The sequence below is a fragment of the Salvelinus fontinalis genome, chromosome 16 (genome assembly GCF_029448725.1).
Source record: "Salvelinus fontinalis isolate EN_2023a chromosome 16, ASM2944872v1, whole genome shotgun sequence".
Classification (NCBI taxonomy): domain Eukaryota; kingdom Metazoa; phylum Chordata; class Actinopteri; order Salmoniformes; family Salmonidae; genus Salvelinus; species Salvelinus fontinalis.
Genome location: NC_074680.1, coordinates 13,375,253 through 13,447,341, shown reverse-complemented (window position 1 = coordinate 13,447,341; position 72,089 = coordinate 13,375,253). Strand labels below are relative to the sequence as shown.

The 72,089-nt window shown below is 42.6% G+C and overlaps 3 protein-coding genes across 3 annotated transcripts in view; 2 read left to right on the top strand and 1 right to left on the bottom strand.

The window, feature by feature from the left end:
- Positions 1-16,064, top strand: part of LOC129812668 (mitogen-activated protein kinase kinase kinase 7-like) — an 18,196-nt gene extending 2,132 nt beyond the window's left edge. Inside the window, exons 6-15 of the mRNA XM_055864428.1 lie at positions 2,712-2,850; positions 3,125-3,253; positions 3,420-3,544; positions 5,964-6,094; positions 10,903-10,990; positions 11,183-11,310; positions 12,860-13,010; positions 13,177-13,238; positions 13,482-13,597; positions 13,907-16,064. Of these exons, the coding sequence (XP_055720403.1) occupies positions 2,712-2,850; positions 3,125-3,253; positions 3,420-3,544; positions 5,964-6,094; positions 10,903-10,990; positions 11,183-11,310; positions 12,860-13,010; positions 13,177-13,238; positions 13,482-13,597; positions 13,907-14,078 (1,241 nt within the window). The 3' untranslated portion in view covers positions 14,079-16,064. The remainder of the gene's footprint in view (positions 1-2,711; positions 2,851-3,124; positions 3,254-3,419; positions 3,545-5,963; positions 6,095-10,902; positions 10,991-11,182; positions 11,311-12,859; positions 13,011-13,176; positions 13,239-13,481; positions 13,598-13,906) is intronic.
- A 6,686-nt stretch (positions 16,065-22,750) lies between these two features.
- LOC129812667 (transcription regulator protein BACH2-like) lies at positions 22,751-64,090 on the top strand. The gene is made up of 5 exons (XM_055864427.1): positions 22,751-23,206; positions 48,718-48,999; positions 54,425-55,990; positions 59,598-59,804; positions 60,043-64,090. The coding sequence occupies exons 2-5, from the start codon at positions 48,730-48,732 to the stop codon at positions 60,544-60,546; spliced, it is 2,547 nt and encodes an 848-aa protein (XP_055720402.1). The 5' UTR covers positions 22,751-23,206; positions 48,718-48,729; the 3' UTR covers positions 60,547-64,090.
- A 2,375-nt stretch (positions 64,091-66,465) lies between these two features.
- LOC129813420 (gap junction alpha-5 protein-like) lies at positions 66,466-68,363 on the bottom strand. The gene is made up of 2 exons (XM_055865756.1): positions 66,861-68,363; positions 66,466-66,504 (listed from the first exon to the last, which is right to left on the bottom strand). The coding sequence occupies exons 1-2, from the start codon at positions 68,361-68,363 to the stop codon at positions 66,466-66,468; spliced, it is 1,542 nt and encodes a 513-aa protein (XP_055721731.1).
- Positions 68,364-72,089: the final 3,726 nt, after the last annotated feature.

Below are 72,089 nucleotides of genomic sequence, written 5' to 3'. Positions count from 1 at the left end.
TACTTGAGTAAAAGTAAAGATACCTTAATAGAAAATGACTCAAGTAAAAGTGAAAGTCACCCAGTAAAATACTACTTGAGTAAAAGTCTTAAAGTATTTGGTTTTAAATATACTTAAGTATCAAAAGTAAATGTATTTGATAAAATGTACTTAAGTATCAAAAGTAAAAGTATAAATAATTTCAAATTCCTTATATTAAGCAAACCAGATGGCACCATTTTCTTTTTTCATTTTTTAAATTTACGGATAGCCAGGGGCACACTCCAACACTCAAACATCATTTACAAACAAAGCATTTGTGTTTAGTGAGTCCTCCAGATCAGAGGCAGTAGATGACCAGAGATGTTCTCTTGACAAGTGCGTGACTTGGACCATTTTCCTGTCCTGCTAAGCATTCAAAATGTAACGAGTACTTCTGGGTGTCAGGGAAAATGCATGGAGTAAAAAGTACAGTATTTTCTTTAGGAATGTAGTGAAGTAAAAGTAGTAAAAAAATAGTAAAGTACAGATACAAAAAAAACGACTTAAGTAGTACTTGAAAATATTTTCACTTAAGTACTTTACACCACTGCTCAATTGAGAGAATTTCCACACTGCCACGTAGGGCTGCACGATATGGGAAAATCATATAGGACTTGTTTTTAACCAAATGTTGCATTTGCGATTTGACTTGCCAATTAGAGCATAACTGTTGGAATCATGGAAATATAAAGACTAATCCAATTATATAGTTGGAATATAATACTGGGCACTTTGAATACCATGTTGTTTGAGATGACAACACATTAAAATGCCAGGGAGGAGTTATTGTGACAGGGTAGGAAACAAAGTGTTGATAAGTGTTTCCTAGGGGATCCTAAAAGTTTTGGCTACATTGCATGTTTTCTCTTAGCTACTTCATGTAGCTAACATATAATCTGGCTTTGCATATTCCTCTTTGATTTAGAAGATACTGTTGCACAAACAACATGTTGATTTAGGTATACACACACCGTCGCTGGTATTATCTGTCTGTATTAGCTAGCTACGTTTGCTTTTAGTACATTTATTAGCTAGCTAGCTATTAGCATCTCACAAGATTTAGGGCAACGTGCTAAGAAAAGACAAACTAGCTTTTGCTGATGTAAGAAACACAAACTAATGGTGTCAGTATAGAATGCTAGTGGATTTATATTAAGAAGCAAAGTGATAAAAGCATTGTTGTCATCAACATTGTTGTATGTGCTGCGTTGACTGCAAGTGTCTCGTGGTTGAGGAACATCAAATGCGTTCCTTGAGTGACAGGGGGCGTGGCTTGGTCTGTGTGGAAAGTGGCACGGAGAGAAAGAGCGGAGAGAGATGACTCAAGTAGCGAAGTAAACTATAAAAATTGACATTACACATGGCGTATCATATTTAACAAACCAAACATTCAAATACCGGTATAGAAAGTAAAGTAAAAACCCAAACCGGTACCTGCATCAATTACCGGTACAATATTTTCTTTGGGAATGTAGTGAAGTAAAAGTTGTCAAAAATATAAATAGTAAAGTAAAGTACAGATACCTCAAAAAACAACTTAAGTAGTACTTTCAAGTATTTTTACTTGAGTACTTTACACCACTGCCTATTTTTTATTTTTTATTGTTTTCCCCCCCATTTTTCCCCAATTTTCGTGGTATCCAATCGCTAGTAATTACTATCTTGTCTCATCGCTACAACTCCCGTACGGGCTCGGGAGAGACGAAGGTCGAAAGCCATGCGTCCTCCGAAGCACAACCCAACCAAGCCGCACTGCTTCTTAACACAGCGCACCTCCAACCCGGAAGCCAGCCGCACCAATGTGTCGGAGGAAACACCGTGTACCTGGCCCCCTTGGTTAGCGCGCACTGCGCCCGGCCCGCCACAGGAGTCGCTGGAGCGCGATGAGACAAGGATATCCCTACGGCCAAACCCTCCCTAACCCGGACGACGCTATGCCAATTGTGCGTCGCCCCACGGACCTCCCGGTCGCGGCCAGCTGCGACAGAGCCTGGGCGCGAACCCAGACACTGCCTATTTTCTATTGGCCCTGCCTATGCCAAACTATTTGTCTTTTAAATTATTTAAAAAAAAAATATTTACCTTTATTTGGAATGGCAAGCCAGACAAAATTAAACGTGCATACTTATATAATGAATATGAGTTCGGGAGGGCTAAAATTAGTAAATATTAAAGCATTACATTTTTCACTAAAATTATCAGTATTACAAAAGATATACTTAAACCCAAACTGGATCTCCAGTAGATTAGTAAGAATGGCTCATCCCTTGTTCAAAAATGGCCTTTTTCCATTTATCCAGATTACAACCTCTCACTTTCAGTTAAATGAAAATGGACGCTCTTTGAAAATATCGCCCTTTCCAAAACAAGCCATACAAAGCTGGTTGCAATTTCAGTTTTATCCTCCAGAAAAGACAGAACAAATATTCCAATAAATAATATGGTTAAATTCAAATATACGGCGTAGTTATGCCACATGTGCAGCTCACAAACATATATGGAAATGTTTACTCTGTCCAAAATTACAACCAACTGATAAAAGCAGTACTACAAAAATGGAGGAGGCAAGTGGAATGGGGAGAAGGTAGAGAACCTTTTTTTTTTGCCCTTTATTGAAGACCAAAATTGGCCCCCAAAAAGTGTCATAAATAAATAAAACAATTGACTGTGTTGTGTCTGTCCATTCCCAGTGCTGCATGGAGCTGAGCCCCTGCCCCAGTACAGTGCATCCCATGCTATGAGCTGGTGTCTGCAGTGTGCTCAGGGGGTCTCCTATCTCCATGGCATGAAACCCAAGGCCCTCATTCACAGAGATCTCAAACCACCCAAGTATGACCCTTTTGTGTGTGCTGTTCCTAAACTGTCTGTTTTAGGGTTGCAAAATTCTGGAAACATTCCCAAATGTTCACAGTTTTCCTAAATATTCCTGGAAGTACGGGGGAATAAGCAGGAACTTTGGGAATCCTCCAACCAGGATTTCTGGAAAATGGGGGAATTGTGGGAAAGTTACCAGAATTTCATAAACACAAGTCTGTTTACAGTACTTACATATTTAATGAAGTTGTTGCACTCTCTGAACCTAAACCATAGACATTTGTTTCAGTCTGCTACTTGTACAGGGGGGCACAGTGTTGAAGATCTGTGACTTTGGGACAGCCTGTGACATTCAGACACACATGACCAACAACAAAGGAAGTGCAGCCTGGATGGCACCAGAAGTGTTTGAAGGCATGTATCCTATAGCAAGGAGCTTTCCTCCTTTCATTCAAAAGCGAAAGACGAAAATGGTCTGAGCACCAATTCTCTCTGTGTCACCAATAGAACAATCTAGGGTCTCAGTCTAACCTGTATTCCTTCACTCACCTATATTTCTCTCTATGACTCTGTTGTCCAGGCAGTAACTACAGTGAAAAGTGTGATGTGTTCAGCTGGGGTATCATCCTGTGGGAGGTGATCACTCGCAGGAAGCCCTTTGATGAGATCGGAGGATCGGCCTTCTGCATCATGTGGGCCGTGCACAGAGGTGAGAGGTCACAGAGCCATAGACTCTTAGTGAAGTTACATACATACATACACACAGAGGAATAAATCCGAAAGAGAAAAATGTACAGTATCAGTCAAAGGTTTGGACACACCTACTCATTCAAGGGTTTTTCTTTATTTTTTAAAACAATTTTCTACATTGTAAAATAATAGTAAAGACATCAAAACTATGAAATAACACATATGGAATCATGTAGTAACCAAAAAAAATAAATAAAACGTGTTAAATCAAAATATATTTTATATTTGAGATTCATCAAAGTAGCCACCCTTTGCCTTGATGACAGCTTTGCACACTCTTGGCATTCTCTCAACCAGCTTCATGAGGTAGTCACCTGGAATGCATTTCAATTAACAGGTGTGGAATTTCTTTCCTTAAGGCGTTTGAGCCAATCAGTTGTGTTGTGACAAGGTAGGGGTGATATACAGAAGATAGCCCTATTTGGTAAAATACCTTGTCCATATTATGGCAAGAACAGCTCAAATAAGCAAATAGAATCGACAGTCATTACTTTAAGACATGAAGGTCAGTCAATCCGGAAAATTTAAATCACTTTTTTTTAAAGGGAACTTTTTTGGTTCCTACCTGATTCTATATGTGTTATTTCATAGATTTGATGTCTTCACTACTATTCTACAATGTAGAAAATAGTAAAAATAAAGGAGAAACCCTTGAATGAGTAGATGTGTCCAAACCTTTGACTGGTACTCTGTGTAGTGAGGTGGAATATACACTACTGTTGAAAAGTTTGAGGTCACAAATTTGTTGTCCATTAAAGTAACATCAAAATGTTGTAAATGACTATTGTAGCTGGAAACGGCAGATTTTTTTTAATGGAATATCTACATAGGCGTACAGAGGCCCATTATCAACAACAATCACTCCTGTTGTTCCAATGGCACATTGTGTTAGCTAATCCAAGTGTATCATTTTAAAACGCTAATTGATCATTAGAAAACCCTTTTGCAATTATGTTAGCACAGCTGAAAACTGTTCTGATTTAAAGAAGCAACAAAACTGTCCTTCTTTAGACTAGTTGAGTATCTGGAGCATCAGCATTTGTGGGTTAGATTACAGGCTAAAAATGGCCAGAAACAAATAACTTTCTCCTGAAACTCGTCAGTCTTTTCTTGTTCAGAGAAATGAAGGCTATTCCCTGCGAAAAATTGCCAAGAAACTGAAGATCTCGTACAACGCTCGTACACAGCGTTGTACGAGATCTTCAGTTTCTTGGCAACGAGTTTCAGGAGAAACCTTCACAGAAGGGAGTAGCTGGCTCTAACCAGAAAAGCTGGTTAGCTGGCTCTAACCAGAAAAGAAAAAGGAGTGGGAGGCCCCAGTGCACAACTGAGCAAGAGGACATGTACATTAGAGTGTCTAGTTTGAGAAGCAGACGCCTCACAAGTCCTCAACTGGCAGCTTCATTAAATAGTACCCGCAAAACACCAGTCTCAACGTTAAGAGTAAAGAGGCGACTCCAGGATGCTGGTTTTCTAGGCAGAGTTGCAAAGAATAAACCATATCTCAGACTGGCCAATAAAAATTCAATATTAAGATGGGCAAAAGAACACAGACATTGGACAGAGGAAGATTGGAAAACAGTGTTATGGACAGACTAATCTAAGTTTGAGGTGTTCGGATCACAAAGAAGAACATTCGTGAGACACGCAGAAAAAAATGAAGGCAATGTGATGGTCTGGTGGTGGTGAAGTGGGAGATTTGTACAGGGTAAAGGGGATCTTGAAGATGGAAGGCAATCACTCCATTTTGCAACGCCATGCCATACCCTGTGGACGGCCCTTAATTGGAGCCAATTTCCTCCTACAACAGGACAATGACCCAAAGCACAACTCCAAACTATGCAAGAACTATTTAGGGAAGAAGCAGTCAGCTGGTATTCTGTCTGTAATGGAGTGGCCAGCACAGTCACCGGATCTCAACCCTATTGAGTTTGACCATATGGTACGTAAGAAGTGCCCATCAAGCCAATCCAACTTGTGAGAGGTGCTTCAGGAAGCATGGGGTGAAATCTTTTCAGATTTCCTCAACAAATTGACAACTAGAATGCCAAAGGTCTGCAAGGCTGTAATTTCTGCAAATGGAGGATTCTTTGACGAAAGCAAAGTTTGAAGGACACAATTATTATTTCAAATAAAAATCATTATTTATAACCGTGTCAACGTCTTGACTATATTTACTATTCATTTTGCTGCTCATTTCATGTATGTTTTCATGGAAAACAAGGACATTTCTAAGTGACCCCAAATTTTTCAACGGTAGTGTAGGTTTGAAGAAAACCTCACCTATTTGTTAAATGAAGGAAAGAAGGTGAGTAGAGGAAGCCACTTTAGACTGACATTCCTCCACTGACACGTTAGTCTCCTGTATGTGTCCTCAGGTACTCGCCCACCCCTGATAAAGGACCTCCCGGAGCCCATTGAGGGCCTGATGACACACTGCTGGGACAAAGACCCTGCCCAGAGGCCCTCCATGGAGGAGGTCAGAAACACCATGGCAAGCCTCATGAAGGTACAGTACTGGAAAACCCCACAGACCCATGTTCTCAGAATGTCACACTCACAACTCTAATAATAACCCATATATGTTAGCAATACCTGCAATTTCAAGACTTCACTCTTAGGGGGGAATTCAGACCCAAGTTACACACGGAAATTGAACTTTATTCCCTTTTCTCTGAGTATTCTGACCTTGAACTTAAGTATGAGGAAACACAGCCAGCTATATGTTTGGGGTGGAGGTCATAGAAATGTAGGTGTGGCAAACGTGTGTCTACAGGAAATCATGGATAAGGTCGAGCACCTGTCGTTTCCAAGTGGAAAAGCATTGACTATTTCCAATAGAAATAACACCATTCTCCATGCACTGAAATGTATAAACTGATAAGAGCTTGGTTAATTATTTATCCGTTTGGAGAAAGGGATTATAACTAGGCCTACAAATGGCAATTGTAGTAGGCTGTAAATAACTGTGCCTTTATTCACAATTGTTATTGTATGTCCTCATAATTTGAGGGGATGAAAGCGCCTAACCTACCGAGTAGATTTAAGCACTCTAGAATGTTTTAATTATATGCCCGGGCTTTTCTCCGTTTTTTTAAACAATTTGTATCATATACAGTGCCTTCAGACAGTATTCACACCTCTTGACTTTCCACATTTTGTTGTGTTACAGCCTGAATTTAAATGGATTAAATTGAGATTTTTTTGCCACTGGCCTACACACAATTGTGTTTTTCGAAATGTTTACAAATTAATTACAAATGAAAAGCTGAAATAGAGTCAATAAGTATTCAACCCCTTTATTATAGCAAAACTGACATTCTGACAAGACTGACAAGACTGACAAGTCACATAATAAGTTGCAATGTGTGCATAATAGTGTTTAACATGATTTTGGAATGACTACCTCATCTCTGTACCCCACACATACAATTATCTGATAGGTCCCTCAGTCGAGCAGTGATTTCAAACACAGATTCAACCACAAAGACCAGGGAGGTTTTCCAATGCCTCTCAAAGAAGGGCACCTATTGATAGATGGGTAAAAAAAAGTGTTATGTTTGGGGCAAATCCAATACAACACATTACTGAGTACAACTCTATATTTTCATGTATAGAGTTATGTTATGAGTATGCTTGTAATCGTTAAGGACTGAGGAGTTTTCAGGAGAAAAAAGGCACAGGCAGAATCCTAAAGGAAAACCTGGTTCAGTCTGCTTTCCACCAGACACTGGGAGATGAATTCACCTTAAAAAAACAGGCCAAATCTACATTGGAGTTGCTTAGCAAGAAGACAGTGAATGTGGCTGTTAAATCTGCTTGAAAATCTATAGCAAGATGGGAAAATGGTTGTCTAGTATTGATCTACAACCAATTTGACAGAGCTTGAAGAATGTTGAAAAGAATCATTTGTAAATTTTGCACCACACAATCCAAGTTTGGAAAGCGCTTAGAGCCTTACCCAGAAAGACTCATAGTTTTTATCGCTGCCAACGGTGATTCTAACATGTATTGACTCAGGGGGTTGAATATTTATCTAATCAAGATATATTTTTTCTTCTAGTTTGGCATTAGAGTATTTTAGGTCGTTTACAAAAAATGACAATTGTAACACAATAAAATGTGAAAAAAGTCACGGGGTGCGAATACTTTCTGAAGCCACTGTATATAGATGGCTTTCTGTAATTGATCCCTAACGTTCTGAACCCGTTCTCTCTATATATTATATTGAGTCTGTTGAGAAAATTCGAATGAAAGATGCACCGTATTTAAAGGGATGGCTTTAGATACATTTTTATAAACTCCATGAGGAAATCTGTTGGACAGCAAGTGGGAGGGTTTTTCAGCGATTTAATGGCATTTATTCAGAGCACATAGAGCTCGTTGCGCACCTGCATAAGGTAAGTCTGAATACCAAATACTGAGAAGTGCTTCAATCAAAACGCATTGAAAGGGCGCATACATTTCTGACTGAAGTCTGAATCGGGCCCTTAGTTATTAAGAAATGGTGTCTTTGTTCCACAGTTTGAGTGTTTGATTTTATATCTACATTGAACAAAAATATACAGTTGAAGTCAGAAATTTACGTACACTTAGGTTGGAGTCCTTAAAACTATTTTTTCAACCACTCCAGAAATTTCTTGATAACAAACTATAGTTTTGGCAAGTCGGTTAGGACAATTACTTTGTGCATGACACAAGTAATTTTTCCAACAATTGTTTACAGACAGATTATTTCACTTAATTCACTATATCACAATTCCAGTGGGTCAGAAGTTTGCATACACTGAGTTGACTGTGCCTTTAAACAGCTTGGAAAATTCCAGAAAATTATGTCTTGGCTTTAGAAGCTTCTGATAGGCTAATTGACATCATTTGAGTCAATTGGAGGTATTTCAAGGCCTACCTTCAAACTCAGTGCCTCTTTGCTTGACATCATGGGAAAATGAAATCAGCCAAGACCTCAGAAAATAAATTGTACACCGCCACAAGTCTGGTTCATCCTTGGGAGCAATTTCCAAACGCCTGAAGGTACAACGTTCATCTGTACAAACAATAGTACACAAGTATAAACACCATGGGACCACGTAGCCATCATACCGCTCAGGAAGGAGATGTGTTCTGTCTCCTACAGATGAATGTACTTTGGTGCGAAAAGTGCAAATCAATCCCAGAACAACAGCAAAGGACCTTGTGAAGATGCTAGAGGAAACTGGTACAAAAGTATCTATATCCACAGTAAAACAAGTCCTATATCGACATAACCTGAAAGGCCACTCAGCAAGGAAGAAGCCACTGCTCCAAAACCAACATAAAGAATCCAGACTACAGTTCGCAACTGCACATGGGGACAAACATCGTACTTTTTTGAGAAATGTCCTCTGGTCTGATGAAACAAAAATAGAACTGTTTGACCATAATGACCATCGTTATGTTTGGAAGAAAAAGGGGGAGGCTTGTAAGCTGAAGAACACCATCCCAACTGTAAAGCACGGGGGGTTGTAGCATTATGTTGTTGGGGTGCTTTGCTGCAGGAGGGACTGGTGCACTTCACAAAATAGATGGCATCATGAGGGAGGAAAAAGCCACATCTCAATGACATTAGTCAGGAAGTTAAAGCTTGGTCGCAAATGTGTCTTCCAAATGGACAATGACCCCAAGCACACTTCCAAAGTTGTGGGAAAATGGCTTAAGAACAACAAAGTCAAGGTATTGGAGTGGCCATCACAAAGCCCTGACCTCAATCCCATAGAACATTTTTGGGCAGAACTGAAAAAGCGTGTGCGAGCAAGGAGGCCTACAAACCTGACTCATTTACACCAGCTCTGTCGGGAGGAATGGGCCAAAATTCACCCAACTTATTGTGGGAAGCCTGTGGAAGGCTACCTGAAACGTTTGACCCAAGTTAAACCATTTAAAGGCAATGCTACCAAATATTAATTGAGTGTATGTAAACTTCTGACCCACTGGGAATGTGATGAAAGAAATAGAAGATGAAATAAATAATTTTCTCTACTATTATTCTGACATTTCACCTTCTTAAAATAAAGTGGTGATCCTAACTGACCTAAGACAGGGAATTTTTACTAGGATTAAATGTCAGGAATTGTGAAACTGAGTTTAAATGTATTTGGCTAAGGTGTATGTAAACTTCCGACTTCAACTGTAAATGCAACATTGAAGGAGTTGGTCTCATATTTTATGAGCTGAAATAAAATATCCCAGAAATATTCCATACGCACCAAAAGCTTCTTTCTCTCAAATTCTGTGCACACATTTGTAAACATCCCTGTTGGTGAGCAGTTCACCTTTGCCAATCCATCCACCTGACAGGTGTGGCATATAAAGAAGCTGATTAAACAGCATGATCATTACACAGGTGCACCTTGTGATGTGGACAATAAAAGGCCTCTAAAATATGCAATTTTGTCACACAACACAATCCCACAGATGTCTCAAGTTTTGAGGGAGTGTGCAATTGGCATGCTAACTGCAGGAATGTACACCATAGATTTTGCCAGAGAATTGAATGTTAATTTCTCTACAATAAGCCGCCTCCAACGTTGTTTTTAATAATTTGGCAGTACATCCAACTGGTCTCTCAACCGCTGACCATGTGTAACCATGTCAGCCCAGGATCTCCACATCCAGCTTCCTCACCTGCGGGATTGTCTGGGACCGGCATAAGCTATGGATAATGAACATAATTGCATTTTATTGATGGCAATTTGATTGCACAGAGATACCGTGACGAGACCCTGAGGCCCATTGTCGTGCCATTCAACCGCCGCCATCACCTCATGTTTCAGCATGATAATGCACGGCCCCATGTCACTAGGATCTGTACACAATTCCTGGAAGATGAAAATGTCCCAGTTTTTCCATGGCCTGCATACTCACCAGACATGTCACCCATTGAGCATGTTTGGGATGCTCTGGATCGACGTCTACGACAGCGTGTTCCAGTTCCCGTCAATATCCAGCATCTTCGCACAGCCATTGAAGAGGAATGGAACAACATTCAACAGGCCACAATCAACAGCCTGAACAACTCTATGCAAAGGAGACGTGTCGTGCTGCATGAGGAAACTGGTGGTCACACCAGATAGACTGGTTTTCTGATCCACGCCCCTAAAAAAAAAAGTTTTTATAATTGTATCTGTGACCAACAGATGCATATCTGTATTCCCAGTCAAGTTAAACTAATTTACCTCAGTAAAATCTTAGAAATTGTTGCATGTTGCGTTTTTATATTTTGTTCAGTATACAATTCCTGTAAGCATTGTGCATTGCACTCTTCCTCCCATGTGTCTGCAGTACTTCCCAGGGTCTGATGAGCCTCTTCAGTATCCCCACCAGTGTCCAAGCAACAGCAGGAGTGGCTCCTCCTCAGCCACAAGCACAGGTGAGTTCCATAGATTTAGATACGCTTTGAAAGTTTATGGATTATATAAACATTTGGAGACAAGTAACACTTTATCTTGTATTAACATTATGAGTAATTGCTTTGGAAATGCATATTAATGAAGTTCAGAAGTTGCTGTTATTACAGAAGTTTCTGGAAAAACATTTTAAAAAGCCATCTTCTCTTCTGTAGGTTCCAATGCAGACAACACTATCAACAGCTACAGATCCGAAAGCAACATGGAGCATGGAACAAACTGTCAAGAGAGAGATGACACCCTGAAAAACGAAAAATTTCCACTTCAGTTCAAACCATCAAAGGTGATGCATTTATAAACTCAGCAAAAAAAGAAACGTCAACTGTGTTTATTTTCAGCAAACTTAACATGTATAAATATTTGAATGAACATAAGATTCAACAACTGAGACATAAACTGAACAAGTTCCACAGACATGTGACAAACAGAAATGGAATAATGTGTCCCTGAACAAAGGGGGGGTCAAAATCAAAAGTAACAGTCAGTATCTGGTGTGGCCACCAGCTGCATTAAGTACTGCAGTGCATCTCCTCATGGACTGCACCAGATTTGCCAGTTCTTGCTATGAGATGTTACCCCACTCTTCCACCAAGGCACTCGCAAGTTCCCGGACATTTCTGGGTGAATGGCCCTAGCCCTCACCCTTCGATCCAACAGGTCCCAGACGTGCTCAACGGGATTGAGATCCAGGCTCTTTGCTGGCCATGGCAGAACACTGACATTCCTGTCTTGCAGGAAATCACTCACAGAACGAGCAGTATGGCTGGTGGCATTGTCATGCTGGAGGGTCATGTCAGCCTGCAGGAAGGGTACCACATGAGGTAGGAGGATGTCTTCCCTGTAACGCATAGTGTTGAGATTGCAGGCAATGACAACAAGCTCAGTCCAATGATGCTGTGACACACCGCCCCAGACCATGACGGACCCTCCACCTCCAAATCGATCCCGCTCCAGAGTACAGGCCTCGGTGTAACGCTCATTCCTCGACGATAAACGCGAATCCGACCATCACCCCTGGTGAGACCAAACCGTGACTCGTCAGTGAAGAGCACTTCTTGCCAGTCTTGTCTGGTCCAGCGACGGTGGCTTTGTGCCCATAGGTGACGTTGTTGCCGGTGATGTCTGGTGAGGACCTGCCTTACAACAGGCCTACAAGCCTTTAGTCCAGCCTCTCTCAGCCTATTGCGGACAGTCTGAGCACTGATGGAGTGATTGTGCATTCTTGGTGTAACTCGGGCAGTTGTTGTTGCCATCCTGTACCTGTCCCGCAGGTGTGATGTTCGGATGTACCGATCCTGTGCAGGTGTTGTTACACGTGGTCTGCCACTGCGAGGATGATCAGCTGTCCGTCCTGTCTCCCTGTAGCGTTGTCTTAGACGTCTCACAGTACGGACATTGCAATTTATTGCCCTGGCCACATCTGCAGTCCTCATGCCTCCTTGAAGCATGCCTAAGGCACGTTCACGCAGTTGAGCAGGGACCCTGGGCGTCTTTCTTTTTGTGTTTTTCAGAGTCAGTAGAAAGGCCTCTATAGTGTATTAAGTTTTCATAACTGTGACCTTAATTGCCTACCGTCTGTAAGCTGTTAGTGTCTTAATTACCGTTCCACAGGTTCATTAATTGTTTATGGTTAATTGAACAAGCATGGGAAACAGTGTTTAAACCCTTTACAATGAAGATCTGTGAAGTTATTTGGATTTATTTGGATTTTTACGAATTATCTTTAAAAGACAGGCTCCTGAAAAAGGGACGTTTCTTTTTGTTTAGTTATCGCAAAAGCTCAAGTAATAACTCACCCCATCCATGTTCATGCTGTTCATGTTCTTTCTCAGGGGGGAACATTACGCCCCAGCCTGCCCCTATCCAGAGGGCCTAGTATGGAGAGCCTGCCTGAGCGTACCCAGAGCCCTGCCCCCACTGAGGTCAAAGGGCAATGTGCTGGCCAGTCAGGGCCAGAGCTGAGAGCACCTATCAGTCCCACAGGTATGGGCCCTATTTAGTATTGGTTGAAACAATAGAGCTAGTTTACCAAAGATTGTAAATGCATGGAACCTACTGTATTTCTGACACTTTCACTACAGTGTTCACCAGGGGGCAGTACCATACAACATACATTATATGCTCACCATTATGTTTTCTATGTCCTCAGATATTAATGGTTTGGACAGCTCCATCCCCATGGCTTATCTGACACTAGATCACCAGCTGCAGGTACTGTTCTTTCTCCATTCATCCTCAATCCTGACTGATGCTAAATCCTCATACTGATAACCAACTAGCAATGTTTTACATACTTACATCTCAATAGCCTACTCACTGCACTGTTTGGATTTCATGTGTCCTCCACTTCAAATATGAAATTTGTTTAAAAAGTGAAGTACTGTTCATTATAAGAATGTATGTGTAAATTGTAAGTGCATGATGGTGATGTGTGTATTCCTGGGTTGGGTTTAGCCCCTGGCCCCATTCTCAAACTCCAAAGAGTCCATGGCTGTGTTTGAGCAGCACTGCAGAATGGCCCAGGAGTACCTGAAAGTGGAGACTGAAATTGCCCTACTCACCCAGAGAAAGTAAGTCACATATGAGCCCAGCATTCCCTATGCGGAAGATGTTTGTCCAATATGTACAAACTGTACTGAAGATGGCACTGCAATCTGGTGTTATGTCTAATGAATTACTGTTGAAGATTTCTATTTGTTGTCATACCAGTTACTCTTAACATGAATAAATTCATTAGAATTAAATCTAATAACATTGTTTCATGTACAGAATATTGTAGTATTTTACTGTATGTAGTAATTAGTTGTAGAGTGACCAGTGAATGTAGGCTGCCTAAATGCTAAACATGTTCTCTCTCCCTTTGTCGTGGTGCTGTGTAGGAAGGAGTTAATCTCTGAGCTAGACCAGGATGAAAGGGAGCAGCAAAATACGTCTCGTCTGGTTCAGGAGCACAACAAACTGTTGGACGAGAACAAGAGCCTCTCCACCTACTTCCACATTTGTAAGAACAAGCTGGAGCGGATTCAGAGTCAGCAACAACAGAAGAGTTAGAATGCCTCTTGATGTGTGCTTGTTGCCCCAGAACTGTCCTCAGATCATCAGCAGCCAAATAGACTGTCAAGGGGCCATTTTGTGATGTCTTCTCTGTAGACCCTCAACTGTTTTGGGATTTGCAGCCAAATATACCTGCCATATTTGTGATGACTGCTTCATATTTCTCATCAACTGTTTTCAGATTAGCAGCCCAAGAGACTGGCCATTTAGTGAACTCTTTCCTGTTGCTCTTAAGCTGTTCCTGGATCAGTGGCCAAAGCGGAAGGCCATGTCATTATGAATGCTTTGTAGATCCTCAACTGATCCACAGTCAGCAGCAGACTGCACAAAGCATATCTCCCCTCAGATTCCCCAATGCGCTGTACAGCAACAACATACTCCACCTGTCTCAATCCAGAGCTGCGTTCAGTACAACAATGTTGCGAAATGTTGTGCAAGACCTATTAAGAACAGCTAAGTTAATTTACATGCATGTTTTCGGAAAGACGTCATTCTATTCTGCCAGAGGTACACTGGACTAGTTGAACAAGGAAAGTCTGGAGGCCCTGTAAAGTCATCTCCTACAGTAGTTATTGACATCCAGAGGAAAATGCAGTTGCCCCTAGAGACTGATCTTGGTGCAGTTTAGTACCCCCCCTCCCTCTCACCATTGTGCCTAAGGGCAACTTCTGCCCATAGCTCGACATCCAGGAATTATCAGAAAGGCTTTGTAGAAAATGATTGATGTTGTGAAGGGGGGTGACTTGCAGTAACACCTCAGATGACTTGAGGTGTTTCCTGTCTTGTAGCAGATGACTGTCACTATACCCTCCCCAGGACTGTTCTAGAGGTGCTAGTTGTAAAAGAAGTGACTCAGCTTGTTTTCACCGTCTGACTCTGGCCTCTCTGTGACAGCTAACTTGGTATGGAGATGACAAATAGATGACTAAGTTGTGTTTTTAAATGTTTATGCTCATTCTTATATCTGTATTCCCTTTTTACGTACACAGAGTAAACAAAACATTAGGAACACCTTCATAATATTGCATTGCACACCCTTTTGCCCTCAGAACAGCCTCAGTTTGTCAGGGCATGGACTCTACAAGGTGTCGAAGGTGTTCCACTGGGATGCTGGCCCATGTTGATTCCAATGTTGGCTGGATGTCCTTTGGGTGGTGGACCATTCTTGATATACACAGGAAACTGTTGAGTGTGAATAACTCAGCAGCGTTGCAGTTCTTGACACACTCAAACCGGTGCACCTGGCACTTACTACCATACCCCGTTCAATGGCACGTAAATATTTTTTCTTGCCCATTCACCCTCTGAATGGCACACATACACAATCCGTGTCTCAATTGTCTCAAGGCTTAAAAATCTTTCTTTAACCTGTCTCCTCCCCTTCATCTACACTGATTGAAGTGGATTTAACAGGTGACAACAATAAGGGATCATAGCTTTCACCTGGATTCACCTGGTCAGTCTATGTCATGGAAAGGGCAGGTGTTCCTAATGTTTTGCACTCTCAATGTTAATGCAGTGGCTCCTTGAGAAGCAATGACAATATTTCAAAAGGATCTTTGTTTTTATTAATTTTATGTAGCCTGTTTTTTGAGGTCTTTTTCAAGTCTATCTGCCTTAGATGTTTTCGATATGTTTTCTCATAGAATACCACCACCACGTAGTCCACTCAGTATTAGTGTTTATATTTTGTCAAATATTTCACTTTTGTATTCACTCCTAAATGTGTATGTGCTGGTTGTGGACTTGGAGTTTGGTCTTGTTCCAGTACGTCCACAAATGTGTTATACACTTGTTTGCTTGATTTGCCCTCTGTGTGCGTGTGTGTTCACAGGTTGCCTTAGGTTATATCTCACTATGTATTGTATTTTTCTAAATAGCGTTTTGACTTGCAAAATCGGAAAGGTTGTCAATGCACTTTTGAATGTATATCTTAAGAACTTCAAAAGTACTGAAATAAAAAAGTGAATGCACACAGGAAAAGGCTGCTTTTACATTCTTGGTATAAAGGAATTCATGATTGAATATAATATAATCTGTTGCCCTAGCATATCTTTTTGATTTCATCTGCACTCTGTGTGTCACTTGGCAGTTCTGAAACGCCTGTATGCTTGAGTGCATAAAACATTTCCTATTATCTATGTTTTCAATGGTTTGATATATTCTTAGAAAAATATTTATTTAGTATTGTTGGGAAGTAGAATAATATCAGCATAAATGTCCTTCATTTCAATTGACTTCTTCCCCCCTTTTTGTAAATTGGTGACACCCTTTGAGCACAGTTTTTTTTGTTGTATATCCTTTATTTAAACATTGTGCTTGGTCATGCGTTTATGCATACCAAATCATTTTGGTAGCCCCTCTTCAAGATAAACTTATGTGCATATGGCCATTTGCATGCTCATCAAACGTACTGAATAAAGTCATAAACTCCTTTACATCTATATGAAGCATATGAGTAAGGTATGGAACAAATCTGAAACAATTTTTATGTTTCTGAAGTATGTTTTGTCTCCCAGTTGAAACAGTGTGATGACAAAGGGCTTGCTCAGTCCTGACAGAGGGGGTTTGCTTTGTCTGCAGTGCAGTGGGGATATGATGGCTAAATCACTGGCTAGTGATTAACATGACTGGCTTGTGTTGTCGAAAAAGACTGATGATCTCACTCTCTCTGGCATTCCTGGCATTCCTGTTACAAGCTGGTCTTCATACAGTCGTCTTCCCTGCATGTTGAGTATGCTTTGCCTTTGACCCTTACATTGACTTGTTCTGAGTATGAAGTTCTTTCCAAAAATGTAAATGTTATTTTGCGCAGTACAGATGTGGGATCTTAATTTGAGCCAGTTTGATACAGCAGGAAAATAATCCTGCAGCAACAGGAAAGGTAAATTATTATCTGGATTGTAATTATTAAACATTTTTGTAGGGGTTGATACATTTTTCGTAAAAGAAAATCAATTCAAATTTCAAAGTAGAAATTATTTCAGAAGCCTTTTTAAACATCAAATACACTACAAGTTCTCCTGCAACAGGGTGATCAAATTAAGATCCTTCATCTGTATGTATGATAGATATTGTGTTCATAATGTTTGCGAAACCAATTTACTTGAAAGTGTTTCCATAGTTACCAAAGTAGGCTATTTCAGTAGCTTAATTAGGTCAAAAGGAGTATGATAATCTTGGCTGCAATAAGACTGTGAATCCTGGCAATTTGATAAGGTTGTTCGATTACATGTTTTGTGTATGAATGCTTCCATACAACCCTCAGTCTTAAACAAAACATTTGGACTGAGTTTGAACCCAGTTACCCACCCACCAACCTGCCCACGCAGGAATGTAGCCTACATGTTTCCATCAAGAAAAATAACAAGCTGATCTGTCACTGCTGTGTCATCTTTAATCTCTCCTTTAAAAGAAAGTAGAGGAAATGAGAGAATTGACAGCAGAATTTTGTTCAATTTCAGGTCATATTCAAGTGTAGGCCATGGCCTCCTGGGGGACTTGTCAGTTTGGCTGTGTGTAATTGTGTCTCCCTGTCTCCATTATCTGTTGCAGAAATGCATTTTTGACAGTCGCTTACATGGGATATGAATAGCAAAGCAACATCTGATAATTTTCTAATGTTTCTTCATTGTCAATTTTACACTGCATTTGAAGCAAGTGTAAAATGTGTGATTATTACCATCACTGGCTCATTGCATTACCACTTAGTACACCATGTCCAGCTGTTGAGCAGATAGATCTGCAGTGAGAATCAGCTTTGGTTATTTATACCACTTGACATTGAAAATGTGGGCCAATCTGAAGACCACACATCAGGGGTGGATTGCCCATCTGGCAATTCTGGCAAATTCCAGATGGGCTGGTCTAAATTGACATACACGAAAACATATTTTTTTAAATATAAAAGTAAATAAATGACAAGGTGACATAGCCGGCAGCCCATGGGCCTGTTAAGATGTATTTTGAATTTTTGGGGGCTGGCCCAACTTGGTAGGGGGGCGGCCGTTGTGCTCTGATCAACCAAAGGCTCATTATAGATTAGTATAACAGAGAAATTGTGCAAAAAATCTCAAAACCTATCAGCAAAGAGACCTGGTCCAACTCTGTCATCAGCTAGACAGCAAAGATCATGGATCGTAAAAATGGAAAGGGTGCCTATTCATGGGTTGCATATTTTGTTGCAGTATTGTTTTGAACATTCGTTTTGGACTGATGCCCGACATAGCATTCTACTCAATGCATCATCATTGACCACTGATGAAGATTTCATCAAAAATACTTTACAGTGGCTTGGAAATACAATGGCATTCAAAAGGAGGCAAATAATTAGTAAAAAAACATTTTGATGTCACCAGATTGACTTTAGGTGCAGTATATAATTTGCTAGCTAGCTAGCTAAGATTGATGGGAGGCCACCAGATTTTAGATAGCTAACATTAACATATTCTTTACAAACTTTGCTAGTTAATGACAACATTGCCATCTGTCTAAAGTAAATTTGACAACATGATAATGCTGGCAAAGCTGGCAAAGTTGTTTCCTGCTAAATATTTGACTACTTTAGAAATGGCATATTTCCAGACACTATAGTGTAATTTAGGACACCACTATGGCGCCACCGATAATGGGCGGTTTGAGAACGTTCATAACAATGGCATGACGCGACCAAGTGACAGAGGTGCGACCTATGAATAAACAGAAAAAGCACATTCTACATTGTCACCTCACACAAAACGTTCCATTTTTGGATGGCTAAAACCATGATTTGGTCAAACAGTAAAGCATTATTCTCATGATTTCTGTAATGAAAGTGTGTGCCCTGCCCCTGTGCCTGTTTCGTGGGACTTGCTGCTATAATGAGCGAGCCACTCTCCTCTCCCCCATGCGCTCGAGAGATAAGTGTGTTCTGATCATATAACATTTCAAACATTTCAGGCTTCGTTCCCTTGTCCCTAGTGAAGAGAGGAGTGCCTCAGCTATCTGTAGGTATAATAACTGATTTTTTAATATTCAGCTCAATAGCAACTATTTTACAACCAAGATATTTGATAAGGCTTTGAGATATGGAGCGGCGCGCACACAAATTGCCACTGTGAGGCCACTGTGAGGACATAGGCCTATAGGTCTCATGGGTAGTAACCTACAACTGCAATGTTTTTTAAAGACATTACATTTACTGTTGGATAAATACATGGCTACTAGCAGTGAGTAGTATATTTAGAGTAAGTGATCTAGTTAATGTGTAACCCCAAATTAATAAGCCTATGATATTAGTTAGTGCACATTTTATTTCACCTTTATTTAACCAGGTAGGCAAGTTGAGAACAAGTTCTCATTTACAACTGCGACCTGGCCAAGATATTAGCAAAGTGTTACGCCCTGACCGTAGAGAGCTTTTATGTCTCTATTTTGGTTTGGTCAGGGTGTGATATGGGTGGGCATTCTATGTTCATTTTCTATGTTTTGTATTTATTTGTGTTTGGCCGGGTGTGGTCCTCAATCAGAGGCAGCTGTCTATCGTTGTCTCTGATTGAGAATCATACTTAGGCAGCTTTTTCCCACCTGTGTTTTGTGGGTAGTTGTTTTCTGTTTAGTGTTTTGCACCTGACAGGATTGTTTTGGTTTCGGGAATTCACTTTGTTATTTTTGTTTAGTGTTCAGTTTAAATAAAAAGTCATGAACACTTACCACGCTGCGCTTTGGTCCGATTCCTCTTCATCCGACGACGACACCCGTTACACAAAGCAGTTCGACACATATAACATGACCTGGGGCCAGTGGGTTTGGTGACGAATATGTAGTGAGGGCCAGCCAACGAGAGCATACAGGTCGCAGTGGTGGGTATTATATGGGGCTTTGGTGACAAAACGGGTGGCACTGTGAAAGACTACATCCAGTTTGCTGAGTAGAGTGTTGGAGGCTATTTTGTAAATGACATTGCCGAAGTCAATTATCGGTAGGATAGTCAGTTTTACGAGGGTATGTTTGGCAGCATGAGTGAAGGAGGCTTTGTTGCGAAATAGGTAGCCGACAGACAGAGAGAACAAAAGAAGCACAGAGTGACAGCAGAGAAGATGCTGAGACAGATAGACAGCACAACAGGGAGTTAAAAGAAATGGCTAGAGCAGAGGCCCAGTTATAGTGATGAGTTGTATCTCCAGTGTGTTGTTACAAATTTGTATTGGTTTTAAACATGAGCTGGTTAAACAAGAGGAGGACCATGTCTTGCCAGTCACGGGTACAGGAATGGTTGAGAAACGTTGTACTGTCCTGCCAATGTTATGGCTCAGCATGACTGCATGTGTCTAAGTCAGGGTCAGGGTGTAGGGTCCCTCCAGTCTGCTTTCCGCCCCCTCAAAAGTTGTCAATAACCTCCTCATCTCTGCTGGTGCTCTCAACATTCTGATTCTCCTCGACCTGAGTGCCGCATTTGACACAGTGAGCGATCAGATCCTCCTCCTCAGGCTTGATGGTCTAGGTATTAAGGGATCTGTACTGTCCTGGCTACAATCATACCTCACAAACAGGACCCACTACATCTCCCTCAATGGCCACACCTCAGATTCAGCTGCAGTTACACAGGCTGTCCCCCAGGGCTCTGTGTTAAATCCCTTACTCTTCATCATCTACATCAGCCCCCTCGGTCAGATCTTCCGTCACTTCAACCTTGACTTCCACTGCTATGCCGATGACACCCAGTTCTACAACAGCACCAAATCCCTCCTCAACCCACCTCTGACACATTGAATCCTGCCTCTCTACAATAAAAACATGGATGCAACAAAACTTACTCAGGCTTAACAGTGATAAAACAAAACTCCTCCTCATAGGCACCAAAACTGGCAACCTCACCATTGACACCACTGTCTCTTCCTCTCCCCACACACGCAACCTTGATGTCATCCTGGACTCCACCCTCTCCTTTGACCACCACACAAGACAGACTGTCAAATCCTCATTCTTCCACCTCTGCAACATTGCCAAAGTCAGGTCCTCCCTCTCCCATCCTCTCCCATCCTGCCGCTGAAACCTTTATATACGCATTCACCTCTTCCCGTCTTATTGACCACTGCAACTCAGTACTCTGCAGCCCGACTCCTCACCCATGCTAAGTCCTGGCAGCACATCACCCCTTTCCTTTGTAAACTCCACTGGCTCTCTGTCTCCCAACGCATTGATTACAAGACCCTCCTTCTGACCTACAAAGCCCTTCACAATCTTGCACCCCCTTACCTTTTTTCTCCCCTTCCAACCCACGCGTGCACTCTGTTCCCCCACAGCAGGTCACCTTGTCATCCCCAGGACGAAGCTCCAGAGATTCGGCGACATGGCCTTCTCCAGGGTTCCTCCTAGGCTCCGGGAACTTCCTCCCTGTGTGACTCTGAGTCCATCCCTATCTTTCAGTCCTTTCTAAAGCCAGCCCCATCTCTTTGACAATGCCTACCCTTAAGCCCCCCCCCCCTCCCACACACACACATACAAGCAAAGAAATACACTACAAAGACACTCCTCTCTCCACCATACTGAGCATATGAGTTGGCAGCGTGCGCATTGATGTGGGCTGGTGTGGATAAAATGCCTGGGCCGAATTCTTGTCCTAGCCAGCCCATGCCACACAGGGAAAATAAATGGGCTCCAGGAGCAGCAAGTCTGTGACAACCTGATAAAACGTTATAGCGTGCAAGCTCCTTGGGGATCCGCTGTCTCTATATTAGAAAACACACTCTCTCTGCCTGACTATTGCTGCCTTGTTCAACCTATATTAGAGTGGCCTCCATACTGAACCAATATGTTTCTGCATAATGCAGAGGAGTGGACAGTCTCATGTCTGCTGTAACCTCTGAATTATATTTGTCTAATTATGTAAGAAATGGCTGTTGATTATTATTGTCTAGAATTGATCATTTAAATGAAATGTAGGTAGGTTTTTTGTCCAGTGGAGAGATTTGCCATGATATTTCATGCACATTCTGTGTTACAGCCTGAAACAATTATCTTGAAATAGGATTTCTGTGTAGGCGACTAACAAGCATGTATCATGTCAAAGCCCACTGTTTCCTGCCTGTGGCATTCTCACCTTTAGCTGCATGCTCAAACAGACACATAGAGGGTCTGAAACTCATAGGCCATAATATTATTTATTTTAGAAAAATATACTATCAGTAGCATTACCATTATATAGCCTATATCATTATCACTTGACGGTGATTGTGTAGGGTTTTTGTAGCATAATGGGTAATGGAGTTGTGAACATTGCTGATGCTGGCTATTGTTCAGTCAGTCAGTCATGGATCTGTAGCAGGATGAGATCATGCTTTCTGTGTACTGAGGTCTAACAGTGATGTGAATAGAGTCTGACAAGCATCTCTGCTGCTCAAGCAGAGGCTGGTGATGTGCAATAGGGGGATTGTTTGCTCTGAGTGATGATAATCACTTAATGGGGGGTTGGTCATAAATGTGTTTAAATGTGTCATCAGTGAGATGCATTTTTATTATTATTATTATTATTTTTTTTTATTATTGTAGCTTTTTTATGGCTTCGGGCTGGTATGACGATAGGATGTTATTTTGTCCTTTATTAATGGTTGATCATCATAGGATCATCGTCATTGTATGCTGTTTTCATTCCTAGCCATCCTCCTGTGCCTCGCTCCGCGCTGAATCAAACACTTCTATAGCCAAACCGGGACTTACGGTGACATGATTGTAAGGCCAATTCACCAACCTCAAGTGCGTCCCGCTATTTTGAGTAAAATGTTAAAGCGACGGGGGCTGTAGCGTAATTTCTCCACAGCGCATTGTTGTGAATGAGGGACAGGGTGACGTCAGCCCTCGAATGTCAACAATGTAGCTCCTGGGAGAAGGCGTTTCATAAGCGATACAAACAGCAGAGGAGGCTGCACGCTGTCTTTCAAAGGAACAAAAACCGTAACATTCACCGAATAGCAATTGTAATAGTGTAAGCACACTTTTACACGTTATAAAACAAAATATTGATGACTATTGAAAAACACGCGGTTTCAGCAGTTTGGAGGGGGTGCTGCTGAAGTCACCATGTGGAACCATTCTAATTTGTAAGAGACCAACGGAGCGCTGACGTGCAAGAAAACGGGAAAGTTACGGTGAGCTTATTACTGTTTATTACCTATAACTAATTACATTATGGCTTTGGTTTAAAGTGCGTTCCTTTCCCCGATTGCATTGTTCAATTTGCAGTGATTGTTTTATACTGATGTTGCCGCGCATTGCATTACATTTCCCATAAGTTCTTTGTTGACGTCAAATCATATGCATACGTAAATGCATAGAGACGCGTGTATTTTTTATTTTTTTTACTTTGTTAATCAGCATAGCGAACGAATATCCTTCATTTGGCTGTACCTTGAAGTGCTCGTCCCATTGTGCAGAGCCTGACAGTGCGCTTTGTTGTGGGGGGCATGTTTTCGAACGGTCAAAGCGCAGAGGCTGGGTGGTCGCTGCATGGTCAACATGACTCGAGCTTCCATAACGATGAGGGCACTGTCATTTTGCGGAAAGGGGGGGCAGAGAGGGACAAAGGATCACATCTCGTAGCTCCTATTCCCGCCCTTGGCCGCGCTAGAAGGACATTTCATTAATGTTTTTCAACGAATTAGCGACTTTCAATCATGCAATATAGATTTTTACTCACAAAAAACGGGAAATAAATTGCACATTGACAATTTATGTTTCACGGCTAGATGTCACTCTGCTCCCCACGTGTTAGGCTACAAACACCAATTACAGATGACAATAAATCTTAACATATGTAGATGAATGTCTGAAATTATTATTTTTAAATGATCAATGATTTAATGTCCTAATCTTATTTTTTGGATTCATTGCATTGATTGATTAATTTGATTTAATATAACGGATTATGTTTCAGTGCCATGCATGAATATCGTCTACCCCTCCTGGCCATCTAATACTATTGTAATCTTTCAATCTGGAATGTGGTGTCACTCGCACTCCCTGACCTGTTACTTGAGCAGTCTTTGAACAGCTGCCTCTTTGTTTTAATCTAATCATACTAAGGTAATTTGCTTTCCCTTATCTTTCCTTGTTTATGGTCTCACATGACGGGGAAAGGCGGATTTGGGTGCAACAGCAACTCAAGCACTTGAGAGTGGAACATTTTTAGCACAGCATCTGATTCCGAGGAAGCGGATTTGCATCATTGTTTTGAAATGAAAGGATAGAGTGAGTGAGAGGGGGCAAGGAGGAGGTGGGACTTGGACGACCCTGAGTTGTTGTCAGTCTGCCAGAGCCAGTCAATGAACACATTCAACCATGCATGGGGAAGCTAGCTATATGCACACAACCACGCACCAGGATCATGCCCTAAATTGAATAGAACGTGGCATGTGAGAGATGACTTGTGAACAGTGGCGTGTATTCATGGATGCCAAGTGAAGCCAGGTTTCCCCCCAAAATTGACCAATAAAATAATTTATCTTTCGTCTCTCTGTGTTTCATACTGTTTCATCAATTCGCAAGCGGCTGGATGTATCTCACCGGAGAAAGCATTCGAGCGAGCGAAACAGCGCCCCTCGGTCTTTGTATGTGTTTCAGCCCATCATTTCGTATTATTCTGTAAATAAATCTGATACACTACATTTAGTATGATATGTTACGTTTTGTATGGTATGTATTAATTATTGGATTTCCATAACTCATTTCGTATGATAAATTACAATTAGTATTATATGTTACGAATTAGCGAAATGTACAATATGTTACACGTTTGCAAAACGTATGATATTAAGTAACGATTTTTGCTAAATGTATGATATGTTACGAATTCTAGCTAGGTGGCCCGCTAACGTTAGCTATGGGTCAGGGTTAAATTTAGGATTTAGGTTAACGGGTTAAGGTTAGCTAAAATACTAAGTAGTTGCAAAGTAGCACGTAGTTGAAAAGCTGCTAATTAGCTGATGTTGTCCGTGATGAGTTTCGAACTTGCAACTTTTGGGTTGCTAGATGTTCGCGTTATACACCCAACCGCGGTGCTGTAATAGTGGTGCCAGCTCCTGTTTTCTTTGCGACTTGCAGTAACTCCATGGTTCTAAATCAATAATTGTTTAGTAGCCCGAAAATGTCGAAAACATTAACTTGCTTGACCATGCTGTAGGTCATTTAACTGTTTGTTACATGCAATATGCTTTGTGGACTTCCCCGGACAGAGGTTGCTCTATAGTTTTGTGATGAAACAAATGTATGGTTTAATTCATTCTGCCACTGTGTCTTCTTATTGTCTCGGCCTCAGGCCTATATATCACGGTGTCAAGGCATATGAACAAACAGGTTATAGAGCAAACAACGCAATTATCACAACACATAGGTTGTAATATGAGTTTTTTGGGGGGCTTTTTTTCTGTGATTTTACCCATGCACTGCTACTGCTTGTGAAACTGAAATATTCAGCATAGCTGCTACAGCATTTTATGAATGCATCAAAAACAAGTCTGAACCTAACCTAACCTGCTTTTTTACCTCACCTTTTTAAAACAATTTTCTCAGTAATTGAACCATATAACCACAAATACTACTGTAAAATGTAATGTTGTTAAAATAGCAGTTATGATAGTTGAGGAGGATATAATCGTGTCAAGTGTGCAGTGGTGATGTGTGGGTATAATAACTGAGGAAGCCAAGCCAGGAAAAATTCCATATTACAACCTATGTTGTGATAATTGCGTTGTTTGCTCTATGACCCATTTGTTCATACACCACTGGGATATACAATAAGGCAGAGACAACAAAAAGACAACAGTCACACAGAGGAGGAGTAAATTCAACAGCTCATACTTTTCTTTCATCACAAAACCGGAGAGCAACATCTGTCCGGTGATGTCCATAAGGCAAATATTGCGTGTAACAAACATTTACATTTACATTTAAGTCATTTAGCAGACGCTCTTATCCAGAGCGACTTGACATACATCATGGTCAAGCAAGTTAACGTTTCCGACAGTTTACTAAACGACTACTGATTTAGAACCACAGAGTTACCTCAAGTCAGCAAAAAGTAAACTGGAGCACTGCCTCGGGTATTCCAGCACCATTTCAACTTAAAAATGTAAGCATCATTAAATCAACTAGGCCTAATACAGTGAAAACAAAGTTAAAGATACCAATAAACGATTTAGTGCAATCAATGTTGCTAAATAACATGTGGCTGTCCATGGTAGCCTAACTCCTCACATGAGCAACAATGAACAAGCTAAGTTAGCTTTCTAATTAAAGGTACAATATGCAGAAATCAATCCGCCATTTCCTCGTTGCTAAAATTCAAAGAGTTCACTTAATTTCAGTTGATGTGACCAAATGTGTATTCCACAATGTATTCCACAAACAGAGACGCGTACAAAGCTCTCCCTCGCCCCCAATTTGGCAAATCTGACCATAATTCTATCCTCCTGATTCCTGCTTACAAAAATGAAAGCAGGAAGCACCAGTGACTCGGTCAATAAAAAGTCAGATGAAGCAGATGCTAAGCTACATGACTGTTTTGCTAGCACAGACTGGAATATGTTCCGGGATTCTTCCTATGGCATTGAGGAGTACACCACATCAGTCATTGGCTTCATCAATAAGTGCATCGATGTAGTCGTCCCCACAGTGACCGTTATTACATACCCCAAACAGAAGCCATGGATTACAGGAAACATCCGCCCTGAGCTAAAGGCTAGAGCTGCCACTTTCAAGGGGCGGGACTCTAACCTGGAAGCTTATAGGAAATCCCGCTATGCCCTCCGACGAACCATCAAACAGGCAAAGCTTCAATACAGGACTTAGATTGAATTGTACTACACTGGCTCCGACGTTTGTCGGATGTGGCAGGGCTTGCAAACCATTACAGACTACAAAGGGAAGCACAGCCGAGAGCTGCCTAGTGTCACGAGCCTACCAGACGAGCTAAACTACTTCTATGCTCGCTTCGAGGCAAGCAACACTGAAACAAACATGAGAGCACCAACTGTTCCGGACAACTGTGTGATCACGCTCTCCGCAGCAGATGTGAGTAAGACCTTTAAACAGGTCAACATTCACAAGGCCGCAGGGCCAGACGGATTACCAGGACGTGTACTGTGAGCATGCGCTGACCAACTGGCAAGTGTCTTCACTGACATTTTCAACCTCTCCCTGTCCGAGTATGTAATACCAACAGGTTTTAAGCAGACCACCATATTCCCTGTGCCCAAGAACACTAGGGTAACCTGCCTAAATAACTACCGACCCGTAGCACTCACATCTGTAGCCGTGAAGTGCTTTGAAAGGCTGGTCATGGCACACATCAACACCATCATCGCAGAAACCCACTCCAATTTTCATACCGCCCTAACATATCCACAGATGATGCAATCTCTATTGCACTCAAATCAAATCAAATTTTATTTGTCACATACACATGGTTAGCAGATGTTAATGCGAGTGTAGCGAAATGCTTGTGCTTCTAGTTCCGACAATGCAGTAATAACCAACAAGTAATCTAACCTAACAATTCCACAACTACTACCTTATACATACAAGTGTAAAGGGATAAAGAATATGTACATAAAGATATATGAATGAGTGATGGTACAGAACGGCATAGGCACTCAACACTGCCCTTTCCCACCTGGACAAAAGGAACACACCTATGTGAGAATGCTATTCTTTGCTCAAAGCTCAAAGCTCATCAATAAGCTAAGGACCCTCGGGCTAAACACCTCCATCTGCAACTGGATCTTGGACTTCCTGACGGGCCGCCCCCAGGTGGTAAGGGTAAGTAGCAGCACATCCGCCACGCTGATCCTCAACACAGGGGCCCCTCAGGGGTGTGTGCTCAGTCCCCTCCTGTACTCCCTGTTCACTCATGACTGCAACACCATCATTAAGTTTGCCGATGACACAACAGTGGTAGGCCTGATCACCGACAACGACGAGACAGCCTACAGGGAGGAGGTCAGAGACCTGGCCGTGTGGTGCCAGGACAACAACCTCTCTCTCAACATGATAAAGACAAAGGAGATGATTGTGGACTACAGGAAAAGGAGGACCGAGCATGCCCCCATTCTCATCAACGGGGCTGTAGTGGAGCAGGTTGAGAGCTTCAAGTTCCTTGGTGTCCACATCACCAACAAACTAACACGGTCCAAGCACACAAAGACATTCATGAAGAGGGCACGACAAAACCTATTCCCCCTCAGGAGACTGAAAAGAGTTGGCATGGGTCCTCAGATCCTCAAAAAGTTTTACAGCTGCACCATCAAAAGCATCCTGACTGGTTGCATCACTGCCTGGTATGGCAACTGCTCGGCCTTCGACCGCAAGGCACTACAGAGGGTAGTGCGTACAGCCCAGTACATCACTGGGGCCAAGCTTCCTGCCATCCAGGATCTCTATACCAGGCGGTGTCAGAGGAAGGCCCTAAAAATTGTCAAAGACTCCAGGCACCCTAGTCATAGACTGTTCTCTCTGCTACCGCACGGCAAGCGGTATCGGAGTGCCAAGTCTAGGTCCAAGAGGCTTCTAAACAGCTTCTACCCCCAAGCCATAAGACTCCTGAACATCTAATCAAATGGCTACCCAGACTATTTGCATCCCCCTTCTTTTACGCCGCTGCTACTCTCTTTTAGTATCTATGCATAGTCACTTTAATAACACTACCTACATGTACATATTACCTCAATTACCTTGACTAACCGGTGCCCCCGCACATTGACTCTGTACCGGTACCACCTGTATATAGTCTCGCTATTGTTATTTTACTGCTGCTACTTGTAACTTTTATTTCTTATTCTTATTCGTATTTTTTAAACTGCATTGTTGGTTAGTGGCTTGTAAGTTAGCATTTCACTGTAAGGTCTAAACCTGTTGTATTCAGCGCATGTGACTAATACAATTTGATTTGATTTGATTTGAAACACGCAATGTGTAGAGAATCATTGTAATCTAAACTGCTGTGAAATATATTTTCAATAACCAAAAATATTGTATTTTCAGCTGGTTGAAGCTGGTGTACAAAACCAAAAGTAAAAGACGCAAAAACTAAACTTAAGAACGGGAAGCATAGAAATAGCGCACATAGACAACATCTATCGCTTCTTAGAATTGCTTTCAATGACAGATCTGTAACTCACATTTCTATGTGAATTTGGTTGGGTTTCCTAAAAATCTACATATATCAGCTTTAAACTGAGCATACTAGGCATTATCTAGGCTAGGGTTACGTATTGAACTTTAGTTGAGCTCAGCTCAACGCTGATTGGCTAATAATTTAAAAAAAAAATTATCAAGGGAAATCAAATGCTTGCAAAACATCAATTATTCTAAGGCTATGGTGGCAACATTTTAAACTCTTTTTGTCTAGACAGCTTCAGATACATGGGATACACATACTGAAACAGAGGGGCGCTGTTTCCCTCACTCGGATGATTTCTCCGGTGAGATAGATTCAGCAAATTGAAGGAAAATTATTAAAACACAGAGACGAAAGATAAGAATATAAATAAAAAATAAAAAAAGTATATATGGCATCCATGAATACACAACACTGCAAGTGTGGCTTGTCTTCTACTTCAGTAACTTCGAATGAGTGAGTGTGGGGTGGGCAGGTTCAGGTTGGCGATTTGCATCCTGTGACAGACATACATGTGGTTGGGAGGAGAGTGAAACACACTTCCTGTGCTGTGTATGTACGGAGGCGTATTGCCACTTTCACTCGCTTAAATAACAGGATTCGCTTGTGGTAACTTCTCACTGCCTTGCCATATCAGCAACACATCCAAGATATATGGACATGCACTGTACAGAAAAGTAAAATCAGTAGCGTTTTGACAGTCACATTTATAGTGGAAATTGTAGATTGTGTCTAAATTAAGATTAAAAATGCACTATGCAGAAATCGCTCCGCCATTTCCTGGTTGCTAAAATTCTAATAGTTCCCCTAATTTCAGTTTATGTGACAAAACAAGCAGGTGCAGTGTAGACAATCATTGTATCATCTAAACTGCTGTGAAATATCTTTTCCATCACCAAAAATATTGTATTTTCAGCTGTTTGAAGCTTATGTACCAAACCGAGAGTTAAAGACGCAAAAACAAAACTTAAGAACGGGAAGCATAGAAATAACGCACATAGAACAGATGTACCGCTTCTTAGACTTGCTTTCAATGAGAATGACAGATCTGTAAATCACATTTCAATGTGAATTTGGTTGGGTCGCCCCAAAAATTGCATATTGCAGATTTAAGATTAAGATCACTTTATTTGTCTAATTGTATCAAGGTCAAACAGACCTCAAACAATTTGACTTCTTCTTTGGGGTGGCAGATAGCCTAGTGGTTAGAGCATTGGGCTAGTAACTGAAAGGTTGCTAGATTAAATCCCCGAGCTGACAAGGTAAAAATCTGTTGTTCTACCCCCGAACAAGGCAGTTAAACCATTGGAAATAAGAATTTGTTCTTAACTGACTTACCTAGTTAAATAAAGGTTAAAAATATATATATATCCCAGCCTCTCAGAAAGATACACATGGAACAGGGTGCCACTATACTATGGGGCCCATGGAGTAGTTGTTTTCGGGGGGTTAAGTGCCTTACTCAAGTCCACAACAGCACGCGATGGCATCTAAGATTTGATACCAGCAACCCTCCGGTTGCCAGCTCACTTCCTGACAGATTTTTCTTGTCAGACCTGGCATTTGAACTGGCAACCTTCCGGTTGCCTCTCAAACCACTATGCTATCTGCCGGCTGCCGACCCATATTTTGTCACATCGTAATAAGAATAAATAGGACTAGCTGAACTGAATGCAGGTCTAGTTTCATCTTAGATTCGTCATGTGAGTACATTGCCAGAGGGTGTTTTGTGTGTGTTTGTCCACCTTTGTGTCTGTATACGCCTGTGTGTCTGTGTCCGCTTGTGTGTGTGTCTGCTGCGTCTTTGTGTGTGCGTGTGTGTGCCTGTCATATTCCACTCATAGTCAATGTTTCCCTTAGGATGTATTTCAGCAGCGGTGGCAAATAGCGTGGGGGGGGGGGGGGGGTTAATCACTTAATCAGTAAAACACTATAACTAATTGAGAGGTCTACCATTACTTGTTACTTTTGTGAATTTTCATTATCCTCCCTCATGAGGGAGAGAAATGAGAAAATATCTTAAAGATATGTGGGTTTTTGGTAACGGAATTTCAAGGTACAAGGCAATGTTTCTTAAACTTATAGAAGGCAGAAACATTTCTCCTAAACTAAATATAAGTGTTGATATTAGTTGGAAGGGGTCTTTACTACAACATTATTCTGTTTTGATGTATTTCTAACACCCTTTAAGACTTTTTCTGGTAGATGTTTTCTAAGACTCGTTTCCTTCTGTTTGACCAGAATCAAAGCCTTTGATTATTTCTAATTCATAGGATGGAAAATTGTTGAAAGATGTATACAGTATATGCCTTAATTTTCAAAAATATTGACTCTTAGCTTGCATTTGACAGCCAATTGGACATGCTCCTATGTTCTTCACATGTTGGTGCTCATTGGCCCTTTTACATGGAAATAGACAATGACATTATGTATGGTGAAGCACTGTGAGGCATTTCTCGGTGCTGTCACACAGAGGGAGAACGTCTGTATGATAGACAGACAGTGGTACCAATGCATTGGATTCAACTCCACTGGAGAAAGACATAGTACAAAATCTACCATTACCCATGCGGAATCTATCCATATGAGACATCACCTCGTTTGTTATTCTTCCACACACTGTCTGGCAGGCAGTATTGAAGCACAGCCCCCTACTATGTACAGAGTACAGATAGTGCTGTGAGGTACATGTATAATTTACAGTGTAGAGCGTAGTGAAAGTCAAGTGCGGGTATGACTGAGTGTATCAGGATTCTCGTCTCTCTGAGAGGTTTGCTGAGGTGCAGGAAAAGCAGTCGGAGCGACGCCTCACCACCTCCTCTCCTCTCCCCATTATCACTCCCATCAATCCGTCCAAGGTGATAAGGACAGACTGTCTCTGGGGACGCCCGAGTGCCAGAGCGCTCCAGGGCAGACAGACCAAACCGTGGAGAGAGGCTGTAGATGAATATCCCTCTCTTTCTATCTATCTATCACTTTCATTGTCTTTTTCTTTCTGTATTCTCTATCTTTAGCTTTCCCTCCTTTATGTACCTTTATTAGGCTTTATATCTCTGTCTCTTTCTCTCTCTCTTTCGCTCTCTTTCTCCTCCATTAACATATTGTCTGTGAATGCAGTAGAGGGTTTAATGGTGCTCAAGCAGCGGTGTCTGTCATGTGATTATATTTCACACATGAATCCCATGATTTTTCATCATGACTGTCAGCAAACCTGCATCGAAACCTATATTCCATCAAATTCCTATATGAAATAAAATGTTTTTTTTTTAATGCAAAATGTATGGAAGTGCACACATTGATAAAAACGTATTGACCTTTTGTGCTATTTCTTATGAAATGTGAATCGCCCATAAGTTAGAAAAAAATGGAGATGTGATTTTTAGGCCATATCCCCCAGCCCTACTAGCACAGCAGAAATGTGTATTTTTATCAAAGTGTGAAAGCATGTGTACATCCTACGTCCTGATGCATGCAGTTCCCTCCCACTGGGCACAGACTGGTTGAATCAACGTTGTTTCAATGTAATTTGTCAACGTATTGTGATGTGGAATCTTTGTTGAAAATACATTGGATTTGAAAAAAGTCATCAATGTATCAATTATTAATTTGTATACAAACTGGCATTAAAGCCAGACTAAGTCAGTGGGACAGATGGAACTATCTAAGCAGAAGATACATCAAGTGTTGATATTTGGTTGCGTTGACAACCAAACAATTCAATATCACTTTTGAAATGCAACAAATAGTCTAATAAGAGGCCGACAAGTTAACAAATGATATGTTGGATTTACGTCTCCAACTCAACCACAAATAAAAGTTAAAGAATGTGATTAAGCCAGTGGCTCAGATGGAACTAACCAAGCAGTAGATATATCTAATTTAAAAGTTGATATTTGGTTGCCTTGTCAAACAAACACAATTCAATATTACTTTTGTAAAACAGCAAATAACCTAAAGTTAAGGTTATCTTACAAACGAATGTAACATTGGGTCAGTAACAGAAAGGTTGCTGGATGGAGTCCCCGAGCAGACAAGGTAAAAATCAGTCATTCTGCCCCTGAGCAAGGCATTAACCCACTGTTCCCTGGGCACCGAAGACGTGGATGTCGATTAAGGCAGTCCCCCGCACCTCTCTGATTCAGAGGGGTTGGGTTAAACGCGGAAGACACATTTCAGTAGTACAACTGACTAGGTATCCCCCTTTCCCTATCACATCCATGGCCACATCTTGAGGTTACTGTAACTATACATGTCTTCTTATGTAATCATATAAGGCGTGCATGTTCAACATAGCATGCAAAGGTCTTCGCAGGTCTGTGGAGATCTTCACAATTTCTGTAATAATCTGGGCAGAATCTCAAATGGCATTGATCATTTGCACCATGTACTTTTAATGTAATCACATCTCCAGACCATTTGTTTCTGCTATTAGATGAAGCACATTGATAACCCATTAATCTGTTGTATAAATAAACAACATATCTGACATTGTATTCCCATTTGAACTTTGTTGTGCTTTTAAATGGTTGAATGTGCAATGATAGACATTTGGGTGGTGACTAAACCGAAAATGAGACATTGTTTTTCCATTGGAATTTGGTTGTGCTTTTAGACAGGGATGGGAGGTTCAGCTCTTTTAATCAGATTTTTTCAACTTGTTCAGTCAAAAAGAAGAAATCTTTCGACTCATTTTGTTCATTTGAGTCAGTCATGCCCAGAGCACGACTGGTGAACGATGAACTGAAAACTCGAAAGAGTCATGGTTCGACAAGCCTCTCGTTCACGTCATTCACAATAGGTGTCTTATTGGAGCTGTCATTTGTGACTGAGACTTGCAAACGTGTGCTTTTAACAATGTACATTTGTTGATCGCTAGGCATTGTTGAGGTCTAGTTGGGGCCGCAACCGGACTAGATTGTGAACGACTCTTGACAGAGTGCATTGCTTGACTGCCGTGAGGGTGATAAGCGCGATGTCGTTCGGCCCCCTACGATTCTTTCCTCGAGTTCAGGTTTGTGGAGGTTCTAGAGTACGAGTGTTCCAGTGTGTTAAGGTTCTAGAAAGCTCTGTCCATCATAATATTCAATCATCAATGAATTGCGTTCACTCTTGCACCATGCACAATCAATGATCAATTCTTAACATGTCTTTTTCCTCTATGCTCATGATCTATTGTCCTGCGCACATATGACAGACAGTTGGTGGTCGGAGCACATCTCTGGAGCCGCTGAGCAGGAGTAGTATGTATTAATCCTGCTGTAAGACTCATTGTGGCCAGCACTAGCAGGTCACACGAATGATTAAAATGAACAAGTCGCTCAGAAAAACAAGTCATGACTCGCGAGTCAGTAAAAGGAGTAATTCAAAAAGCACAAATTGTTCGCGAACTGCACATCACTAGAAACCATAGTGATAACACATTGGAAATTCAACAAACTTTTGGCTGTCTTTTTGGGTGGGTGAATATAGTTTCTAATCTCATTGATCAACATCTCAATCAAATATTACCTAATTATCCATGTTGAAATGATGTGGTGTACCCAGTGGGCTGTGCTCGTATCTGTGCCACCAGTACATCACGTTTAATAGGCATGGAATTGAAAATTCATGTTCACAGCATGACAGTTGTTTTCACATTGTGGTTGAATTTTGGCGTTTCTTGACAGATAATTCCACATTCATGTATTCATCCGGACCTACCGCTGGTAAGAATTGTGCTCGCCGGATTGTAGGATTTTGACAGCATATTAGGGGATGCTTATACATTTTGGCAACATAGTTTGACACAGACCACCAATGTCATATATTTCATACACTCCAGAGGCTGTATGTATATGCTCTAATGTGTATGCATTGATTTAAGAGAAAAGCCCTCTTGATTGCCCAATACCAGGCTAGTCTGCTTTATAGAAACTAGAATGTCCCCAGTCCGGGCATTCTGGCCCAGTATTGGCACAGCTGATGGCTGGCTGGGTTGGGGTTGGATAACCTTGCCATATATCTGGCAGCCCATCTGGCATGGCAGGGCATGATTAGTGGAGCTGGGGCAGATGGTGACGAGATCATACCCTGGGTCTTTGTTGTTTTGGGGGGTGCATTAATCCATGGATTCCATGGGTGGGCCCACCAGATAAGCCAAAGCCCATGTTGTTTATTCCCAATCTCTCTTGCTTGTTTATAGGCCTCCAGATACGTATAGGTTATATTTGGTATGTGTCATGGCACCACTGGGCAAAACAATGGCAAAGGCCTTGCAGTCGAAGAGCCAGTGTGAAGCCAGTGAACAAGGCAGTAGGAAAAAGGCCTGTAGAACTCATCAAGCTCGGTGTGAGTGTGTGAGCGAGAGAGAGAGAGAGAGAGAGGAAACCCTTGAGAAGCTTCATGCAGAGAGAGGAGTTAGACAGGAAGGCAGGCATGGAATCCTCACGAACCACAGGAAGAAACATAGGCAGGGCGAGAGAGAATGAGCTGGATTCTTGGAATGCACTTTAGCTGGGGCTACATTCTACAGGCTGTCAGTCATTAACCAGCTGAACCCAGTGAACCTGAGTGGGGCTCTAAGGTTCTTCCTGGGAGCTAAGTTACACCGGCCAGCCGGCCAGTCAGACTCTATGACAGAGTCATGTGCTCCACGAGGAACGAGGGGTCATTGAGGGGGAAAACCACTCCAATCAAGGGAACAAAAACAAACACAGGTCATTGCTCTGGTCTGTTTGTTATGTTTGATCACTTAGTCAGCGTTTCCACCTCTTTCATTTTAATGTGGAAAGAACAGGGTTGTGTATTTCTCCTCACGCATTCTTATTCTACAAATACTATTATTGCAGCAGCTGTGGTAAATGTTGATAAGTTATTGAGTATTATAAACTGGGTGGGTCGAGCACTGAATGCTGATTGGCTGAAAGCCGTGGTATATCAGACCGTATACCACGGGTATGACAAAACATTTAATTTTACTGCTCTAATTAGGTTGGTAACCAGTTTATAATAGCAATAAGGCACCTCTGGGGTTTGTGATATATTGCCAACATACCACGGCTAAGGGCTGTGTCCGAGCACTCCGCGTTGCGTTGTGCTTAAGAACAGCCCTTAGTCGGTTACACTGGCCATATACCACACCTCCTCAGGCCTTATTGCTTAAATAATCTCGTGTTAATACAGTGCAATACAATACAACATTGGATGTGAGATTGTGCCCTATGTGGTGGATATTACACCTGTCTTTTTACATTATAATGCTTCCACATTCCTTTCCATGTTTGTGGCTGAAAGAAGACATATTTTGGTCTTTGATGTGAGGGGCTTAGTGTTTGTGAGTCTTGACGGTTCTGGGACAGATGACATAGTACAGTAGGAGGTAAATAAACAACCGCTTGGTTATACTCGTAGGAAGTGACGCACCACCTTGCTTTTACCCTCCAATCCTTTACTTGGAATGTTCACTGCAACAAAACATTGTCTCTTTTTAGTTTCTTGGTCAAGTTAGAACTCTCACAAGCCCCTGCAGTACTGTCATACACATCCGATATGACAGATAATACACTACCCACCATTTCAACCTGTACGCTCTCGTTGGTTGGCCCTCGCTTCATTCTAGTTGCCAAACCTACTGGCTACAGGTTATCTACAAGTCTCTGCTAGGTAAAGCCCCACGTTATCGCAGCTCACTGGTCACCATAGCAGCACCCACTCGTAGCACGCGCTCCAGCAGGTATATCTCACTGGTCACCCCCAAAGCCAATTCCTCCTTTGGTCGTCTTTCCTTCCAGTTCTCTGCTGCCAATGACTGGAACGAACTGCAAAAATCTCTGAAGCTGGAGACTCATATCTCTCTCCCTAGCTTTAAGCACCAGCTCTCAGAGCAGCTCACAGATCACTGCACCTGTACATCGCCCACCTGTAAACAGCCCATCTATCTACCTACCTCATCCCCATACTGTATTTATTTATTTATCTTGCTCCTTTGCACCCCAGTATCTCTACTTGCACATTCATCTCCTGCACATCTACCATTCCAGTGTTTAATTGCTATATTGTAATTACTTCGCCACCATGGCCTATTTATTGCATTAACTTACCTCATTTGCACTCACTGTATATAGACTTTTTGTTTTCTTTTGTTCTACTGTATTATCGACTGTAAGTTTTGTTTATTCCATGTGTAACTCTGTGTTGTTGTATGTGTCGAATTGCTATGCTTTATCTTGGCCAGGTCGCAGTTGCACATGAGAACTTGTTCTCAACTAGCCCACCTGGTTAAATAAAGGTGAAATAAAAAAATAAAAAATCTAATTTGAGAGGCCCCATAGAGATTGCCGTTACACATGCCTCTCAATGAATGTCTGACATATCTTAGGCAGATAATTATTACAGATAATGATGAGGAAATGGCTGCTGTGTCATGTTAATTGGCTGCTGTGTCATGTTAATTGCGATGTGAGAGAGGCACAATCTGCTCATTTTGTGATGGCACGAGACAGTGGTCTTTTGGGCTTGTGTTAATATTCCTCATCATGTTCCATTAACACCGATGGAACTGTGGAGGCCCTGAGATCAGCTTCTTTTGGCGTAGTCTAATGACTTTGGTAGGGACAGCGAGCATAGGGACCGTACCATATTTTGACGCATAGGGTAGATGGAGAGAGATGTAGAAGATAAGAGTTGTTAGTTGGATTGATGTCGGACATTGTTGGGGAAGTACATTGGTCCACAACCTTTCTTTCTTACTTGTTTATATCACCCATATCTTATTTTGGATGGATTCCCAGCCTCTAACATTTGTGTTGGCACTAGATGCTCTACCATTGCATGACTCTACAGATGTGAGACATCCAATCATTTTTTGGGTAACACCTGAGTTTACCAGAAACCCTAGAGTGTGCAAGATATGGAGACTGAAAGAAAAAGATCCCAGGCTATAAATGATGTCAGCCACAGAGCAGAAAGAAAAGAAAGAAGAGGAGAGTGGATGACTTAAATCTGGAAATGGACTGACAGCCAATAAAATGTCCCCACAGATGGAAACTCCCCTGCTTGTGTGAGGACAGGTGTAATGTATACACACAACTTGTCACAGAAGCTGCTCCGTTTTTATTAACGACAGTTATCATCACTGTCCCTGTGAGAAGGGAGGATGAGACTACGGGGGGGGGGGGGGGGTGCTTCCACAGAGATGCTTTTAGTTGTATTGTTTGTATGTTGTTGAATTTAAAATTGTGTGACTGTTTTTGTCTATCAGTGTTTTGTTACTTGTAAAACCAATAAACCAAGATGCTACTGAATATCTTTTCTTAATAATATCTCTTCCCAGCTACATCCTGACATCCAGGAACCAGGTCACAGTGACTCCGTTTCTGGATGAAATACACCAATGGATTACGCTCGGATTTCATCAATACATTTTCTCTTTTTAGGGCTAAAGTGTATCTTGAGTTCACATGTGTAACCTGAATGTCCTGTTGACCTCAATGCATGATTTGACACAAATATCTGAGTTAGGATTTTGGTCCTTACAGAATACATTTCCAGAATCTGACAGAATATCTGCTGCGCTGTGAAAACAAACTTTCTGAGTACAATTCAGATCATTTCATTGTGTACTGTATTATCTTGGTAGATTTTCCTTTATGGAAACACTGTAGGTGTGCAACGACCCACACATGTACTTTCGTTTTTCAGCTGCAGAGGATGTTAGTGTTAGCCAGTGAATCAAATATCCCACATGAAAGTGGTTGGCACAATTTTCCTCTCTTTGTGACTCATTTGTCAACAGAGAGGTTTCACACCCTCAGGGTTATCAGTCAATCTCTTTTTACATGTATGTGGATTTTGTCCCCATACATTAATATCAGTTATCATAAATTGCATATAAGCAAAATTATTACATACCCAGAGATATTTTGCCACTACTAGTCTTCAAGGATACAATTTTGGGATGTATTGATTATTGATTAAAGCTGATTGTTTGAGTGATGTTACGTTTCCATGTATGTTTTAGAGGAAGTGGAAATGGTAGCTGTTGGCCATCTCCATCCTTGTCTAACCTCTCAGAGGTGCCAGAGTCAAGTTCCCTGTTTTTCATCTTCTATGAAAGTACCTCAAAACCAGAATGTATTTAACAGAAAGTCACCCTGTGGTCTTGTCTCACACCTTCTCTCACTTCCGTCACAATTTTGGCTATTCATTTCCTCCTGACTTTCACTGCTGTGATATTTCGCTAGGTCCTCCCTCACATTGACATTAAGGTATCGTTCCGTGTCATAGCTCCAAACCACATTTCCTCCCCCAGACTATTTCCACTTGATCTGAAAATGAATGCTATGCTATGGAGGCGTGATAAACTGTGAAAGCATGTCACTGTTGTTCCTGACCTGTACTGTTTTGAGCTTGTTAACCACAGGACATTGCAGATATGAGTGGACCCCTGATGGCATTTCAATTTCTTTTAAGGAAAATGACAAATATTTGGTATTTGATGTTTTCATATTTGTAAGTTACATTCCCCCACTTCCCCACCCCCCTCTCTCTTTCGCTCATCTTTCTCTCCCACACACACACACCGGCTGTTGTGAGTTCGTCACCCAGCTCTGGGGTGAAACGTGATCAGCCACAGTTCTCCTGGTTTGCCGCCCGCTCCAGCTTTCTCGCTCTCTTTCTCCTAATCAGGCCTCTGTGTCGGAGGATCCATCCAGTCATTAATGGTCAGAGGCGGTATGGCGGGTGCTGAGACTGCCGCCAAATTACCACCAGGGGGTGTCACATGACAGGGGGTCAGCCTTGATACAGACCCCGAGGAGACATGTAGTTCTTAGGGTTCACACAAAGCCTTTACAATCACTCCTGGATGACTTTGGTCATTTAAGCAACTTTGATGTTTTAGGAACCGTTGATTCTGAGATGTTTTTCATGTTTTGCCTGTTTGCGGAATTTTTCAACTGAAATCCTTGTGTGGTTACTGATACATTCCAAGAATGGTCTGTTTGTACTGACATGGCTTTTGTCAAGCATTAAGCAGCCATGCAGACCCCCCCCCCCCCCCCCCCCCACACACACACACACACACATACATACATACATACATACATACATACATACACACACATATATACACACACTCATCCATTCAGTAGCCTGTCCATGTTTGACCATGAATGAATGCTGGGCGGCCGTGTTAGTTCTCTACACACACTGACTGACTGCTGGGGGTTATTCCTGGCCAGAGCAACAGTGTACGTTTCTGTCACATGGCCGCTCGGCTAGCTCTAAGCTGTCTGTTACCATTCTAAACTGGGCTGTGGTGGTGACTCACCCTGGGCTGGCTGGGCTCCGAACAACAAAGCGCTGAGCTGTGGGAAGTCATGATTCACTCCTCCTGCTCCCTCCGTTTAGTTCACTTTAGTTTAGTTACCACCACACGCCCAAAATACTCTCCAGGCTACTACGACGTGACCGCGCTCCCCACTGACTGGCTGGCTAGCATGGACAGACTGCTTTTCTCCAGCACCACCATGCATTTCTGCTGTTACCTATGGGGAATATCTGCTCTGGCCCACTGAGAGAAAGGGTTTACTAGGCCTAGGGTGCATTTAACTGGAGTCACTGACCCTGACATGGACTGGAGAGAGACATTACGCAATTTTTCTGTAAAGGTTTCTGAGGTATGCACTGCATGACTCATGGTTGTGGTGGATGTTAACTCTTTAGTGAGTGTGTTTTTGTCCTTTCATGGAGTGTCCAACTATGCACCATTACAAAGATGTTGTTTTTAGGGGAGAAAGAAAGTGTGCAACTTTAGTAGAATACAGCTGTGGAGTGGAGACCCAGCTATCTTGGGCTGACTAAGTTTGTGACCCACATCGTGGGTCCATTGTTTGTGCATGACTTTCCCTCAGAAAATGTGTGCGTGTGCATGGCTGTGCGCTGAAGTAGCGAGCAAGGTGAAAGTGACTATTGATAGTCAATGGCCAGAGATGGGAGCCAATGTTCAATGTATCATGTCAGCGTCTAGAGGGGAGTAGATTGTAAGTTACACCACTACTACTACTGCACACACACACTACACACACACACACACACACACACACACACACACACACACACACACACACACACACACACACACACACACACACACACACACACACACACACACACACACACACACACACACACACACACAGTCTCCCTCTTTTTCCTTATCTCTCGCTGGTTCTTTCTCTCTATTCTGTAGTTAAATCATGAACTACTCATAATGAAGGATCTCTCCTCTCCGTGATGAATGAATTTCAGATGCCGTGTGCTCTAACCTAGTTCATCTGAAATGAACCAGGCCCTTCATTAAACAGGCTGGCTGTGCACAGGTCGACTCACCCTTCAGTTGCGTCTCGAGTAACCCTTGAATATGCCATTTTCCTGTCTGGAGGGCCAGTGGGGAGCTCGTTTGCAGTAAATCCAATTTCACTTGACAATGCCTGGGTGCCTTATAGCCGTAAAGAAGATTGAGACTTGCACAAACAGTGTAAGGTATGACCTCAGATGACATACTGTATGTCATGGGTTTCACTGACCTTCTGAAAGTGATATCTCCTAACCCTGATTCTGGAACAAAGAGGTTTTGTTAAACGCAGATGATGATGTGACTGGTGCATTTCCGGCCCAGCAGCCCTCAGGGGAAGGCCCCTGGTAATGGACCCTGTTGCCCAGCTCCTTTTGCTTTCTCAATATCACTTGTCTTATGATGTTTCATCCAACCTAATGCCCCTTTTGATGACTAATTATAAAAACAAATGTGTTATATGTTCTTCCCCAATATGTGTTGGAACGAAAGTAGTCTGACATTGTTTTATTGATTTCACACATTGCCGTCGAGCTGGGCTATGTGTGTTTTGGTCGAGATCAACCTCACATAAAACCCACTTTCATCACCTTCCTTTTCTTATTCTCTCTCACACACACTCCCAACGCACACACACACCACACACATACACGCACACATTGTGGTGAGTTGAAAATAAGACATAATCAGGGCAGGAAGAACACAGGGTGGAGGGAAGTAGGGCATAGCAGTTGTCAGTGGTGTGTAGTGTACTGTACATCACCACCAACATCGGCCTTCAAGTGGGAAGCCCTGAATTATTACTGTTTGTTAATTAATATTTCTCTGCCAGCCCAGAGGAAGACTGGGGCCTCACTCTCTGTGCTCTGTGCTAAATAATTCACAGCTAGTTGCTGATAATCCTGCTGGTTTACTTTCGATCACACGGTTGTTTTCTTCCTCCTTTTTACTCAGGGGGCAGCCTTAGATGTGTGGGTGTTTTGATAGATGCAGATGGATTGAATATAGGCTAGCCTCACTTTAAACTACGAATGCCATGTTATAATATTGCACTAAATTACATTTACATTACATTACATTTAAGTCATTTAGCAGACGCTCTTATCCAGAGCGACTTACAAATTGGTGCATTCACCTTATGACATCCAGTGGAACAACCACTTTACAATAGTGCATCTAACTCTTTTAAGGGGGGGGGGGGGGGTTAGAAGGATTACTTTATCCTATCCTAGGTATTCCTTAAAGAGGTGGGGTTTCAGGTGTCTCCGGAAGGTGGTGATTGCTCAAAGGTTTATGTGCATTCCCTGTGGAAACTCCAGGTCGAAACAGGGATAATAGATCATACAATTTGTTTTGTTTTGTAAATTATCCTTGAAAAATAAATGCACTGTAAAAACTGTATTTTTCTTCTTCTTTTGATTTGGTACTATGGGTAGGGTTGCAAAGCTACCGGTAATTTACTAAAGTTATTGGAATCTTCACTAATTTTGCTAATTAACAGAAAATCTATGGCAATCTATTGTAACACTGGTCATTTATACTTGAATAACTTTTAAAATATCTATTCATATATAGTATTCATTTTTTATATCAGTGTCTATATTGTCCACGAGTTTCTAGTAGATAGACCATGTGGTTCAAGAGAAAATAGCCTAATTAATGACAAAAACATCAACAGTGGCATTACTCTTTCAACTATTGACTTTTTTCACAACTCCCACCAATTTGATGCCAAAACATTGACAACAAATACAGATTGACATCGTAAAATAAATAAAAGTGTGTAAAACATTTTTTAAAGGATTTCATGCTGAAACCCTCATATTGTGAAATTGTTAGATTACTTGTTAGATATTACTGCATGGTCGGAACTAGAAGCACAAGCATTTCACTACCCTCGCATTAACATCTGCTAACTAATTTGTATGTGACAAATACATTTTGATTTGATTTGATTAAATACCAAATGTATTCACTAATTTTATGGTTTATATTTAGGATAATGTTTAACAGCTATGTCATTAAATTTGTTATAAAAAATATTATTATTTAATCATTTCATGTGATAAGGCCACACAGAGGGCCAGAGATAATTACAGACACCTGTGATAATCGGAAGGACCCAAAAGGGACACTAAATGTCTTGTGATTACATCAGCTGGGCTAGACAATCTGGTCCCTCTCTTTCTAAAATTATCCGTCGCCATTGTTGCAGCCCCTATTACTAGTCTGTTCAATGTCTCTTTTGTATCGTCTGAGATTCCTAAAGATTGGAAAGCTGCCACGGTCATCCCCCTCTTCAAAAAGGGTGACACTCTAGACCCAAACTGTTACATACCTATATCTATCCTACCCTGCCTTTCTAAAGTCTTCGAAAGCCAAGTTAACAAACAGATCACTGACCATTTCGAATCCTACTGTACCTTCTTCGCTGTGCAATCCGGTTTCCGAGCTGGTCACGGGGGCACCTCAGCCACGCTCAAGGTACTAAACGATATCATAAAAAACAGTACTGTGCAGCCGTCTTCATCGACCTGGCCAAGGCTTTCGACTCTGTCAATTACCGTATTCTTATCGGCAGACTCAACAGCCTTGGTTTCTCAAATGACTGCCTCGCCTGGTTCACCAACTACTTCTCAGATAGAGTTCAGTGTGTCAAATCGGAGGGCCTGTTGTCCAGACCTCTGGCAGTCTCTATGGGGTTACCACAGGGTTCAATTCTCGGGCCAACTCTTTTCTCTGTATATATCAATGATGTCGCTCTTGCTGCTGGTGATTCCTTGATCCACCTCTACACAGACGACACCATTCTGTATACATCTGGCCCTTCTTTGGATACTGTGTTAACAAACCTCCAAACGAGCTTCAATGCCATACAACACTCCTTCCGTGGCCTCCAACTGCTCTTAAATGCTTGTAAAACTAAATGCATGCTCTTCAACCGATTGCTGCCCGCACCCGCCCGCCCGATTAGCATCACTACTCTGGATGGTTCTGAATATGTGGACAACTACAAATACCTAGGTGTCTGGTTAGACTGTAAACTCTCCTTCCAGACTCATATTAAGCATCTTCAATCCAAAATTAAATCTATAATCGGCGTCCTATTTCGCAACAAAGCCTCCTTCACTCACTCTGCCAAACATACCCTCGTAAAACTGACTATCCTACCAATCCTCGACTTCGGCGATGTCATTTACAAAATAGCCTCCAACACTCTACTCAGCAAACTGGATGCAGTCTATCACAGTGCCATCCGTTTTGTTACCAAATCACCTTATACCGCCCACCACTGCGACCTGTATGCTCTAGTCGGCTGGCCCTCGCCACATACTCGACTCCAGGTCATCTATAAGTCTTTGCTAGGTAAAGCTCCGTCTTATCTCAGATCACTGGTCACCATAACAACACCCACCCGTAGCACGCGCTCCAACAGGTATATCTCACTGGTCATCCCCAAACCCAACACCACCTTTGTCCGCCTTTCCTTCCAGTTTTCTGCTGCCAATGACTGGAACGAATTGCAAAAATCGCTGAAGTTGGAGACTTATATCTCCCTCACTAACTTTCAGCATCAGCTATCTGAGCAGCTTACTGTACATAGCCCATCTGTAAATAGCCCATCCAACTACCTACCTCATCCCCATATTATTTTTATTTACTTTTTTGCTCTTTTGCACACCAGTATTTCTACTTGCACATCATCATCTGCACATCTATCACTCCAGTGTTAATTTGCTAAATTGTAATTACTTCGCTACTATGGCCTATTTATTGCCTTACCTCCTTACTCCATTTGCACACACTGTATATAGATTTTTCTAATGTGTTATTGACTGTACGTTTGTTTATCCTATGTGTAACTGTGTTGTTGTTTTTTGTCGCACTGCTTTGCTTTATCTTGGCCAGGTCGCAGTTGTAAATGAGAACTTGTTCTCAACTAGCCTACCTGGTTAAATAAAGGTGAAATAAAAAAATTCAAAAACATAAAATCCTTGAAAGATACCAAAATTCTGGTAGTTTACTGGTAAACGTAGAAAGTTTCCAGTAATATAACCCTCCATTTGCAACCCTAACTATGGAAGATGATGTGGATCGATGTGGCATTCCTTTGAGTTGAGCTTCTGAGGTTAACTCATTGAGATCAGAGTCTCATTCACAACAGTGCCCTGATCACAGTAACGTAAAAATCCAAAATACAATATGAAACAAAACAGTGATCAATACAATGTACAATTTTATAAGAAAAACAATTACATTTCTCAGCTACTAGGAGCTCAATCAATACTTTAATTTGCCCGAGTGGCACCAGAACATCCAATTGTAATGAGTTTTGTAAATCGTTCCAGCAGTGAGGTGCGGTAAAACTAAATGCGTATTTACCTAATTCGGTGGACACCCGAGGAAGCTCAGGAGTTAACCAACACTGTGAACGGGTTTGGTAACTAATGTTTTTATTCTTCAACAATGAAGTTAGGTAAGTGCCTATCACAGCTGTGCTATCTAGTGCTGCGCTTGTTCATTTGAACAGAAGGCAGAGACAGTGAGACCCAGAGGAGCTGTTCAATATTTAATTGTTAATTGTTGTCGCTGATACTGTACAGCTTCATAAAGTCATCTACAAAGGAGACTTAGGGAGACCCTCCCACTGTGCCCTTTGTTAATGTGTTTGTTTATTGCCTTTGTAATGTCACACGCACACACGCGCACACACACACACACACACACACACACACACACACACACACACACACACACACACACACACACACACAGTTCCTCACTGAGTCGTTGCTCATAATAATAGTGTTGTATCACCAGCTGATTATTTCATTCTGAAAGACGAATTCTCGTCCTCGTTGTTAGTCTGTTGTACTGTAAAATGACAACTGATGTTTATCTCTGAGTTGATGTCTGATTTTGCCCACGCAACCTCCGTGTACACTGTAGCCAATTACAATGTAGTCACCTACAGGCACACCAAGGCAAAACAGTCTTACAGCACTTTCTATACTGTGTATACCCCGCCAACCTCAATTCACGTCCTGTTTATTTCACCCAACTAGCTCTACCCTCCGTCTGAACCAGCCAAAGCTCAATTATCTCCAATATGATCCCAGAACTGTGACATGCTGAGAGTGGAACGAGAAGGGATGAGAAGGAGGGGTGAGCAGGGGGATATGCTCTCCTCCCCTGGCTCTCGTCAAGTATTAACAGTTGGACTCCCAGAAGCCTGGAGTAATGATTATACAGTTAGCTGCCTGTCTGTCTAGAAGCTGTCTGTCTGGCAGACAAATATGATGTAGAAATATGTCATCCACACACAACAGACAACATGATGAAACGGCCGGCAACGGTTTGTTTACAGAAACAGACTGTTTATTAATATTCATCTGGTGTTTGTGGTGAGTTAATGAATTCGACTTTGAAGATCAAGTGTCAAACATAAGAATGATAGCTAGTCTAATTTGCAAAGGTATGTCATGTGGTTGCTAGTCTAATTCGCAAGGTATTGTAAGGGTATTGACACTGGTTTGAAGTTATGGCTCATTTCCATTGACATATCGGTGTATTAAAGTTAATGAGGGAAGGTTGTGGTTGTCCTGTAGATGAGCAGAGAGAGATGGAAGGTGTGGAAGATTAGGCCAAGGAAAGGGAACAAGCTCTTTGTCTGTGGCTGGTTTGTTGTTTTGTCCGAACTTTTTGTCCTCCACATTTATCAAACCGTTAAAGAGAAAATTGTTCTGTTCTACTGCTGGCCTGCTTAGCTCACAGAGACTACGAATGAGGGCAATCAATCTGTTCAATCAAGGGCTGATTCTGTTCAATCAAGACCAATTAATGGCATCAGGCGTATTACTGTAATAGTACTAGTCAACACTGCTCTAGAAAAATACAGTTTTTTGACAAGGGGGAAATTATAAATGCTGAAATGTATATTCTGTAATAACCTAAATATTATGAGGAGAGGGACACCAAAGTGGCTTATTAATAGCATTTGCAAGCATCACCGTTTATTTATGGAGCTACAAAGAAAGGGAATATTATGATGCTATTGTGAGCCTTTTCTCCCCTAGTCATAAAGGTAACCTGAGGGCAAATAGTAGACGATTTAGAATTCTGAGAAGATTCCCCTCTGGAGTCTGTTCCTCTGCGGCAGGCCCCTGGCTCCAGGCTCTGCACATTAAAACACCGTGACACAGCAGAAAGAAACCTCTCCAAGCATGATGAGTCCACACACACACACACACACACACACACACACACACACACACACACACACACACACACACACACACACACACACACACACACACACACACACACACACACACACACACACACACACACACACACACACACACACACACCACACACCACACACTCCTGGGCTCAAATAGACAGACTGCAGCTTCAGCTGTCTGTAGGGCTGCAGGAGCTTTAAGTGCTCTAGTGTTGAGATGAGCACAATGGAAAATGCCTCCGCATTGAACCACTTTGAATCCATGTGGAACCATACCGAGTGACGCTACCTTAGACTTCCTGCACATAGCGTATTTATTTTCTATGCTTTTATTGTCACATCATATGATTTCCAATGTGCTTTACATTTATTTTTTTACAATTAACGCTAAATCGTTGTTGTCTGTAAGGGCTAGAGCCCTTAACTAACGTCATCGTTGTCCTTTCCTAGGTATCAGCACAACAAGATAATGCTGTTTGTGCTGTAGGCTAGTAATCTCAAATCGCCATGAACGTCTGAGCTATGAATGTGGGTGAAGAGAGACTAGTCCAGAGACTACATGTGTATCCTATTAGGAAATGATCACGGGATGTATGTCAGGTTTGTTGAATCCAGGATTCTCTGTTGAAGCTAGTGGCGAAGAGGTGATAAAAACATATTTGAGGTTTGTCATTACTGTGGTATGTCCCCTGTCTAACTGAACACCTGAACAGAATACAAGTTTGTGCGCTTGTGCGTGCATGCACGTGGGCACGTTTGTACGTGTATGGAGGAGAGAGAGAGCGTTTTCTTTTCTCCATATTTGTAAAAGAAAGAAAGAAAAAAAGAAACCTCAGAGAAATTAGGTCCTTTGCATCCTTTGGGTCCATTGACTGTGTATCCAACAAACATCGTGTCTGTGTCTCTGCAGGACGTGAGCAGGATGTCTGCGGATGAGGGGGCTCATGCCCACGTCAGGTCCGGGGATGCTCCCATGTACGTGTATGAGTCGACGGTGCACTGTGCCAACGTGCTGCTGAGTCTGGAGGACCAGCGGCGGCAGGACATCCTGTGTGATGTGACGGTGGTGGTGGAGGGGACGGAGATCAGGGCCCACAGAGCCGTCCTGGCAGCCAGCAGCAGATACTTCCTACAGGTGCTGCTGGGACACACACACCCCGAGCAGGAGCCAATCATCAGCCTGTCTGACAAGGTGGGTAATGACCAATCATGTACATGTATATGTATGTCTAACAGCCCTTAGAAAGCGCTATAACTTGACTTGAAAGACTTTATGCGCCCCTGGGCGTGGCCGTTTTATACTGTTACAATGTATTATTACACAGCCCTTCCATTACATTCAGATACCTGCAAAAGAGTGGTAGAAAGGACGTGTCAGCCAAAGAGAGAGACAGAGAGAGAGAGAGAATCTAGACTTATTGAGTACTCAAAATTCATGATCTTTTGTGTCTGTGTGAGGCAGAGAGAGAGTGAGATAGAGACAGGGAGGCGGCCGGATAGCTTGCTCAGGTGTCACACTGAAGCATTCCAATAGCTTGTTTACCTAGTGTTGGAAGGATTCCTGAAAACCCTGTGTTAATTTTCAGAATCAGTGATACGTTATCTTTCCGCCGTTTCCGCCGCTTTATGTAATCGCGGCCGGAACAGCCCCGGCCCACATCCCAGTGGCTACCATTAGCATATAATGTCCTAGATCTGTCAATTTGATTATCTCTTTGACTCTACCTCATATAGTAATCACTATCAACGCCTGAACCACTTCACATGTCAAAATCCATCCTCTAATGACTAGAAAGCATGGCTTATTTCAGTTGTTGTTTGTTTAAAAAAATATATATCTTTATTCAAGTTTTGCACATTTTACAATCATAAATAATTCACATGAATTCAAATGAACTTTCACATCAATACATTTATGTTCATAATTACATAGCATGGTTTACAGATTTAATAGTTTCCATAGAGGGTTTTTTTCTTCTTGTTTTTAGTTTCATTTTGGTTTGTAAAATAAATAGTGTTTGAACAATAATGTTGTTTTATAGTCTTATAGACATTTTGTCTTCCACATTTTACTGTTCATAATGCATTATATTGTCCACAATATTTGTTTAGTAATGTCAATGCATAATATTGTTCACCATACTTCTTTAGTAAAGTAATCCATGTAAATATCGAAGACACCTTGATTTGGGATTTCTACATACATCAAACCCGATAATTCTCATCAGATCCCATATTTCTTTACTTCTGTAGTATTTCACTTAAAGGTGTTCTAAATTCTCTTCATCATGACAATTAGGACAAAATTAACTTTTGACAAAACGACTCCACTTTACTGCAGCACGCACTGGTCATTTTTTTCAAAGGAAATGTCACGTTCCTGACCTGTTTTCCTTTTTCTTGTATTTATTTAGTTGGTCAGGGCGTGAGTTGGGTGGGTTTGTCTATGTTTGACTTTCTATGTTGGGATGTTTGTGTTCGGCCGGGTATGATTCTCAATCAGAGACAGCTGTCAATCGTTGTCCCTGATTGAGAATCATACTTAGGCAGCCTGGGTTTCACGGGTGTTTGTCTTCCGTGTAGTCGGTGTGCCACACGGGACTGTTTGTCAGTTTGATTTTCATTTTGTTATCTTGCTTCATATAGTGTTCAGTTCAATGCTAATAAATTATGGACACTAACCACTCCGCGTATTGGTCCGATCCTTCTCGCCTCTCCTCGTCCGAGGAGGAGGAATATGAAAGCCGTAACAGGAAAAAGGGCAAATTAAGTCATACAATTAAAATTTTGACACACAGCTCCATATATGCACACATGCAAATGAACATGTGCACATACGCAACGCACAAACACACAATACACACAATTCCTAACTCTGGCACTCATTGTTCTAAACTGACCTGCCTAATTGGCCTCCCATCCTATTCTAACCACCTCTCGCCGTCTTTGTATTCATGTTACCTGATGAAATTGCTGTACAATATGATCTTGTTGCCATCTGATGCACATTCAGATGTCATAAATCAGCAGTGCAGAGCTCTCCCTGTCCTCTGCCGTGCCTTGATTGTATTACTGTTGATGATATCTGGAAATGTGCATGTACATCTACTGTTGCTAGCCCCAATTCTGACTTGTGCTCTGATATCTGCTTCACTGATTTCTGCTCTCATAAAGGCCTGGGTTTTCTGCACGTTACCTAAAATGGATCAATTGAAAGTGTGGGTTCACAGCTCACAGATGTGTTGGTCATTACTGAGACGTGGTTAAGGAAGAGTGTTTTGAATACTGATGTTAACCTTTCTGGTTATAACCTTTTTCGGCAAGACAGATCTTCCAAAGGTGGGAGTGGCAATCTTTACCAAGCATCACCTTCAGTCCCCAAACAATTTGATTTTCTGGTTTTAAGCATTAAACTTTCAAATAGCTCTTGGTTGACTGTTGCTGGGTGCTATCGTCCTCCATCAGCACCGGCCTGTGCCCTACCCTACCTGCCCTAAGCTCTCTCCTGGCCCCTGACACTAAGTCTGAATTTGTCTTGCTTGGTGACCTAAATTGGGACATGCTTAAACCACCTGACCAAGTCCTGAAGCAATGGGACTCCCTAAATCTTTCTTAGATTATTACCAATCCCATTATTACCACTCCCCCCTGACTCCAAACACCCAGAAAAGGCTACTCTCCTCGAAGTTATCCTCACAAATAATCCTGATAGGTATCAGTCTGTTGTTTTCTGTAATGACCTTAGTGATCACTGTTTTACAGCCTGTGTTCGTAATGGCTGCTCAGTGAAACGAACTGTCCTGATTTGTCATAGACGATTGCTAAAAAACTTGAATGAGCAAGCCTTCCTTAATGAACTGGCCTCTGTTAAATGGTATAGAATCAGCTTGATCCCCTCCGTCGAGGATGCTTGAACCTTTCTTTTTTGATATTTTCAGTGGTATTGTTCACAGACACGCCCCTATAAAGAAAATTAGAATTAAAAACAGGTTCAGCCCCTGGTTCGACCGTGATCTTGCAGATGTCACGTACACTCCCTCTCCGGCCTCTAGGTCATTAGGCTACTGATTATCCCGCACACCTGTCACCATCGTCTCGCCCACCAGCGCCTCATGACACTCACCTGGACTCACCTGGACTATATCTGTCACTCCCCTTGGTTCTTTCCTCAGGTGTTATTGACTCTGTTTTCATGTCGGTGCGTTGTTTGTGTTTCGTGTATATTTTAGTTATTAAAACACTCCCTGAACTTGCTTCCTGACTCTCAGCGCACTCGTTACAGCAGAGTTACTCCACCTCAAGAATTGCATTTGGTGAAAGGCTCAGCACACGCATACTCAGGCTGACCGGCTATCGTTCAGGCAAATGAGAAATAAGTGCACTCAGGCTATCCGGAAGGCCAAAGTTAGTTTAAGGAGCAGTTCTCTCTCTGTGGGTCTAACCCCAAGAAGTTCTGGAAAATGGTTAAAAACTTGGAGAATAAACCCTCCTCCTCACAGCTGCCCATGTCCCTTAATGTTGATGATGTGGTTGTTACTGACAATAAGCAAATGGCTAAGCTCTTTAATCACCACTTCATGTCAGGATTCCTATTTGACTCAGCCATGCCTCCTTGCCCATCCAACATTTCCTCATCTCCCATCCCTTCTAATGCGACTATCCCCGATGCTTCTCCCTCTTTTTCCTCTGCCCCGCTACAAAGTTTCTCCCTGCAGGCATTCACCTAGTCCGAGGGGGTAAAGGAGCTCCTTAAACTTGACCCCCAAAAAACATCTGGGTCAGATAGTTTAGACCCTTTCTTTCTTAAGGTTGCTGCCCCTATCATCGCCAAGCCTATCTCTAACCTTTTTAACCTGTCTCTCCTTTCTGGGGAGGTTCCCATCGCTTGGAAGGCAGCCACAGTTCATCCTTTATTTAAAGGGGAGATCAAGCTGATCCTAACTGTTATAGGCCTATTTCTATTTTGCCCTGTTAATCAAAAGAGTCGGAAAAACTTGTCAATAATCAACTGACTGGCTTTCTTGATGTCTATAGTATTCTCTCTGGTATGCAATCTGGTTTCCGCTCAGATTATGGATGTGTCACTGCAACCTTAAAGGTCCTCAATGATGTCACCATTGCCCTTGATTCTAAGCAATATTGTGCTGCTATTTTTATCGACTTGGCCAAAGATTTTGATACGGTAGACCATTCCATTCTTGTGGGCCGGCTAAGGAGTATTGGTGTCTCTGAGGGGTCTTTGGCCTGGTTTGCTAACTCATGCAGTGTATAAAGTGAGAAATTCTGCTGGCTCAGCCACTGCCTGTCACCAAGGGAGTACCCAAAGGCTCAATCCTAGGCCCCACGCTCTTCTCAATTTACGTCAACAACATAGCTCAGGCAGTAGGAAGCTCTCTCATCCATTTATATGCAGATGATACTGTATTGTACTCAGCTGGCCCCTCCCCGGATGTTGTGTTAAATGCTCCACAACAAAGCTTTCTTAGTGTCCAACAAGCTTTCTCCTTAACCTTGTTCTGAACACCTCCAAAACAAAGATAATGTGGTTTGGTAAGAAGAATGTCCCTCCCCCCACAGGTGTGATTACTACTTCTGAGGGTTTAGAGCTTGAGGTAGTCACCTCATATACAAGTACTTGGGAGTGTGGCTAGACGGTGCACTGTCCTTCTCTCAGCACATATCAAAGCTGCAGGCTAAAGTAAAATCTAGACTTGGTTTCCTCTATTGTAATTGCTCCTCTTTCACCCCAGCTGCCAAACTAACCCTAATTCAGATGACCATCCTACCCATGCTAGATTACGGAGACGTAATTTATAGATCGGCAGGTAAGGGTGCTCTCGAGCAGCTAGATGTTCTTTAACATTCGGCCGTCAGATTTGCCACCAATGCTGCTAATAGGACACATCACTGCACCTATACTCTGTAAACTGGTCATCTCTGTATACCCGTTGCAAGACCCACTGGTTGATGCTTATTTATAAAACCCTCTTAGGCCTCACTCCCCCTATCTGAGAGATCTAATGCAGCCCTCATCCTCCACATACAACACCCGTTCTGCCAGTCACATTCTGTTAAAGGTCCCCAAAGCACACACATTCCTGGGTCGCTCGTCTTTTCAGTTCGCTGCAGCAAGCGACTGGAACGAGCTGGAGCAAACACTCAAACACTCAAACATTACCCTCACAGAAGTTCCAAAATAATAAAGACATTTAAAATGTTATATTATGTCTATATACAGTGTTGAAACGATGTTCTCTCTCTCTCTCTCTCTCTCTCTCTCTCTCTCTCTCTCTCTCTCTCTCTCTCTCTCTCTCTCTCTCTCTCTCTCTCTCTCTCTCTCTCTCTCTCTCTCTCTGTCTCTCTCTCTCTCTCTCTCTCTCTCTCTCTCTCTCTCTGTCTCTCTCTCTCTCTCTCTCTCTCTGTCTCTCTCTCTCTCACTCTCTCTCTCTCGTAAAAATGTCTAAATAAAAACATGAATGGGTAGTCCACACTGCAGTGTTTGTTTGTCTGTGTGTAAGGAGTGTAAGCAGCAGCTTTCTCCCCACACAAAATCCCCAGGACCAATAACAACACAACAGCTGTTAACACTGCGTTTCCTCCTTTCCTCCCCTAACCAGGTCACAGCCAGGGGGTTTGCCCCGCTGCTACAGTTTGCCTACACAGCCAAGCTGGTTCTGAGCAAAGAGAACATCCATGAGGTGATCCGCTGTGCTGACTTCCTGGGCGTTCACAACCTAGAGGACTCCTGCTTCCGCTTTCTGCAGGCCCAGCTGCACAGCGACACCGCTGATCACAACAATGGCCTTCTCTGCCGCAAGGAGTTACCACCGTCGGCGCACACCGATGACTTCATCACAGAGATGGACGGTAGTGGTGGTTCCGCATCGTCGGAGAAGCTCAGGGTGACGTCATCCTCAGCAACGAGGCGGCGGCCCAATCACTCAACCCTCACGTCCCTCACCAGCAGCCTGACCTCTGACCTCCCACGATGCCCCAAATACAGGAAGTACCAGCAGGCATGCGCCAAGCACAGCGAAGAGAATGACGACGATGACAGCGTCACCTCAGCCGCCTCGTCACACTGCCATACCTCAACCTCCCCAGGCCCTCTCTCAGAGACCAGCAGCACCCGTCAAGGGGGACAACCTCACCCTCTCTCCCCCTCCAGAATCAAAGAGGAACCCCGTTCCTGGGGCGAGGGGAGTCCCCCAGGACTGTCAGAGGATAGCCAGGATGTCCTGGAGATGGAGATGGAGATGGGTCCGGAGCCCTCAGAGCGTCCCCCCAGCAGAGGCTCACCATCCTGCCTGAGCTCCTACCTCCAGAGGGGCCTCAGTAACCCAGACAGCACTCTACCTACCACTCCTCTCACCCAGCAGCTACTGAACAACGAACTCTCATTAGCCCATAACAGGGATAGGGACAGGAACAGGGGGGCATTTCAAGGTGAGGGTGGAAGGGCCCTCAGGGGGGTGTCTGCAGGGACAGTGCATTCGTCTGTGGATGGCGTGACCATGCAACCTATGCCCTCAGACGGACTCAGCAAACAGGAAGTAGAGTTGGATCGCCGTAGCAGCGTCATCTTCTCCTCCGGAGTGTGCGACCGCCTGGGAACACCGTCTCAATCCTACTGCGACCGAAAGTCTCTGGAAAAAGATCTTTTGGAGATCACATCAAAATCCCTGTGGACAGGTGTTAGTCAGTCCTTCCCCTGCCGCCAGCCTTACTCTCCCCTATCCTCCTCCACCTCCTCTACCACCCTCACCACGGCCCTCCAGGACCCCCTGCCGACCGTGGCCTGCCGAGCGCAACCCACCACCAGCTGTCCTCTGCCCATAAAGATTTACCCCCGCTCCCCTCCATGCGAGCCCCGCACACGCACCTCCAGCTCCTGCTCATCTTTCTCCTACCTGGAGGACGTGGGCAGCGGGGACTCGCCCTCCAACATGCCCCAGTTTGAGTTCTCCTCCTCCCCATGCTCTGTGTCGGGCTCTGGCCTGGCTCGCTGTCTGGTGGGGGAGCAGAGGGAGCACGGTGGGATGGTGGTGGGGGAAGCCATCTTCTCTCAGGGCCGTGCCAAGATCAAGTGTGAACGTTCATACGGGGCCAACTCCAGTGATGAATCTGGGTCCTTCTCAGAGGGAGACAGTGAGTCCGGCCCTGCCAGAGAGCCAGGCCCTGAGGTCAGAATACTTCCTCTACACTCTATATTACAATTGCAATCTGTGCGATGGGTTTCGAAATTGGTTTGCTCTTTGAAGATATTACTAGTGTTATGGTTAAAATGATGAACTACACCCTTAGAAAAAAGGGTTCCAAAAGGGTTCTTCGGCTATCCCCATAGGAGAACCCCTTTTGGTTCCAGGTAGAACCATTTTTGGTTGCAGGCAGAACCGTTTTGGGTTCCATGTAGAACCCTCTGTAGAAAAGGTTCTACATGGAACCCAAAAGGGTTCTACCTGCAACCAAAACGGGTTCTTCAAAGGGTTCTCATATGGGGACAGCCAAAGAACCCTTTAAGGTTCTAGATAGCACCTTTTTTCTAAGAGTGTGTTGTGGAAAATATGTTCTGATGGTTGGAAATATACTTTTTTAAACCAAAAGGGCAACATTTATGAACAAATTGCTACGACCACTCCACTTTATGAACTGCTATGAAAGCAGTGGTGGAGACAAAAGACACAGAAAGAGACAGAGAGACAGTGGTAAATGAATGTACTGGTTATTGGTATGACAACCATTGTTCTGGGGAAGAAGAGCCTGGAGAGTTTAGAACAGTACTAGTCATCTGTGATGCTATTCATCTCTAAAGCTCTAGTCATGGCCCATCCATACACACACCGTCCATACTGGTACACACCATCCATCCACACAGCCTCTTGAGGATAAGACCTTGACTGCCTTGACTTCACACTGCCTTGATTTCAAGAGAACCGCAGGGGTTGCCATGGCAATGTTTAAGCTCACACTCAGTCTCTCATGTTGCTGTGTGGAGAGACATTTGATGATTCCTCCTGTGCTGCAATGTGGGCTAAAGCCTGTCATTCAGCTTCTCTCTGAGAGACACACACACAGCAGCTTCTTCTATTAACTCATCTGTATCAGCGTCCTCGTTTGATTCAAGTCCCTATTTCAGGACCAGTGATGAGTCAGTCAGTCAGAAGCCGTTGGAACGGGTGTGCGTGGGAAAGAGATTTATGTAATACAATGAATGTCTGCTGAAAATACACAAACAGGGATAGAATTGTTAAACTTTTTTAGGCACTGTTTTTTTTAGATGAACGGAAGGAAATTGAAGTAACTCTCAGTCACATAGCTCCGTAGAGGTGTCATTTTTTAATTAGTGTAATAAAATGATATTCTGTTCATAATGAGGGTTGATGCTTTAGCGATTTTTCTCACTCAAGTCTGAAAGGGAGGTGAGGAGTGTGTGTGTGTGTGTCCATATGCTCATACCAGTTCTCAGCGCTGACACACTTAGCTCAGACAGAACAGACACACACACACCCCAGGATCCACAGTGACCAGGTACAAGGTGTGTCCCTGTACCCTCTACCATCTGGCACCCTCCCTCAGTTTAGACACTCCTAACTAGGACAGTCCACTATGCGAGCCCCCTGCCTGGAGACAGAGCACCAGGCCCAGAACCTGGCCCATATAATACAGACACACACCAGTTGATACAGATGAGGCCTACTTCTTAGAGCTGACCCACTCACAGAGCGGAGTAATGAACTGAATAGAGGGAGGCAGAGTTAAAAATGGAAACCAGAACAAGAGAGAGAGAAGGACAGGATTTACGGCTGTGTCTGAAGCTCACTCTGTCATCCTAACCTTGTTATGGGACTGGTGTGAGTGGAGGGGCTATATATAGATGTCTATCCAGCTCTGAGAGATAGAGAGATAAAGAGAGAGAGAGCCCCCCTCCCCCAAGGTCACAGCTGAAACCGAGCACTCCCTAAGTCCCCTGCCTCTCCCCAGCTCTCTCTGAGACATGACAAAACGTCACACAGCATATACTGACCCATTAAACACTGAATACTAGGACTTTCAATTGGGAACATCATGCAGACAACTATTTACGTTGGAGGAGTTCCTTATGACGTTAACAGAGATAACTTTATTGAATCGTAAACATCAGTTTGAGAACATTAGTTCATCTGTAATTTTCAAAGTACTTTTTGTCAATTGGAAGTAAATTAATATCTTCGTCCCACTGTTTTTGACTAATATAAACTATTGATTTATATCTGCTCTTCAAATACACTATATATACATAAGTATGCGGACACCCCTTCAAATTAGTGGATTCTGCTATTTCAGCTACACCCGTTGCTGACAGGTGTATAAAATCGAGCACACAGCCATGCAATCTCAATAGACAAACATTGGCAGTAGAATGGCCTTACTGAAGTGCTCAGTCACTTTAAATGTGGCATCGTCATAGGATGCCACCTTTCCAACAAGTCAATTCGTCACATTTCTGCCCTGCTAGAGCTGCCCCGGTCAACTGTAAGTGCTGTTATTGTGAAGTGGAAAAGTCTAAGAGCAACAACGGCTCATCCACGAAGTGGTACGCCACACAATCTCGCAGAACGGGACCGCCGAGTACTGAAATGCGTAGCGTGTAACATTGTCTGTCCTCGGTTGCAACACTCACTACTGAGTTCCAAACTGCCTCTGGAAGCAACGTCAGCACAATAACTGTTCGTGGGGAGCTTCATGAAATGGGTTTCCATGGCCAAGCAGCCTCACACAAGCCTAAGATCACCATGCACAATGCCACAGCTTGCCGCCATTGGACTCACGAGCAGTGAAACGCGATCTCTGGAATTGATGAATCATGCTTCACCATCTAGCAGTCCGATGGACGAATCTGGGTTTGGCAGATGCCAGGAGAACAATAATAATGGCCTGGGCTGTTTTTCATGGTTCGGGCTAGGCCCCTTAGTTCCAGTGAAGGGAAATCTTTACGCTACAACATACAATGACATTCTAGACGATTCTGTGCTTCCAACTTTACGGCAACAGTTTGAGGAAGGCCCTTTCCCGTGTCAGCATGAACATGCCCCTGTGCACAAAGCGAGGTCCATACAGAACTGGTTTGTTGAGATCATTGAGGAAGAACTTGACTGGCCTGCACAGAGCCCTGACCTCAACCCCATCGAACACCTTTGGGATGAATTGGAATGCCAACTTCAAGCCTAATTGCCCAACATCAGTGCCCGACCTCACTAATGCTCTTGTGGCTGAATGGAAGCAAGTCCTTGCAGAAAGGTTCCTGCATCTAGTGGAAAGCCTTCCCAGAATAATGTAGGCTGTTAAAGCAGCAAAGGTCGGAACCAACTCCATATTAATGCCAATGATTTTGGAATAAGATGTTTGACGAGCAGGCGTCCACATACTTTTGGTCATGTAGTGTAAGTGGAACATCATGTACAGGCTACGACCATCTACGAGAGGTAGAATGACAGTGTCACCTAGTGGACTGAGTGGGTACACCCTGGGCTTCTTTAAACTGTGTGTGTGCGTGTGTGTGTGTGTGTGTGTGTGTGTGTGTGTGTGTGTGTGTGTGTGTGTGTGTGTGTGTGTGTGTGTGTGTGTGTGTGTGTGTGTGTGTGTGTGTGTGTGTGTGTGTGTGTGTGTGTATGTGAGATGTGTGCTATCTGGGGGAGTTGAGTAATTAGAGCAGAGGACACATTTCACTTGTTCACTGTAACATGGACAATAAAGTTGTGTTGTATTGTACACCAGAGAAGATAGAAACTTATTTTGTTATTTGTCTGCCAGGTCAAACTTCCATTCCCGGTGGATCAGATCACCAACCTTCCCCGTAATGACTTCCAGATCATGATAAAGATGCACAAACTGACCTCAGAGCAGCTGGAGTTCATTCACGACATCCGGCGGCGCAGTAAGAACCGCATCGCCGCCCAGCGCTGCCGCAAGAGGAAGCTGGACTGCATCCAGAACCTGGAGGTGGAGATACGCAAATTGGTACGTACATTGTTTTAACATGAAGGTCTATTTATCATAGGAAGGTTCATCTTTACGGTTAGCATTTGTAGGACTGTCAGTTGTTTTAATATTTTGAGAGCAGGTTTTGGTATACTGGTTATGCACTGTATACGAATGGATTTTCTATATGTTTGTATTCCATGAGAGTAAGCTGTGTGTCTATTCTCTATGTACTCATAACATACATGTACTGTACTTTATGTGTGTTTCCTTGCAGGTGCATGAGAAGGAGAAGCTACTGAGTGAGAGGAACCAGCTGAAGGTGTGTATGGGTGAGCTGTGGCAGAACCTCTCCTACCTGTCCCAGGCTGTGTCCCAGGAGGTGTGCAGGGAGGTGCAGGGGAACCCCGAGAAGACCAAAGCCCTGCTCCCTACACACAGGCCCAGCGATCCCACCGCTCCCACCAACAGCATCTCCATCATAGCCAGCATCGACCTCACCTCCAACCCAGGCTCCCCAACCTCAGAGGGCAGCCTGACCAAGTCACCCTGCTCCTATGAAAGCCCTGTGGAGAGAGATGTTGGCTCTGGGCAGAGGCTTAGGAGGGGGCAGGGCGGTGTGGAGACAGAGGTGTCTGTCCTGGGGCAGGATAACCCTGAGTCTTCCCTAGAGCCTGGAGCATCTCCGGGTGTGTGTAGCCCCACTGTTTCGGTGGATTTCTGTCAAGAGATGACTGAGAAATGCACGACAGAAGAACAGCCCGGACAGGTCTGTACCTAGCTAGCTACGACTGAATAGCTAGCAACCATTTGTCTTTTTATTGTTATTATGACGCACATCTCTACCTTGATATGTATAAAGTTTGAAATACATTTGTTATCTGTGTTTTTTAAAGGATGACACTACAGTTGTCTTGTCAGCAATACTGTTAAAACAGGTATTTGGAGTTATCAAACTCCTTAAGACATAGCACTGGCAGCTTCCCCCTCTCTCTTTATCTCTCCACCCAGCTAGCACATTTAATTCCTTGGAAGTTGTGGGAATGTATGTTTTTGGTTTCACATTCGTTGTGGGAACGAAGCCATACGTTTCCTGACTGGTAAAACTGAACTTTTTTTAAACGAGAACAGAAGGGAACATTTTGCCTGTTCTGGGAATGTTTATTTTTAGGTTGCAGGGGGGTTCTGATAACTTTTTACTCTGGTTCATTGAAAGTTTTCCTGGGAGATTTTATTAACGCTCTGAGAACAGAAATTATAGATTATTTGGAGGTTTTTGAATGACTTCCTTAAAACTTTCATTAAGATGTTTAATAACACTGCTAGCTTATTTTGTGTTAATTATTTTTTAACTCCAAGCACAGATAAGACACATGGAAATGTTTTTCCGTAGGCATTAATCATGCAAACGCAATTATATTTTATTGTGACACGGCATCAGTGAGATTCAAACCTTTAATTTTCTGTTCTCTCTCCATGGAATTAGTCCACTGCACCACCAGGATGGAGTTAGCATTCCATGTTTTTTACGCATACAAATCTGTTCATTTTTGTCTGTTCTAACAGACCCCATTTCAAGGAAAACAAGCGATCATTAAGACCAGGTGTGGCCAATAAGTGGGTGCGGTTAACACACCTGAACACGCTTAACAAGATAGAGGAAAGAGAGAGTTTTGTTGTTGCTGAGAACGGATTGTATATGTTTACGGGTATATGTTACTAAAGTTTTCTTGTGGTTTTTATGGAAAGTTTTCTTCACCTTCTGAGAATGGAATGTATGTTTTTAAATAACAATCTTAGAACGTTCTCTGAACGTTACTAAAGTTCTCTTATGTTTTTTTTAATGGAAAGTTTTCTTAACGTTTTCTGAACAATTTGAGAACATGACTTTAAATGGAACCATGAGGAAACCTGTAGGAAACGTTATACTGAAGTACCGAAATTCCCACAGAAGAACATTGTTTCTTAATGTTCTCTGAACAATTTGAGAACATTCCCAATGTCAAACCAGTTGGAGAATATTCCTAGAACATTACCAAAATTGAAATTAAATGTAACCACGTTTGAACTTTTAGGAAACGTTCTCTTAAAGTAATACCAATAAAATAACTTATTGTCAAGTTCCTTAAATGTGCTGAGAATGTTCCAAAGCCAAGCAACTATTATGCACCATTCCCATAAAGTTGTGGAAAGGTGGTATGCAAAATAACCATAGGACACCAAGTTTTAAGAAACATATGGTTCTCAGAACATTATGTGCTAGCTGGGTATATATTTCTCTCTTTCTCTCTCTCCCTCGCTCACTCCCTGGCTCTCATCATGGGAGGTTAAACTCAGGAATTCCTCTGAATGTTCAATAATGTCTCTGTAAAAAGCTATTTCATTACAAATTGTACATCTGAAGAGTTCTTCTGTACAGCTGAGAGTAGAATTAACTCTCATATGCAAAGTTTCCTTCAGTTCTTATTTCTCACTTTCTTTTCCCATGTTTTTTATGAACATTCCTCTTTTGCCTGTGACACACAGTAGCATCTGTTGTGAAAGAAAGAAAGAATGAAAGAAATGCAGGAATCAACATACTGTAGCTAAAGATGGAAATGGGAATAAATAAAAATGTACTGTACCATTCAGCACCTCAAAGAGGTAACGTATCCCTACCAAATGCATTGAAATTGGCACTTAGAAATTAAAACTCCCAAGCCAAGTACTTACTAAACTTATATTCAACAAATATTCATGGTGTCAAAGACTATCATACTTATCTGAACCATATTGCGCTTTTAGGGGTAGAAATGTACCTTCCCACATGTAGTGAAAATGTAGTATTTCGTCCTGAGGTATTTCCACTTACATTTAGTGTAAATCAGATGTATTAAAGTATTGGGACGTAAGTGGAAGGCACCACATATTCCTTGTTAGATAATCCATGTAAATTCTTAAATATAAGAGTGCAATTTATCCTCTAAACTTGTCCAGTATTCCTAATGGTGTATTATCAAGTGAAATGTTAAAAACGAATTCAAAGAGATGCTTAGATAGTTGTTGATCCATGGTAATGCCAAATGATTCCATTGTGGAAGATAGTTCTGTAGCATGTGTCATGGTTAGCTTAGTGGTTTCTTTGTTGTTTTCTCTAGGAACTTTCAAATGTCACATTCGGGGAATCTCATTGACATCCATTAGTTTTCCTCATAGTAGAAAGTACCAATGACAGAGCTCCACAGAATGTAACTGTTACTCTAACTACATTGAATATACTTATCACCCCATTTCGATATTTTTGAATTTAGAAAAGAAATATGGACATGTTAAATTAATTTATTTTAACAATGTTTCTATGAGGATTATTTGTTGGTACAAATGTAAACCTCCTAATATTGATTCTAGTGATTTTTGATGGTTGTTTTTACTGACATTTTGGATGAAAGACAAGTCTTTTGTGTGTTGTATAATTCACTATGTCCTTATTTAGTACAAATTAAGCGATGGTTTAAAAGAGGTGAAAGTGTTTACAAAAGGTTTTGTTACATGTTTTAGTTTTTTAAGGATTTTTCCACGACAAGAGACTTTGCATAATTGGTTCGATAAGTTCGATTTTTTTAACTGTTTTTAAAATGGAACATACAATTGTAAGTGGATGATGTGTTCACACAAGATTTTAATAGTACATGTTTGACAAATGCAGCTCCAAGTCTTGCCTTAGAGGTTTCAGAGGCCAAACTCATGTGAAGGGGAACAGAAGGTGTCAATTTAAAACCATACTGTGGGAAAATAACATTCTGTCCTTACCATGAAAAATGATTGATTTGAGTACAAACAAATTGTTTACTTGTTGGGGAAAAACATAATAGCATTTTTCTTTTAATGTGCATTAACAATGTTATTTTTTCACCAGTAAAGGTTTGATTGAATCCCAGCCTGAGTGTATGCGGAGGCCATGCCTCGTAGGAACATAATGGACTCTCACACTTATCTACCTGTAAAATTCGGCATACCTCTCATTTTGGGTCTAGGACTGTATTGTAGGAATAAGTTGTATGTGGTGGTGTTTCTATTTTTACACACACAGTGGTTATTATTGTATTTGTAGATTTTTGGTGATCCATTTTTTATGTGTAATTTGAATAAACTGCAAAACTGCAGATTCAGCTGTTTCGCTTTCCCCATTTTATCTTTGAATGTTCAAATTGCCTGAGTTTGCTATATTGTAAATAGGGTGTAACTGTGTTTTTTGTTCATTTGATATCCAAGTGTTTTGGAAGAAGAAACATGTTTTGTAAAGACAACATTTCTGTTTATGGATTAAAACAAATAGCATGTGTCGATTCTTGGTTTTTTCTTCTGTGAAATATCTCAAATAATACTTTTAACCCATCAAAGAGGATGACAAAAAGGGATTTTCAGTTTTAGTAAATAAGCATTTAATGTCATGAGTTCAGATTGTATATCAAACAACTAAAGACACATTCCTTAGCATAACAGTCTCTCGTTGAATGTTTGAGGCCTGGATTCAATGTGGGCTGTGAAAGATCCGCTTTATAGCGCCATTAACACTTAATTTCCGATTGAGCCGATATATCAAGCATTTATCATGAATGCAGTCTTCACTAACGTGGGAAAATTGCTTTTAATATAGTGTATTCCGAAAGGGTTCAGACCTCTTGACTTTTTCCACATGTTGTTACGTTACAGCCTTATTCTAAAATTCATTTAAAAAAAAAAAAAAATTCAGACAATAACTCGTAATGACAAAGCAAAAACAGTTTTTTAGAAATGTTTGCAAATGTTTATATAAAAAAGGAAAAATCGCATTTACACAAGTATTCAGACCCTTTACTCAGTACTTTGTTGAAGCACCTTTGGCAGGGATTACAGCCTCGAGTCTTCTTGGGTATGACGCTACAAGCTTGGCACACCTGTATTTGGGGATTTTCTCCCATTGTTCTCTGCAGATCGTCTCAAGCTCTGTCAGCTTGGATGGGGAGCATCGCTGCACAGCTATTTTCATGTCTCTCCAGAGATGTTTGATCGGGTTCAAGTCCGGGCTCTAGTTGGGCCACTCAAGGACATGAAGATACCTGTCCCGAAGCCACTCCTGCGTTGTCTTGGTTGTGTGCTTAGGGTCGTTGTCCTGTTGGAAGGTGAACCTTCGCCCTCAGTCTGAGGTCCTGAGCGCTCTGGAGCAGGTTTTCATCAAGGATCTCTCTGTACTTTGCTCCCTTCATCTATTCCTCAAACCTGACTCGTTTCCCAGTTACTGCCGCTGAAAAACATCCCCACAGCATTATGCTGCCACCCCCATTCTTCACCATAGGGATGGTGCCAGGTTTCCTCCAGACGTGACAATTGGCATTCAGGCCAAAGAGTTCAATATTGGTTTCATCAGATCAGAGAATCTTGTTTCTCATGGTCTAAGAGTCCTTTAGGTGCCTTTTGAAAAACTCCAAGCATGCCTTTTACTGAGGAGTGGCTTCCGTCTGGCCACTACCACAAAGGCCTGATTGGTGGAGTGCTGCAGAGATGGTTGTCCTTCTGGAAGGTTGTCCCATCTTCAAAGAGGAACTCTGGAGCTCTATCAGAGTGACCATCGGGTTCTTGGCCACCTCCCTGACCAAGGCCCTTCTACCCCGATTGCTCAGTTTGGCCGGGCGGCCAGCTCTAAGAAGAGTCTTGGTGGTTCCAACTTCTTCCATTTGAGAATGATGGAGGCCACTGTGTTCTTGGGGACCTTCAATGCTGCAGAAATGTTTTGGCACCCTTCCCCAGATCTGTGCCTCGACACAATCCTGTCTCGGAGCTCTACGGACAATTCCTTCGACCTCATTGCTCTGACATGCATTGTCAACTGTCGGACCTTATATAGACAGGTGTGTGCCTTTCCAAATCATGTCCAATCAATTGAATTTACCACAGGTGTACTTCATTCTAGTTGTAGAAACATATCAAGGATGATCAATGGAAACAGGATGCACCTGAGCTCAATTTCGAGTCTCGTAGCAAAAGGTCTGAATACTTATTTCGCCTTGTCATTATGGGGTATTGTGTGTATATTGATGAGGAAAATCATTTATTTAATCCATTCGTGAATAAAATGGGGGCTCCTGAGTGGCGCAGCGGTCTAAGGCACTGCATCTCAGCGCTAGAGGCATCACTACAGATCCTGGTTCGATTCCAGGCTGTTTCACAACCTGCCGTGATTGGGAGTCCCATAGGGCAGCGCACAATTGGCCCAGCATCGTCTGGGTTAGGATTTTAAAAAGTTCAAGCTAAATAATACTTTTAGAAAAGTGAATGCTCTATATAAGCATACAAAAGTTTTTCAAGGGACATCATTACATTTTCCATGCTTTTGCATGCTCACCAACATTCTTTTATCACAATCATTTGAAGTTCTCACACTTCACACATTTCTGTTGATGTGCACAATCCTTTTCCCTTTCTGCCACAATCAACTACATAAAAAGTAACTCATTTGGAGATACTGAGCATTTTTAGGGTCTTTGAATTGAAAACACATTGGAGAACAGCACTGCGTATGGCTTATGCCCACACATGGCACTATGTACGCCCACGCACGGCTTGGCATGGGATGGTGGCTGTTTTTGGCTCAATCAATGATGAGTGCAGTGTTATTGATATCTCCTGTGCGTTGTTTCACTCGTAGGCAACTCCTGGGTCCTTTTTTTGCTCTCGTCCCTCTTCACTTTTTCATGATAGAGGAGATATCCAAGAATACACTCTGAAAGAGAGAGAACATTTGGGATTGAGAGTGGCTAGACAACACATTGACACTAGTCATCATGACTTACTTTCTGGAAGATTTCAAAAATGTTTTTTTTTTACAACATTACAAATCTATTGAAGCTTTACCAGTCAAATCTAGACATCTCTCTTGCTCTCCTCTCTCTCTCTCTCTCTCTCTGTCTCTCTCTCTCTCTCTCTCTTTCTGTCCCACTACCTTCCCATCTTATGCTTTGAGTCATGCTCTCATGCTCTGTTGTTATCATGCTCTGTTGTAATAAGCTCACATTACAGAGTGTTTATGGCTCTCTAAACCACTAGGTCAGAGGCTGCCTGTCTCTTGGCTCTACTTGCCATTGACATTCTCCTTCCAGGGGGTGGCATCATGGGCATGTCCCCCATGTCGCCCAGTTCAGAGTCGGATGTCCGTAGAGAGTTGCTGCTGCAGTCACTGATGGTGGACATGCTCTCAGAGGGCATACGTGTCATGAAGCTTTGCTTCCTTCCTGGGTTAGGCAAGAGGAAGTCGCTGCCCATTGAGTTCCTCCTATCTTCCTCCAGGTCTATGTCCCTCAGAGCCAAGCTTGGTCTGTGTGTTGTCATGATGCTGGGTCTGTGTGTTACAATAGGCACAGGTACTACTTCCATGTGGCTGGGCTGGTAGTGGTCTTGAGGGTGTAAATTGGGGTCCTTATGGTTCGGCTGACCCTGCAGGTTCCTGGGCCCACTGTCTCCATTCAAGAAAACTCCTCCGTAGGCTGGAGGGTGCTGGTCAACCATGGTGGTGGTGTGGTTCTCTGGGGCTCCCTGAAGGTGCAGGGTCTGGATCATCCCTTGGCTGGGCTGACGTTGCTGGAGCTGCTGCTGCTGCTGGTAGTGCTGATGGGGCTGGAGGCCAGTGCAGTTGGCCAGGTACTGGCCTGGAGCCACGCTGTTGTGCCTGGGAACCTCGTGGTTTGGTATGTAGTGGGGAGGTGGGTCCATTGGGTTCAGATCCTCTTCAGGAATGACTTTGAAGATGGTCTGAGTCAGCGGCCCATTGTGAGAAGACACACACAGTTGCTGTATCATCGCTTTCTTCTTCGGCTTGTAAATCAAACTGTCGTTGTCTGCTGGGTACTTGTCTCCCTTCAGAGTCTGTTTGATTTTCTTGATGCCCAGGTGGGATATCTCCAGGAGGTTCAGGAAGAGAGACACCCCGGCGATGACGATCATGAACACCATGAACACTGTTTTCTCCGTGGGCCTGGACACGTAACAGTCCACACTGTTGGGGCAAGGCATCCTCTCGCATTTATACAAAGGCTCCAGTCCGATGCCATACAGGATATACTGGCCCATGATGAAGCCCACCTCCACCACGGAGCGCGTTAGGATATGGATGATGTACGTCCGCAGCAGGGACCCTCTCAGTGGAGCCTTCTTCACCTTCCTCTGCTCCTCCAGCCTCTTCAACTCCTTCTCAATGCGCTTGTGTTGCTCCACCAGCGCCTCCGTCTCCCCCAGCTCTGCCTTCAGCTGGACCCTCCGCCGGTGCCTCTCCTTCTCCAGGGCGCGCAGGCGGTAGAGCGCGTGGCCCATGTAGACGAGGGAGGGCGAGGACACGAAGATGACCTGCAGTACCCAGAAGCGGATGAGGGAGATGGGGAAGGCCTGGTCGTAACAGACGGTCTTGCAACCCGGCTGGTCCGTGTTGCAGATGAACTCGCTCTGCTCGTCGTCCCACACGTCCTCGGCCGCTACGCCCAGCACCAGCATGCGAAAGATAAAGAGGATGGTGAGCCAGATCTTTCCTACGATGGTGGAGTGGACGTGCACCTCCTCTAGGATGCTGCCCAGCAGGTTCCAGTCCCCCATAGTCTCTCCTCAAGGCTCACTGGTCTCTACTGCCACATGTCCTCACACTGGAGAGAAAGAGACCAGAGGGATATCCCATCTATTTTCTTTTAACAGTTGATTGTAACTATAGTTTAAGACATGCAATGTTTATGATTATCATGGAATGAATGGACTTCGAGACAAGCACAGTGGATAATCGAGACAAACACAGTGGATAATCGAGACAAACACAGTGGATAATCGAGACAAGCACAGTGGATAATCGAGACAAGCACAGTGGATAATCGAGACAAGCACAGTGGATAATCGAGACAAGCACAGTGGATAATCGAGACAAGCACAGTGGATAATCGAGACAAGCACAGTGGAAGGAAGCCACCTCAATGGAAGATAATCCATGAAAGATAACAAGTAGGGGGCCAGTACGATGCAGAAAGGTTTAGTGAACTGTTTACTATTTACAATATTTTTTTAAAGAATACATACAATAGGAACAGATCGATCTACAGTTTACATCAGGACACACAACTGCAACATGTTTTGACTACAAAAGTCTTCGTCAGGCAGCATTGAAGAAGACTTTAGTAGTCGAAACGCAGTGAAGAATTTCACCTAAGAGTTTCGCTTAGTTGTTGTCATTTCAGACATGCATTCCTTGTTGTCCTCTCTAACTTTTATGTTGGTAAGACAACTGCATTGCAAATCAGCATCATGATGCAGACAGTAAGAGCAGTAGGGGAGAGTGGGGTAAGTTGAGGGGTTTTTACATTTAGCATTCCTCCGTCAAGGGAAATATGGTATTCTTTCTAACAAAGATATTTACATATATTTAAGTATGTTGTGTATCCCTGTCAATAATCAGAGGTCATGTAAACATTACATGTAAACATAGCTTGTCCAAAAAAAGGTGGTCTCTTCCCCCAGGTATGGGGTAAGTTGAGCCGCGGTACAGGGTAACTTAAGCAGCCTTCAAATTTCTGTACTGAATTAAATGTTATCACTAACTTTTTAAAACCATGTCTATCTAACACTTTTAACATAGGCCCTGTTGTTAGCTCATATCTCAGCAATAATGCCTTGCATTACGCCTGGGAAGACAACACTTCAATTTGTTCAACTTGCCATTGGCTCAACTTACCCCAAGGCAAACATTTTGACTATATTAGCCCCCAAGGATACAATGACGCACTTTCATGCTAGGTTTAGGACCTCATATTGAAGCTTATAGAGACCCCAACTGATGTATAGAATAATCTTAAAATTATCTTCTTTGGTATAGATACAAGTATCATGAAACCTCTAAAACAATACATTCATTTGATTTGGTGAAAATCAGTTTTCTGAACCTAACTTCCTTACCACTCTTTCCATGTAGTTTCTTCCATCACAGACTCCATGAAATTGTAACTTCTTCCTACACATTGAGTCAAATGGTTTCCTAGAGTGTTGATCAACTTACCCCTTTACACCTACTCTCCCCTACATTTTTTCAATACAAGTCAATACATAATTTCAATGCAAAGGAAAAACAAGCACTTACATATCAATGGTATGGGTACTTTCTTTGCCTCTCGATGCAAAACATGTTTCCCACTCGACAAAATCACATGCTTGGTATGGTTACCCCATGGAGAAGTTGGTTTCCTTTGCAAAAGCACATATCTCCCTCAGTCAGTCAGTCCGCCACACAGAGTGACTGTTCTGTGTTCTACCGTGCTGCTGTTGCACACAGGGTTCACAGGATGTGAGGATTGATCTGCAACCGACGGGAGGGACAATGCCCCATGGCACATCTTGCCAGGCAATTGTTGAATCCTGCTTGCAACGGCCTACGCTCACACCAACCAACAGTGCCAACCCAGCTAGTGCCCTCTAACCCCCATTAATACCCCGCTCGCTGGAAGAGAGGGTATATTTGTGTATTGTTTTACGTTCCCACAATGCTCCCATTTCGGCCCTTTGGTTAGAATAGGAACCCTCCTAAGTAGAAGCTTCAGATATTGACATTTTGAGACAAAGGTATGTAATCCCTCATATCTGATTCATGTAATGCACAATCTATAATGCCAGACACACTGGTTCAATGAGTCATGTCCAGTTTCATAGTTAGCTGCATGGGGAGTTATTGTTTTTTGGAGTGTGTGTGTTCTAACCCCTTGATGGTTTGTCTGCCGAAAGAGAACACAATAGTGCAAAATATACTCAATCTATCCAATCCAACTACTGAATACCGTAGGGATAGGTTATATAATTAGTTAGTCAAATTTGGTGTGAGTTGGTTGGCGCGATCTCTATTTTGCTTTGCATTTCAAAGTATTGGTTATGTCCTGTTGAGTATTGTCTATCAAAAACAACACACCATGCAAACTGAATTGTATGCTCACTTTGGTTTGCAGTGCAATATTCCTGAACTGGTTTTATCCACTGAAAATGTATATATTGAACTCCCCTTCTATCTGTTTGGGACTAAAGGCATACCGCACAGCTAACCATGAAGATAAGCAGAGAATCGCGTAACCTTGTCGGGAAGTTGAATTGTGTGGTTCTGAAGTTATTCTACACAACACAAACCCCCAATACCCATGCTAAGTAATAGTACACAATAGTAGGTGAGCTGCTGCTGCTGCATAAAAAGACCAGCCAAGCCTCAGGGCTTTAATTAGCTTTCCATTGCACACTGACAGAGTCAATGGAGGATTGATTTGATTTTCCCTTGCAGAAGCTTCAACAGCAAATGCCAGATGTCACATTGGGACATTGCATTACGTAACGAGTTCATCTAGTACTTAGCTAGCGATCCATAGGTGCCGGGCCTGGATTTGTTGTTGTCTATCTGGGTTGCTGATGCCCAGACCTGCACCCATATGTTTTCATCTGATTAGTTTCTCCTTTTTCTGTTCTGACTGAACGACATGCATTTAGTCATTTGTTCTATTGCTCACTGTTAATGTTATTGACCCAACAGAGATGTCAATAACATGCGTTCATCAAAAAGTTATTAGACAAGGGTATTTGGCCATTGAGCATATGATATGATTGTTGCAGTTCGCAGGTACAGGTTGACCTTTAAACTTTAACAAGGTCATACATTTGGATGGTGACGTACAATATGTTATATCAGTAGTTGCTACATCCATTTTTGGACTTATACATGAATGAAATGTACCCATTGATTTTTGAAGAATGTAACTTAGAAATGCCTCATGAGCTCAGTTCAAATGTACTACCCCATCAGAACCCAAAATATAAGCTTGGTTTACTCCAATGTTTGTAAACAACTACTGTACTACTGCGTGGCTGCACACAACTCTAACACCATCGTTAAGTTTGCTGACGAGACAATGGATTTAGACCTGATCACCAACGACGATGAGACAGCCAATAGGGAGGAGGTCCGAGACCTGGCAGTGTGGTGCCAGGATAACAACCTCTCCCTCAACGTCAGCAAGACAAAGGATCTGATTGTGGACTACAGGAAACGGTGGGTCGAGATCGCCTCCATTCACATTGACGGGGCTGTAGTGTCCACATCACTAAGGACCTATCATGGTCCAAACACACCAACAGTCATGAAGAGGGCACGACAATGCCTCTTCCCCCTCAGGAGGCTGAAAAGATTTGGCATAAGCCCTCAGATCCTCAAAAAGTTCTACAGCTGCACCATTGAGAGCGTCTTGACTCGCTGCATCACAGCTTGGTATGGCTACTGCTTGGCATCTGACTGCGAGGCGCTACATAGAGTAG

Coding starts and splice junctions, on each gene's coding strand:
- LOC129812667 (XM_055864427.1), top strand. CDS start 48,730: ATGTCTGCGGATGAGGGGGCTCATGCCCACGTCAGGTCCGGGGATGCT. Junction 55,991..59,597: donor CCAGAGAGCCAGGCCCTGAG/GTCAGAATACTT, acceptor TTTGTCTGCCAG/GTCAAACTTCCATTCCCGGT. Junction 59,805..60,042: donor AGGTGGAGATACGCAAATTG/GTACGTACATTG, acceptor GTTTCCTTGCAG/GTGCATGAGAAGGAGAAGCT.
- LOC129813420 (XM_055865756.1), bottom strand. CDS start 68,363: ATGGGGGACTGGAACCTGCTGGGCAGCATCCTAGAGGAGGTGCACGTC. Junction 66,505..66,860: donor CTGGAAGGAGAATGTCAATG/GCAAGTAGAGCC, acceptor TCTCTCTTTCAG/AGTGTATTCTTGGATATCTC.